The sequence below is a fragment of the Lactuca sativa genome, chromosome 4 (assembly GCF_002870075.4).
Source record: "Lactuca sativa cultivar Salinas chromosome 4, Lsat_Salinas_v11, whole genome shotgun sequence".
In the NCBI taxonomy this organism is placed as follows: Eukaryota; Viridiplantae; Streptophyta; class Magnoliopsida; order Asterales; family Asteraceae; genus Lactuca; species Lactuca sativa.
In genome coordinates this window covers 168,948,332-169,020,420 of record NC_056626.2, presented here as the reverse complement: position 1 = coordinate 169,020,420, position 72,089 = coordinate 168,948,332, and the positions used below count along the sequence as shown (strand labels likewise).

General features: G+C 37.1%; 5 protein-coding genes across 6 annotated transcripts in view; 4 read left to right on the top strand and 1 right to left on the bottom strand.

Annotated features, from left to right (window-relative positions):
- LOC111906846 (beta-galactosidase) overlaps nt 1–2,197 on the top strand; it is a 5,078-nt gene extending 2,881 nt beyond the window's left edge. The window contains exons 12-18 of the mRNA XM_023902619.3: nt 1–160; nt 262–371; nt 476–585; nt 693–914; nt 1,000–1,205; nt 1,288–1,624; nt 1,755–2,197. The exon at nt 1–160 is cut by the window's left edge and continues 13 nt beyond it. Of these exons, the coding sequence (XP_023758387.1) occupies nt 1–160; nt 262–371; nt 476–585; nt 693–914; nt 1,000–1,205; nt 1,288–1,624; nt 1,755–1,865 (1,256 nt within the window). The 3' untranslated portion in view covers nt 1,866–2,197. The remainder of the gene's footprint in view (nt 161–261; nt 372–475; nt 586–692; nt 915–999; nt 1,206–1,287; nt 1,625–1,754) is intronic.
- A 30,800-nt stretch (nt 2,198–32,997) lies between these two features.
- LOC111906823 (uncharacterized) lies at nt 32,998–34,098 on the top strand. The gene has a single exon (XM_023902601.1). It carries the CDS (start codon nt 32,998–33,000, stop codon nt 34,096–34,098), a length of 1,101 nt encoding a protein of 366 aa, XP_023758369.1.
- An 8,470-nt stretch (nt 34,099–42,568) lies between these two features.
- LOC111906845 (uncharacterized) lies at nt 42,569–44,987 on the top strand. Of its 2 annotated transcripts, none has more exons than XM_023902617.3 (6): nt 42,569–43,427; nt 43,863–43,915; nt 44,044–44,131; nt 44,215–44,313; nt 44,419–44,546; nt 44,732–44,987. In XM_023902617.3, exons 1-6 carry the CDS (start codon nt 42,855–42,857, stop codon nt 44,877–44,879), a joined length of 1,089 nt encoding a protein of 362 aa, XP_023758385.1. In that variant the 5' UTR covers nt 42,569–42,854; the 3' UTR covers nt 44,880–44,987. The 2 variants fall into 2 exon arrangements, with proteins under 2 accessions (XP_023758385.1, XP_023758386.1); XM_023902618.3 differs by having other exon boundaries at nt 42,572–43,427; nt 44,742–44,987.
- A 4,857-nt stretch (nt 44,988–49,844) lies between these two features.
- Nucleotides 49,845–53,730, top strand: LOC111906843 (transmembrane 9 superfamily member 7). Its single transcript, XM_023902616.3, has 6 exons — nt 49,845–50,053; nt 50,725–50,889; nt 50,963–51,072; nt 51,164–51,272; nt 51,411–51,523; nt 52,130–53,730. Exons 1-6 carry the CDS (start codon nt 49,940–49,942, stop codon nt 53,436–53,438), a joined length of 1,920 nt encoding a protein of 639 aa, XP_023758384.1. The 5' UTR covers nt 49,845–49,939; the 3' UTR covers nt 53,439–53,730.
- Nucleotides 53,731–64,331: 10,601 nt separating this feature from the next.
- On the bottom strand, nt 64,332–68,255 carry LOC111906842 (WD-40 repeat-containing protein MSI4). The gene is made up of 15 exons (XM_023902615.2): nt 68,027–68,255; nt 67,496–67,559; nt 67,216–67,302; nt 66,803–66,865; nt 66,643–66,708; nt 66,476–66,550; nt 66,242–66,317; nt 65,933–66,140; nt 65,752–65,833; nt 65,584–65,657; nt 65,368–65,479; nt 65,212–65,286; nt 65,026–65,093; nt 64,830–64,929; nt 64,332–64,727 (listed from the first exon to the last, which is right to left on the bottom strand). The coding sequence occupies exons 1-15, from the start codon at nt 68,158–68,160 to the stop codon at nt 64,629–64,631; spliced, it is 1,383 nt and encodes a 460-aa protein (XP_023758383.1). The 5' UTR covers nt 68,161–68,255; the 3' UTR covers nt 64,332–64,628.
- Between the last annotated feature and the right edge of the window lie 3,834 nt (nt 68,256–72,089).

The following is a 72,089-nucleotide window of genomic DNA, read 5'->3' as shown; positions in this document are numbered from 1 at the left end:
CGACATTGATGAAAATGACTCGAGAGCCGATTGGATTTGCTTGGCAATCGTATAACGATGAGACGGAATATTACGATGATAATACGTTTGGAACGATTGGATTATTAGAGCAATTGAATGTAACTCGGGATTCTTCTGATTATTTGTGGTACATGACTGAGTAAGTGCAACACGATCTTTCTTCAGTTCTTCTCGTATCTGAAACAAACCTACGATACTTTATGGTTTTTGATTGTTGTTTGACTGTTTTGTCGTTGTCAGTGTGAAAATTGACTCCGACGAAGGGTTCTTGAGAAACGGCAAACAGCCGACTTTCACCGCCTTATCCGCCGGTCACGCTTTGCACGTTTTCATCAACGGTCAACTTTCAGGTTGAACTTTTACGATCTTTCAAGACGTTTCTTAATTGGGAAAGATGCAGATTGCATGCAGAGTTTAGTAATATAATAATCTTCGTTACTTTTGATTTTAACAGGAACTGTATATGGAAGTCTAGAAAACCCTAAAATAACTTTCAGTAATGTTGTAAATCTAAGAGCTGGTATTAACAAGATTTCTCTGTTAAGTATTGCCGTTGGTCTTCCGGTATGTTCTAGGATCTAATCTCATTAAATTTTCTTTCTTTATTGTTATTATTATTATTTTTTTTTTGTAAACTTACGTTTTGTTTTCATTGATCTACAACAACAAAGAACATTGGACCACATTTCGAGACATGGAACGCAGGTGTTTTGGGTCCGGTGATGATTTCAGGTCTAAACGAAGGGAAGAGAGATTTATCATGGCAGAAATGGTCTTATAAAATCGGGCTTAAAGGCGAAATTTTAAGTCTTCACTCACTCGGTGGTAGTTCATCTGTTGAATGGGTTCAAGGTTCTTTAGTCGCCCAAAAACAACCACTCGCATGGTACAAGGTATAAAATTTTCCTAGCAAACTTTAAATTTATCTATGATTAATGGAGACAAATTTACGTTTTCTTTTTTCATTTCATTATTTAGACAAATTTTGATGCTCCGGATGGTGATGAACCTTTAGCATTGGACATGAACAGCATGGGGAAAGGTCAAGTTTGGGTCAACGGGCAAAGCATTGGTCGTTATTGGCCCGCTTACAAGGCGATTGGCTCTTGTTCCACTTGTAATTATGCCGGTTATTTTGACGAGAAAAAATGCCTTAGCAATTGCGGTGAAGCTTCACAAAGATGGTGCGAACATTATTACTGGATACTGATACTGATACTGATACTGATATTGGTTACTGTTGTGACATGGGATTTTTTGTTTCAGGTATCATGTACCTCGATCTTGGCTAAAGCCTAGAGGAAACCTGTTGGTTGTTTTTGAAGAATTGGGAGGGATCCCATACGGGATATCATTAGTGAAACGTGAAATATACAGTGTGTGTGCGGATATCTATGAATGGCAACCGTCGTTGAAGAATTACCAGATGCAAGTTTCGGGAAACGCAACGAAGCCACTAAGACCCAAGGCGCACCTTTCGTGTAACCCGGGTCAGAAAATTTCCTCCATCAAGTTTGCTAGCTTTGGCACCCCGGAAGGTGGTTGTGGTAGCTTCCAAGAGGGTGGTTGCCATGCCCATGACTCCTACGACACCTTTAATAAGGTACTCGTGCTTTCCTAAAGACGAATTTCAAAAAAGTTGAAATTTTAATTGTTTTCTAATATTGACTATGATGTTTCGCAAAAAAAGATAAAAAAAATGAATCACATTATTTGGTTATTTTGTTTTGCAGCTTTGCATAGGGCAAGAATCATGTGCGGTGGCAGTTACGCCGGAGAATTTTGGAGGCGATCCGTGTCCGAGTGTGATGAAAAAGTTATCTGTGGAGGCGGTTTGCAGCTAATGGATTTGTAGTGTAGAAAAGCTTCAGACCAGACTAGATTTGGTCCGAAGCTTTTCTGATTCTTTATTTATGATTTATTTAAAGATTTACGGCGTGTTAAAGATGATGATCATGATAGGTGCTTTTGCGAAAGGTGAAGTTGTACAGATATGCAACACACCATTTTGGTCCAAAAGCATTAGATTTTGAAGATTTGTGTATATAGATCGGAAAAGAAAAGTTTGATTATGGATATGATTTCCAGAATCTTTCATAAAAATAGCTTATTTTTAATGTACTATTAGAGAAAGTGTAAAAGGTATCATTTTTTAAGATTTTTGTTTTCCAGATCAGTAATTAGTACTATCCTCACACGATTCTCTTTTGAGAGGCGACGATGTTTGCAGCCTTGTTGCCTGCAAAGCATATTTGACCATAAAAGCTATAACCCTAATCATTTGGTCTGGACATGGCTTTAATGGATTTTTTTGACTTCTGGGCTGATCAATATCAACCACAAGAATATTTACTAAAATTAACTTAATAAATAAGTTTGATTTTTTTTATTGAATGACTGGAATAAATAAGTTTGGTTTGAGTTCGATTTAAGATGTGTTTTGTATGAAGCGTTTAAGAGCTTTTAGCGTTTGACAAACGCTTCGTTTTAAACAGAAAGTTTCGTTTGACACTACAAGCTTTTAGCGTTTAGTTTAAATAAAACACTCCAAATCCAAATGTTACTCACTACAATCTACTCGCCACCAGGTAAAAATTTACCGAACATGCTCATGTAAGAAAACTTTGAACATAAGTAATTAAATATATAGATTTGAAAAGCTTAATTGAGGTTATAGGTATGTTTGATAAATATAGTTGGTCAAAATCACATACAAATTAATATCTTTTAAAATCTATATAAATTAACTTTTGGATTAGAAGTATGTTAGAGAATTTTTTTTTAAGATTTATTAGTTTTTATTTAAAAAAAAGTATTTCATTGTTGTCTGAGAGTACAAGCTTAAGGCTCTACTTTACATAAATAAGTTACCTTATTGTAATTTAGCGTTTGTTAAGACTATAAAAATAGTTTATCGTCACTTATAAAATGGCTTTATAAGTTAATTTGAAATAGTTTATTTCTTTTCAGCTAGTATCCACTCCAAACATGGTCTAAGGCTCCAAGTAGTGACCCTCACCACACAAGTCGCCAGGCCTGCGACACCATCGTCAAACACCACTTGCCAGGCGCATAGCTAGAGAGAGAGAGAGAGAGAGAGAGAGAGAGAGAAATAGTTTAGTTGGTTGGGGATTTGACTTTCTCATTTATTCCATTTGACTAGATTTTTTTTATAAAAAATCACCTATTTTTTTAAAAAATAGTCATTTTAAAAAATTTAAATTTTCAAAATTTCTTCCAGCAACTATAAATAAACACATAAATCATCATATTTCAAAACACGTGAATCGCAATACATCTCTCAAAACCTTCATCATTTTATAAAAAAATGTCATCGTCATCATCAACACCATCTTCCTCGGACGATGCTCTGAGGAGCGTAATACAGTCAATCATCATCGTACGTAATAGGCTAGAACAACAAATCAACAACCATGAAACGAGTATTGTGCAACGTAAACAAAGAAGATAAAGTTAAAGACAATGTGAAGTAGCTCACCAACGACTCATGCATGATTATTTTGACGAGCATGCTCTCTTTCAAGGATATTATTTTCGCCGACAGTTCTGAATGCATAAAATTTTGTTTATGCGTAATGTCGAAGGTGTGACTGGAGCGTCTAATTATATACGGCAACGCCCAGATGCAAGAACATGAAGGAGATGTATACGCATATCATATTACATAATATGATATTAGAACATAAAACAAACACAATATGTGTCTACGACGAGAAGGAAGTCATCCTCGGGGCATAACCACTAGAATATGGTGGTCAAGAATACACATAGATAATGATGATAGTCAACAATGCAGTAATCCATACCAATCTTCGTTGCCATTTGACCGATCATCTTTGGACGATTGAAAATCTTGATCCTAATATACCATCGGAAGATGACTTTGGGGGCCAATTTTCGGACGAACGAAAACATGTTGCTTTAATTATGATGTTTTGTATGTATTAAGTCATGTTCATGTTTCTAGGTTGTATTTTAAGTTTTTATTTATTGTAATTTTTTTATTTAACATGGTGTTTGTGTTTTAAAAAAATATAATTTATTTAAGTTTGAAACAAAATCAAAAAACAAAAATCAAGTGTACTAGGGGTGCTATCATTCCCTACAAAATGCTAAAGAAAAGATGTTAGCAATGTGACAACAAAACACTGATATGACAACATGTAACGCCCGTAGATCCGGGCTAGTCAATTTAGAGACGATAAACATCAAAATGACTTTTTGATAAAGGATTATTTAGAATGAATAATATTAACTAGGTTGTAGTGGTTGTGACAAGGATTCCAGATATATAAAGAATGCCGAAATCCGAGTTATAACGAAGAAGTTATGACTTGTCGAAGTTTCGTAGCAGAACCGGGATGAAACTGCGTGACGTAAATAGTGAATTTACGATAGAGCGATATTTAGCCTTAGTGATATAAACGAAATTCGTAGAATACGTTAAACCGAGAGCGTGCATAAAAAGAACGTCTAAATCTGACTTCGTATGAGGAAATTATGATTTTTCGAAGTTTCGACTTAGCGATATCCAGCCCAAAGTTCGAATATTAGAACGAGCGGTTTCTACCCGAAACAACCTAAACGAGAATCGAATATCTCATTAATAGTAGCATAACGATAAAAAGACAGACGAAAACGGTCATCAGATGAAGAAGTTATGAATTTTTAACGGATATTTCCTGTCCCGGCCTACTAAAAATAATATAATAAAAATAAAGTCAAAATTAGCCAACAGAGTCTAAACAAAAGTTGTAGAGCATAGTCTCGCCTACGCGTGGATATAAAGAACGTCCAAAACGGAGCTCGTATGCGAAAGTTACGCATTTTTGAAGTTCGGTATATCGGGTTACGCCCAGCGTACCCGTATACATGGATCGAAAGGGGCCACGTCGACCTGAACCATCACTCGAGTGTCTCGGGTCCGAGACCATGACGCCTCCGGTCTGATCTGAAGAGTACGCGCAGCGTACTAGGTGTACGCCCCGCGTACATGTCGACGAGGCATTATGCCCCGCGTAATCTTTGAGTATGCCCAACGTACGTACGAGGTTTAGCCTCTATAAAAGGCAAGCGAGGACTGCCGATCTTTTTTTACCAAAATTCTTCTCTCTCTCTCTCTCTCTTGCTCTCCCGTTTTACCTCATTTTACGTGCAATTTATACTCCCGAAGCCCCGGTATCATCCTAAGTCCCGAAGCCCCGAAGATCACGAGAAACAGAGTTCCCGAGCCGAAACTCTGCCCGTGAGAAACCCGGTTTTCAAGAAAGTATCCCGGTTTCACCGAAGAATACTACTTTTAGAGCCGTAGTGTTGTCCTATCATCTTCTGATCATGTGAGTGTATAGTCCCATTCATAAACACGATTTTAATACAAGTATTGGTTGAATGTATTACATCTATGTTATGGGTGAATGTGTAGTCGCTTTCTTCTAACACATAAAATATGAAGTATTTGCTATGAGAAACATGCTATGTGTTTATTTGAGATGAGTGTGGAATGAATGTTTTATATAGTTTTTAAATGAGTTAAACTGTATATGTATTTTATATCTACAAATATGTTGGGTAGAACAGGGGTAGATGAGATAGTTGGTGTGTGATAAAAGATGATATAGATCTTGAGGTGAGGGTGACAGGTGAAAAATGAGTGAAACCTTTACCCAAACGATGGCCCCCGTTATTCAGCAGAGTAGGGATGACAACCACGGACTATTCTAGACAGTCCAATGGAACACTAGCAGACTCGCAACTTGTAGGTGTTGTGAACTTGATGTTCACCGGTGTACTCTAAGAACCCATTGACACATATTGCGAGAGGGGTCTCGAAAACGATACTGTCAATAAACGAGATAAACTTGTTACTAATCCGGGAGTATGGATTAAGACATAGTTAATTGTCCTTAGTCCGGGAGTATGGATTGGGCACGGTTTTAGATCCGGGAGTATGGATTAGATCAGGATATTAGTTTTAGATCCAGGAGTATGGATCAGATCAAGAGGTTAGTTTTAAATCCAGAAGTATGGATCAGATCAAGAGATTAGTTTTAGTTCCTTGAGTAGGGATCAGGTAAAGAGGTAAATTTTGATATGAGAGATTAGATCATGTCATTATGAGGATCGACGGGATGGGATAAGAGCTGTTTTGTATGGTGAAACTGTATAAGTTTGTGAGTTCTAATATATATACATATATGATATAACATTGTGGGTTGAAAACCCTATATGCTCACCAGGCTCCCAAGCCTGACCCACTCAGTTTTCTTTGTATTACAGGTTATGACACAAGAGAATAAGTTGGCTGGCATAACGAGAGATTTTGGATTATAGGCCAGTAGTTATAAATAACTGTTGTAAGGTCTATTTTATACTGTTTATGTTCTTGGTTTGTATCGAAACATAACATCCCAAGATTTTGTTATTTAATGAAAATACATTTTGAAAGAGTTTTTGGTGTCTTATAAACTGTACAGAACACACTTGTATTAAAATACATTATTAATGCAATGGATGATGTTGTTTGCTTGTTTACTATTATTATATGTTGTAATACTATACATGATGTCCTCCGCCCCAGAACGTTTCCGTCGTTCTTGGTTTTGGGGTGTGACAGATTGGTATCAGAGCATTATTTATAGTGAATTGAGTATATCAACCCATAAAAGATATACTAACTATAAACACATTGGGATTAAAATACTCTGACCAAGAGTTTATACTTTTAAATAATAAAATATTTAACTAAGTATACATACATGCATTCATACTAAAATCAGTGTAACTAGGATAGAACAAAAGTATTACAATTGTTGAATGTCACAAGTAGGCTTGGGGATGTATGATCAATTCTGGGAGTGACATAGCCTGATCAACTATGCTGGTCCGAGAAGTGATTAGCATATGCCCAGGAATGGTTGTGATATGGCAACAAGTCTAAAAACTTACCAACACTGCTACAATGATAAAATTTGAACAGAACATAAACCTAAAAAACTATAGGAGTATTTTGTGTTACTATAATTACTTGTCTGAGAACTAAAAAGGTCTTTATTGATAGGTCAATAATTGCTAAGTGGATACGCTGAGGTTATGTGTATCTAGGATGTCATAGACTTAGAGTCTGTGACCTTTGATTTACTCTCTGTTCCTTGTTTGGTTGTGGGTTTAGAGTTAGGGTCACTTATTCGAAGGTCTATCCTGTTTTGAATACACATAACCGGTATGCACTATGCAAGTATTGAACTAACTGATAAATATTATATTATAATTATCTTAAATAGTATGTCTATATATATATAAGATTCTTATACCCCTTTTCTCGCGTAGATATCATGGCTGGATTTAATCCTCCTAGCGACCCGTACTTACCAAATCAAGGAAATGTTGGATGGCTTGACTATGAGCCGGAAGATGACCATCCAATCCCTTTGGATGATCACCTCGTAGAAGGTTTTTCTGATGGTTCCGACTCCGAGCCATAAGTCAACAACCTACCCCAAGAGGGTCAAGCCCCAAATCTCAACCCCCAACCCGCGTTTCAAGGTCCCACACCCTTGTGGGCAAAAAACTTGAATCGCTGGAGCAATGAACAGGGTCAACACTTACCCTACAACGGGGACCAAAGCTTTTACAACATAAGCGAGGGTGGCTCAGCTGACCGAGTCCTGCCCATCATGGTTCGTAGGATTGCTCGGAATGTTAAACAAGGTCGAGCAGCCATCGACCGAATCATGGAAATTGATGCCAACTCTGGTGTCAACACGGTCCGCATTCTCCGTCTCGAATAGGATATGGAAAGGACCAGGAGAACCAATGAGACTCTGCAGCAATAACTAGCTGCCTCCCGAGCTGAAGTCATAGAACTTCGAGTTTGCCAGAAAGCTCATGAGCGACACCTCCAAGAAGTGGTTCGTCAACTGGCAGATCTGAGGGTTCGCCCGAGGATTTCCCATCGCCGGTAGAAGATGTTTAGTACATCTCCTCTTTTGACTTAATGAATAGCCTTCTTAACTATGCTCTATGAAGCTTTTGTCTGTAAAATATTCCTACTTTCCAAGTACTTTAACTAGAATTCTAAAAACAGTCAACCTTTTCCCTTATGGTATGATGTAAGACCTAATGTTAGGTTGTTTTTCCCTGAACTTGTTACATCAATAATACCAGTAATATTGATAGTTATCTAATATGTTGGAAAAATCCGTATTCTTGTGTCTCTCTACTCATCTACTGTATTTCTATTTCAAAACATACACTCATTCAACTGTTGGACTATGGCAATTTAGCCCATGGATCACTCTCACTATACTCACAATTGATTCTAACTATCATGTTCACTTCTAAACTTATAGTTGAAGGATGCCTCCACGAAAGTCGATAAGGCGTAATCCTCCGATTACCCCAACTCCAATACCACCACCACCTCCTCTGCAATTCGATGCAGCAGCTCTAAATGTTGCAGTAGCCACGGCTGTGGCAACAACCATGGCTCAATATCACTCCACTGGTGCCAGCGGAGGTGGAACCCCTGTTAACTCTACTCAAGGTGAACTCCTTGTGCGCTCGAGAGAGTGCTCCTACAAGGACTTCACTAACTGTAAGCCAAATCCCTTCAAAGGGGCTGGCGGACTCATTACCCTCTCGCAATGGTTCGAAAAGACGGAGTCGATCTTCGAGATTTGCTCCTGCCCTGCAGCGAGTAAGGTCAAGTTTGATGCTTGCACCTTTGAAGAAAAAGCCCTGACATGGTGGAATAGCCATGTCAAGTCACTGACTCTAGTAGTGGCAAATGACATGGGTTGGGAAACTCTGAAAGACCTCATGATCGAGTAATACTGCCCGAGGGGCGAAATCCAGAAGTTGGAACAGGAGCTGTGGAGCCTAACCATGAAGGGCTCCGACATAGTTTCTTATACCACCAGATTCAGCGAGCTGGTGGCCCTCTGTCCCAACATGGTTCCCACGGAGGGAAAGAAGATAGAGAGTTATATCTGGGGGTTGTTGCCTCCATTCAGGGGAATGTTTTAGCTTCAAACCCCACTACCTTTGATAGTGCCAAGAGATTGGCACAACGTCTCATTGACCATGGGGTCCGTACCCCGTCATCAACAACAACCGTAGCCACCCCCGAACCTTCCAAACCTGTAGACAACAAGTGGAAATTCTAGGATGACAAGAAGAAGCAGAAAGTTCTGAAAAAGCAACAGATTGTGGCGGTTCATGCCGCGATAGCACCTGCCGCTGCTGCTCCGGTGAAGCAGTACGCTAGAAACTTGCCTAAGTGCAACAAATGCAGTTTCCACCACAACAGACCCTGCCAAGAATTACAGTGCTCCAACTGCAACAAGAAGGGACACACTGTACGCTTCTGCCGATCCCCGGCAAGGCCAATCAACCAGGTCCCTGGAGCTGGTGTGACTCTGTCATGATATGGATGTGGCGAAGTGGGCCACTATAAAAGGGACTGCCCCAAGGCAGGAAATGCTGATGGAGCGGGAAGAGTTTTGGCTATTGGCCACAAGGAAGCAGTTGCTGACCCAACGGTGGTGACCGGTACGTTTCTCCTTGAAAACTCTTATGCATGCATACTATTTGATAGCGGAGCGGAGATAAGCTTCGTGAACCAGAAATTTACATGCTTACTTAAACAACAACCATGCGCACTTAAGGAACCATTCACTGTAAAAATGGCTAATGGGATGTGACATCCCCAAAATCACGGCCAGAAAAGACCGGTTTTGTTTATGCTTTATAAAAATCAGAGTACTTCATTTTATAAAAATGTTGCGGAATTTGTTCCCAGAAAAACACGATAAATACGTTATTAAAACATTTTCGAAGAAACGTATTTATTTCATTTTAAAACGTTTGGGATGTCATTGTTAATACAGAAACATAAGCATAAACAGAACTTACAATTATTTACACTAGTGATCTACATCTCTTTAAATCTCTCAGTGTAATGTCACTTCATATCGTCACCTGTGATGTAAATAAACTGAGTGGGTCAGGTTGGGAAACCTGGTGAGTACATAGGGTTTTCAACCCACAATAATATAGTTATTATGTTTAAAGAATCAAACAATCAACCCAATTACCCATCCCCGTTATCTTCTTTTAGTCTTCCCTAAAGATATTATCTCAAGGGTCATCTCATATATCATATTTATTTTTCATCCCCTTACATCGTATTTCCTTATATGATTGTTCTTACGAACTTTACCTAAGGATCATCGCCTACATTGCATGGACAATACTAATCCGGGGATTACTCCCTCAATATGTGTCTAGCAAGAGTTAGGGTATCATCGCATGATTACGCAGCCACAACATCGCCTGGACTTGTAAATCATGATAAGGGTTAGTCTATCATCGCACGAATACGTAGCCACAACATCGCCTGGACTCGTACTTCATAATAAGGGTTAGACTATCATCGCATGAATACGTAGCCACAACATCGCCTGGACTCGTACTTCATAATAAGGGTTAGACTATCATCGCATGAATACGTAGTTACAACATCGCCTGAACTCGTAATTCATCACTTACAGGTTGCTAGCCTGCTGGTGTTTCCACGGGGTTGTCTATAATAGTCCGTGGTCGCCATCTATAGTCTAGTAGATGACTACATCTCCAAATTGTCGGACAAGGTTGTAGTATCCTACATCACCGATTCATAATCACCTATCTATCCTCACCTAATTATCATCATCTTCCTATCATCACCTATCTCTCATTATTTTATTTCATCACTCACCAACTATTTCATCTACCCATGTTTTATCCCAACATATTCGTAGATATAAAATAAATATACAGTTTAAATCATTTAAAACATGTATAAATCATTCATTCAGCATAGATAACAAGTATTCAAACAATATGCACACATAGCACGTAATTTATATTAAAATACTTCATATCTATGTGTAAGATGAAAGGGACCATGCACTCACCTGAGTAGGTGGTGACTCAACACTCGAACAGCGCTTCGATACTCTCAAAACAATTTCCTTCGAGAAAACCTAGTACCAATACTACTAGGGTTTAGTCTAACGATAACCGCGACAAACTAATAGTCTAGCTATTATTATTATTATATAAGCGTTAAATAACACTCAATATAACTCATAATAATAGTCCAAATACTCATTATAAGTTCCTAATAATGTTACTATATTAAAACATAAGCTATACTAAAGATAGGGTAGGTACAGCTCACTTACAGCGGGTTTTTCGCAAAACCGGGCTTCGCTGGAGCAGCGTTTCCGAGCCGAAAGACCCTTTTTCTCGAGACTCCGGGAGCCTCAGGGCTTCCTTCGGGTGCTAGGGGGTTTACCTAGGCTTTAGGGAGGGTTTGGGAGGCTAGAGAGAGAAACTAGAGAGAGAAAGAATGTTGGAGAGGTGTGAAGAGAAGTGAATGCCCGGCACCTCTATTTATAGGAGGCCTGACTGGTGGACTCGCCGAGTCTGAGTCATGACTCGTCGATTTGGTCCATGTGGTGGCCTTCTGGTGGTGCCACGTGTCCAATTCTGGTGGTGCCACGTCACCCCCTATCGCGTATCAGCCCTCAAACTTAGAAAAATCATAACTTTCGCATACGAGCTCCGTTTTCGACGTTCTTTATATCCACGCGTAGGTAAAATAAAGATCTACAACTTTCATTTAGACTCCGTTGGCTAATTCTCGACCGATCTCAAATTTAACAGTAGGAGGCGTTTAGACTGTTAAATGACCGCGAAGAATTCGTAACTCCTTCATACGAACTCCGTTTTCATCCATCTTTTTACCGTTGAGTTCCTATTAATGAGATCTTCAACTCTCATTTAGGTCGCGTAAGCCAAAAACCGCTCGAACTAAAATTCGAGTTTCGGGCCGTGCACTGCTAAGCTGAATCTTAGAAAAATCATAACTTCCTCATACGAAGTCAGATTTGGGCGTTCTTTTTATCGACGCTCTTAGTTTAACATATTCTACAACTTTTGTTTAGATTGCTAAAGCTAAATCTCGCTCTATCGTAAATTCACTATTTACGCTTCCCGGTGCCGTGCCGGTTTTGCCGTAAAACTTCGACGGGCCATAACTTCTTCGTTATAACTCGGATTTCGGCGTTCTTTATATGTACGGAAACCTTGTGACATACTCTACAACTTGGTTAAGATTATTTATTCTAAATAATCTTTTGTCTAAAAGTCGTTTTCGACCCCTATTGCCTCTAATTTGACTAGCCCGGATTTTGCGGGCGTTACAATTATCTCCCCCTTAGGATGATTACGTCCCGGAATCATTAACGAAACAGGGCTCGTATATTGACTCCATTCGTCATTTCTTCATCCTAGGTAATAATTTATAACTTCTATATTCCTTCAAGTCTATCTCTTTAGACTCATTGACTGCAAGCAGTACTTGATCGCGCACCTGCTCTCTAAGGTTAGACTCCAAATTATGACCTTCAAGTCACAATCTCGATCCTTGCTGGATACAGACTTGAGATAAGTTCTTTTATTACTACTATAGATCGATGTGTCATATTCTAACGACCTATCATCGTACGTTGCAACACTTAGACTTAGGTCTCTTAGAGTTAAATTCTAAAACAAGCTATGCCTTCCTTCATGTTCTAATGTGATATAATCACCTTTTAACATTTGGCATTTCCAGCTACCAACTTCTTTAACAACGAGTGCGATACTTCTATTGATCGCTTTGATTTCAACCGTTTGGTTTAAGTCGGACGCTACATCAAACTTGTTTCTCTAAACCACACAACATACTCATCGTAGTCGGACTCGATTCGATATGACCACAAGGGTCGGAATATCAACAATCTTCTTAGTCATTACCGAAACGATGGTAACAACACACTTGAATAAAACGAAATCAATTACTAGCTTCTTGGTAACCTTGTGACTTTCCCTGATCCAAGTGTGAGTCCTGTGCTTCCGGTAGTATAGGCCTCTACTGCCATTCACACCTACTCATACTCGTCCCAAGTATTGTCTCGCAGTTTCCCAAGTCACCATGCAGCGAATCACACAACAACTTAACTCATCAGATAACAAAACAAAGGTTTTATATTATTTCTTGAAACGATTACATAGGTGTTCAAGTTCACCCTAGACTATGCCTCTACTAGGCTACATCATACGAAACTATGGCTACTGCATAATTTGATCTTCGGGTAAGAAGTCCTCATTCTTGATTCCTCGCATGGTTCTCTGCTTCGTCAAGGATCATGTGAAATGCCCTTGGTTTCGGCGGAGCATTTGGTCTTGCAGCTTCGTTTTTCTTTGGACAGTTCTTTGAAATATGCCCATCATTTCCACATTCGTAGCACTTCTTGTTGTTGAATGTACAATCTCTGGAATAGTGACCGGTCCCACCACACTTATAGCACGTCACTTCACCATCGCATCTTCCGAAGTGTTTCTTCTTGCACTTCTCACACCACTTGGCTTCATTCCTTCGGTCGTCCAGGTTAGACTTCGAGAACTTTCCCTTATTATCAGGTCTTGAGGATCCTTCCGACTTCCTCTTCTCACCAACTTCAACTTTCTCCAGACCCTTTTCCCTTATTTGGGTCTCAACATTCTTGGCTGCCCAGATGGCGGCTTTCAAAGTGGTTGCTTGTTTGACCATTGGACCAAAGTCTGCTGGTAATCCATGGGCAAACTTATTGACCTTGGAGAGTTCAGTTGGAACTAGATAAGGAACAAGCTTCATTTTCTCCGTAAAACTTGCAGCATACTCGATGACACTCATCTTTCCCTTCTTTAGATTCTGAAACTCGTTGTTGATTTCCAGAAGATCCTGTTCAGAGCAGTACTGCATTTTTAGCTGCACCAGAAAATCCTCCCATGACATCTTGTTCGCTTCTCCTTTGGGCATCGAATCAGCTAGTAGCTTCCACCAGCTTAGTACTCCAGATTTCAACAGAGGAACCGCGAGAGCGGTCTTTTGCCTGTTGCTACACTCACAACTCTCAAACATCGTCTCCATCTCGGAGATTCAGTTTATGACTTCCACCGGCGTCGGGCTTCCAGATAGACTCGGTGGTTTGGACGCCATGAAATCCTTGTATTTGCATCCACGTCCATCATTTCCTCCATCCTGGTGGTTTTGCTTAACCTTTGGTGGGTTGGCTTGACCAACAGTCCCGCTGTAGTTTCCCTCCTCAGTCTGCCCCTCGTTCAACTCGGGCCATTCGATCTGAATGGTCGCTTCCTCTCGATTTTGCTGGAGCAAACGCCTGGTTTCCTCCATTTGACGATCCAACATCGCTTGGATCATCGCTTGCACTCCGGCCATTGTGACTGGCTCAGCAGTGGCTTCCATCACCGGTATTTGCTCAATCACTGGGGGTTGGTTTCTGTTCCCATTTGCATTCACGTTTCCGCTACGGGTTCTTACCATCTTGATCTATACACCTAATGAGGTGAATCTAGACCTTTACTTAGGATTGACGTTTAAATCATCCTTATCACTCCGAAACGTTTACATGCTAGTTCTAATATCGTAGTCGTACGTTTAGAATCCTAAACACATAAGGTTTCCAGATCCGGTCGGCAACAGACCATAGATCCGATCAAACTATAGCATAACAAATCATTTAGCACATAAAAGCAATTTAGGCATCATTCCTAAAATAAGCTAGTGCTCACACCTCACAATCATTGCTTAGCATTCTAAGTTTAAGTCTAGAAATAAATCCATATTCCTAGTTCGCTTAAACTAATGCTCTGATACCAACTGTGACATCCCCAAAATCACGGCTAGAAAAGACCGGTTTTGTTTATGCTTTATAAAAATCAGAGTACTTCATTTTATAAAAATGTTGCGGAATTTGTTCCCAGAAAAACACGATAAATACGTTATTAAAACATTTTCGAAGAAACGTATTTATTTCATTTTAAAACGTTTGGGATGTCATTGTTAATACATAAACATAAGCATAAACAGAACTTACAATTATTTACACTAGTGATCTACATCTCTTTAAATCTCTCAGTGTAATGTCACTTCATATCGTCACCTGTGATGTAAATAAACTGAGTGGGTCAGGTTGGGAAACCTGGTGAGTACATAGGGTTTTCAACCCACAATAATATAGTTATTATGTTTAAAGAATCAAACAATCAACCCAATTACCCATCCCCGTTATCTTCTTTTAGTCTTCCCTAAAGATATTATCTCAAGGGTCATCTCATATATCATATTTATTTTTCATCCCCTTACATCGTATTTCCTTATATGATTGTTCTTACGAACTTTACCTAAGGATCATCGCCTACATTGCATGGACAATACTAATCCGGGGATTACTCCCTCAATATGTGTCTAGCAAGAGTTAGGGTATCATCGCATGATTACGCAGCCACAACATCGCCTGGACTTGTAAATCATGATAAGGGTTAGTCTATCATCGCACGAATACGTAGCCACAACATCGCCTGGACTCGTACTTCATAATAAGGGTTAGACTATCATCGCATGAATACGTAGCCACAACATCGCCTGGACTCGTACTTCATAATAAGGGTTAGACTATCATCGCATGAATACGTAGTTACAACATCGCCTGAACTCGTAATTCATCACTTACAGGTTGCTAGCCTGCTGGTGTTTCCACGGGGTTGTCTATAATAGTCCGTGGTCGCCATCTATAGTCTAGTAGATGACTACATCTCCAAATTGTCGGACAAGGTTGTAGTATCCTACATCACCGATTCATAATCACCTATCTATCCTCACCTAATTATCATCATCTTCCTATCATCACCTATCTCTCATTATTTTATTTCATCACTCACCAACTATTTCATCTACCCATGTTTTATCCCAACATATTCGTAGATATAAAATAAATATACAGTTTAAATCATTTAAAACATGTATAAATCATTCATTCAGCATAGATAACAAGTATTCAAACAATATGCACACATAGCACGTAATTTATATTAAAATACTTCATATCTATGTGTAAGATGAAAGGGACCATGCACTCACCTGAGTAGGTGGTGACTCAACACTCGAACAGCGCTTCGATACTCTCAAAACAATTTCCTTCGAGAAAACCTAGTACCAATACTACTAGGGTTTAGTCTAACGATAACCGCGACAAACTAATAGTCTAGCTATTATTATTATTATATAAGCGTTAAATAACACTCAATATAACTCATAATAATAGTCCAAATACTCATTATAAGTTCCTAATAATGTTACTATATTAAAACATAAGCTATACTAAAGATAGGGTAGGTACAGCTCACTTACAGCGGGTTTTTCGCAAAACCGGGCTTCGCTGGAGCAGCGTTTCCGAGCCGAAAGACCCTTTTTCTCGAGACTCCGGGAGCCTCAGGGCTTCCTTCGGGTGCTAGGGGGTTTACCTAGGCTTTAGGGAGGGTTTGGGAGGCTAGAGAGAGAAACTAGAGAGAGAAAGAATGTTGGAGAGGTGTGAAGAGAAGTGAATGCCCGGCACCTCTATTTATAGGAGGCCTGACTGGTGGACTCGCCGAGTCTGAGTCATGACTCGTCGATTTGGTCCATGTGGTGGCCTTCTGGTGGTGCCACGTGTCCAATTCTGGTGGTGCCACGTCACCCCCTATCGCGTATCAGCCCTCAAACTTAGAAAAATCATAACTTTCGCATACGAGCTCCGTTTTCGACGTTCTTTATATCCACGCGTAGGTAAAATAAAGATCTACAACTTTCATTTAGACTCCGTTGGCTAATTCTCGACCGATCTCAAATTTAACAGTAGGAGGCGTTTAGACTGTTAAATGACCGCGAAGAATTCGTAACTCCTTCATACGAACTCCGTTTTCATCCATCTTTTTACCGTTGAGTTCCTATTAATGAGATCTTCAACTCTCATTTAGGTCGCGTAAGCCAAAAACCGCTCGAACTAAAATTCGAGTTTCGGGCCGTGCACTGCTAAGCTGAATCTTAGAAAAATCATAACTTCCTCATACGAAGTCAGATTTGGGCGTTCTTTTTATCGACGCTCTTAGTTTAACATATTCTACAACTTTTGTTTAGATTGATAAAGCTAAATCTCGCTCTATCGTAAATTCACTATTTACGCTTCCCGGTGCCGTGCCGGTTTTGCCGTAAAACTTCGACGGGCCATAACTTCTTCGTTATAACTCGGATTTCGGCGTTCTTTATATGTACGGAAACCTTGTGACATACTCTACAACTTGGTTAAGATTATTTATTCTAAATAATCTTTTGTCTAAAAGTCGTTTTCGACCCCTATTGCCTCTAATTTGACTAGCCCGGATTTTGCGGGCGTTACAATTATCTCCCCCTTAGGATGATTACGTCCCGGAATCATTAACGAAACAGGGCTCGTATATTGACTCCATTCGTCATTTCTTCATCCTAGGTAATAATTTATAACTTCTATATTCCTTCAAGTCTATCTCTTTAGACTCATTGACTGCAAGCAGTACTTGATCGCGCACCTGCTCTCTAAGGTTAGACTCCAAATTATGACCTTCAAGTCACAATCTCGATCCTTGCTGGATACAGACTTGAGATAAGTTCTTTTATTACTACTATAGATCGATGTGTCATATTCTAACGACCTATCATCGTACGTTGCAACACTTAGACTTAGGTCTCTTAGAGTTAAATTCTAAAACAAGCTATGCCTTCCTTCATGTTCTAATGTGATATAATCACCTTTTAACATTTGGCATTTCCAGCTACCAACTTCTTTAACAACGAGTGCGATACTTCTATTGATCGCTTTGATTTCAACCGTTTGGTTTAAGTCGGACGCTACATCAAACTTGTTTCTCTAAACCACACAACATACTCATCGTAGTCGGACTCGATTCGATATGACCACAAGGGTCGGAATATCAACAATCTTCTTAGTCATTACCGAAACGATGGTAACAACACACTTGAATAAAACGAAATCAATTACTAGCTTCTTGGTAACCTTGTGACTTTCCCTGATCCAAGTGTGAGTCCTGTGCTTCCGGTAGTATAGGCCTCTACTGCCATTCACACCTACTCATACTCGTCCCAAGTATTGTCTCGCAGTTTCCCAAGTCACCATGCAGCGAATCACACAACAACTTAACTCATCAGATAACAAAACAAAGGTTTTATATTATTTCTTGAAACGATTACATAGGTGTTCAAGTTCACCCTAGACTATGCCTCTACTAGGCTACATCATACGAAACTATGGCTACTGCATAATTTGATCTTCGGGTAAGAAGTCCTCATTCTTGATTCCTCGCATGGTTCTCTGCTTCGTCAAGGATCATGTGAAATGCCCTTGGTTTCGGCGGAGCATTTGGTCTTGCAGCTTCGTTTTTCTTTGGACAGTTCTTTGAAATATGCCCATCATTTCCACATTCGTAGCACTTCTTGTTGTTGAATGTACAATCTCTGGAATAGTGACCGGTCCCACCACACTTATAGCACGTCACTTCACCATCGCATCTTCCGAAGTGTTTCTTCTTGCACTTCTCACACCACTTGGCTTCATTCCTTCGGTCGTCCAGGTTAGACTTCGAGAACTTTCCCTTATTATCAGGTCTTGAGGATCCTTCCGACTTCCTCTTCTCACCAACTTCAACTTTCTCCAGACCCTTTTCCCTTATTTGGGTCTCAACATTCTTGGCTGCCCAGATGGCGGCTTTCAAAGTGGTTGCTTGTTTGACCATTGGACCAAAGTCTGCTGGTAATCCATGGGCAAACTTATTGACCTTGGAGAGTTCAGTTGGAACTAGATAAGGAACAAGCTTCATTTTCTCCGTAAAACTTGCAGCATACTCGATGACACTCATCTTTCCCTTCTTTAGATTCTGAAACTCGTTGTTGATTTCCAGAAGATCCTGTTCAGAGCAGTACTGCATTTTTAGCTGCACCAGAAAATCCTCCCATGACATCTTGTTCGCTTCTCCTTTGGGCATCGAATCAGCTAGTAGCTTCCACCAGCTTAGTACTCCAGATTTCAACAGAGGAACCGCGAGAGCGGTCTTTTGCCTGTTGCTACACTCACAACTCTCAAACATCGTCTCCATCTCGGAGATTCAGTTTATGACTTCCACCGGCGTCGGGCTTCCAGATAGACTCGGTGGTTTGGACGCCATGAAATCCTTGTATTTGCATCCACGTCCATCATTTCCTCCATCCTGGTGGTTTTGCTTAACCTTTGGTGGGTTGGCTTGACCAACAGTCCCGCTGTAGTTTCCCTCCTCAGTCTGCCCCTCGTTCAACTCGGGCCATTCGATCTGAATGGTCGCTTCCTCTCGATTTTGCTGGAGCAAACGCCTGGTTTCCTCCATTTGACGATCCAACATCGCTTGGATCATCGCTTGCACTCCGGCCATTGTGACTGGCTCAGCAGTGGCTTCCATCACCGGTATTTGCTCAATCACTGGGGGTTGGTTTCTGTTCCCATTTGCATTCACGTTTCCGCTACGGGTTCTTACCATCTTGATCTATACACCTAATGAGGTGAATCTAGACCTTTACTTAGGATTGACGTTTAAATCATCCTTATCACTCCGAAACGTTTACATGCTAGTTCTAATATCGTAGTCGTACGTTTAGAATCCTAAACACATAAGGTTTCCAGATCCGGTCGGCAACAGACCATAGATCCGATCAAACTATAGCATAACAAATCATTTAGCACATAAAAGCAATTTAGGCATCATTCCTAAAATAAGCTAGTGCTCACACCTCACAATCATTGCTTAGCATTCTAAGTTTAAGTCTAGAAATAAATCCATATTCCTAGTTCGCTTAAACTAATGCTCTGATACCAACTGTGACATCCCCAAAATCACGGCTAGAAAAGACCAGTTTTGTTTATGCTTTATAAAAATCAGAGTACTTCATTTTATAAAAATGTTGCGGAATTTGTTCCCAGAAAAACACGATAAATACGTTATTAAAACATTTTCGAAGAAACGTATTTATTTCATTTTAAAACGTTTGGGATGTCATTGTTAATACATAAACATAAGCATAAACAGAACTTACAATTATTTACACTAGTGATCTACATCTCTTTAAATCTCTCAGTGTAATGTCACTTCATATCGTCACCTGTGATGTAAATAAACTGAGTGGGTCAGGTTGGGAAACCTGGTGAGTACATAGGGTTTTCAACCCACAATAATATAGTTATTATGTTTAAACAATCAAACAATCAACCCAATTACCCATCCCCGTTATCTTCTTTTAGTCTTCCCTAAAGATATTATCTCAAGGGTCATCTCCTATATCATATTTATTTTTCATCCCCTTACATCGTATTTCCTTATATGATTGTTCTTACGAACTTTACCTAAGGATCGTCGCCTACATTGCATGGACAATACTAATCCGGGGATTACTCCCTCAATATGTGTCTAGCAAGAGTTAGGGTATCATCGCATGATTACGCAGCCACAACATCGCCTGGACTTGTAAATCATGATAAGGGTTAGTCTATCATCGCACGAATACGTAGCCACAACATCGCCTGGACTCGTACTTCATAATAAGGGTTAGACTATCATCGCATGAATACGTAGCCACAACATCGCCTGGACTCGTACTTCATAATAAGGGTTAGACTATCATCGCATGAATACGTAGTTACAACATCGCCTGAACTCGTAATTCATCACCTACAGGTTGCTAGCCTGCTGGTGTTTCCACGGGGTTGTCTATAATAGTCCGTGGTCGCCATCTATAGTCTAGTAGATGACTACATCTCCAAATTGTCGGACAAGGTTGTAGTATCCTAGATCACCGATTCATAATCACCTATCTATCCTCACCTAATTATCATCATCTTCCTATCATCACCTATCTCTCATTATTTTATTTCATCACTCACCAACTATTTCATCTACCCATGTTTTATCCCAACATATTCGTAGATATAAAATAAATATACAGTTTAAATCATTTAAAACATGTATAAATCATTCATTCAGCATAGATAACAAGTATTCAAACAATATGCACACATAGCACGTAATTTATATTAAAATACTTCATATCTATGTGTAAGATGAAAGGGACCATGCACTCACCTGAGTAGGTGGTGACTCAACACTCGAACAGCGCTTCGATACTCTCAAAACAATTTCCTTCGAGAAAACCTAGTACCAATACTACTAGGGTTTAGTCTAACGATAACCGCGACAAACTAATAGTCTAGCTATTATTATTATTATATAAGCGTTAAATAACACTCAATATAACTCATAATAATAGTCCAAATACTCATTATAAGTTCCTTATAATGTTACTATATTAAAACATAAGCTATACTAAAGATAGGGTAGGTACAGCTCACTTACAGCGGGTTTTTCGCAAAACCGGGCTTCGCTGGAGCAGCGTTTCCGAGCCGAAAGACCCTTTTTCTCGAGACTCTGGGAGCCTCGGGGCTTCCTTCAGGTGCTAGGGGGTTTACCTAGGCTTTAGGGAGGGTTTGGGAGGCTAGAGAGAGAAACTAGAGAGAGAAAGAATGTTGGAGAGGTGTGAAGAGAAGTGAATGCCCGGCACCTCTATTTATAGGAGGCCTGACTGGTGGACTCGCCGAGTCTGAGTCATGACTCGTCGAGTTGGTCCATGTGGTGGCCTTCTGGTGGTGCCACGTGTCCAATTCTGGTGGTGCCACGTCACCCCCTATCGCGTATCAGCCCTCAAACTTAGAAAAATCATAACTTTCGCATACGAGCTCCGTTTTCGACGTTCTTTATATCCACGCGTAGGTAAAATCAAGATCTACAACTTTCATTTAGACTCTGTTGGCTAATTCTCGACCGATCTCAAATTTAACAGTAGGAGGCGTTTAGACTGTTAAATGACCGCGAAGAATTCGTAACTCCTTCATACGAACTCCGTTTTCATCCATCTTTTTACCGTTGAGTTCCTATTAATGAGATCTTCAACTCTCATTTAGGTCGCGTAAGCCAAAAACCGCTCGAACTAAAATTCGAGTTTCGGGCCGTGCACTGCTAAGCTGAATCTTAGAAAAATCATAACTTCCTCATACGAAGTCAGATTTGGGCGTTCTTTTTATCGACGCTCTTAGTTTAACATATTCTACAACTTTTGTTTAGATTGCTAAAGCTAAATCTCGCTCTATCGTAAATTCACTATTTACGCTTCCCGGTGCCGTGCCGGTTTTGCCGTAAAACTTCGACGGGCCATAACTTCTTCGTTATAACTCGGATTTTGGCGTTCTTTATATGTACGGAAACCTTGTGACATACTCTACAACTTGGTTAAGATTATTTATTCTAAATAATCTTTTGTCTAAAAGTCGTTTTCGACCCCTATTGCCTCTAATTTGACTAGCCCGGATTTTGCGGGCGTTACATGGGAAGACTGAGAGCACTAGTAGCATATACATAGGATGTACTCTAACTCTAGATAGCCATTCATTTCCTATCGACCTCATGTCGATCTCGATTAAAAGTTTCGACGTCATCATCGGCATGGATTGGTTGAGTCTTCATCGTGCTGACATTATGTGTTACGAAGAGGGTGTACGCCTTAATCTTCCGTCCAACGAAACTCTTGTTATCTACGAAGACAAACCCAACATTAGCCTTAGCATCATCTCAAGTATTCAAGCTCAAAAGTACCTACGAAAGGAGAGTCGTGCATTCCTTGCATACGTTGTTGATACGAGCAAAGAAACCAAAGACCTAAAAAACATCCCCGTAGTACGCGACTTTCCCAACATCTTTCCAGAAGAACTACTAGGGTTACCTCCGCAACGACAGGTCGAGTTCCGAATCGACTTAGTTCCGGGAGCTACCCCAGTAGCCAAATCTCCCTATCGAGTAGCACCAGCTGAGATGCAGGAACTATCCGGTCAACTTAACGAACTGCTCAGCAAAGGCTTTATTAGACCAAGCTTCTCACCCTGGGGAGCACCGGTCTTGTTCGTCAAGAAGAAAGACGGGTCATTTCCTATGTGCATCGACTACAGGGAGCTCAACAAGCTAACGGTTAAAAATCGTTACCCTTTGCCTCGCATAGACGATTTGTTTGACCAACTGCAAGGGGCGTCTTACTTTTCAAAGATTGATCTGAGGTCCGGGTATCACCAGTTGCGAGTGTTAGAGGAGGATGTTCCGAAGACAGCCTTCTGGACTCGTTACGGACACTACGAGTTCGTAGTGATGCCATTCGGATTGACAAATGCGCCCACAGTGTTTATGGACTTAATGAATCGGGTGTGTCGTCCTTACTTGGGTCGGTTCGTCATCGTCTTCATCGATGATATACTTATCTACTCTCGAAGTGAGGAGGAACATAGTGATCATCTGCAGCAAGTCTTAGGAACCCTACGAACAAGGAAGCTCTACGCGAAGTTCTCTAAATGCGAATTTTGGATCCGACGGGTCGAATTCTTAGGACACGTGGTTAGTGAAGAAGGAATCCATGTGGACCCTTCCAAAATTAAAGCCATTGAGAACTGGTCAGCACCGAAGATGCCTACCGAAATTCGTCAATTTCTAGGCCTCGCTGGCTACTACCGCAAATTCATACAGAACTTCTCCCGAATTGCAAAACCCCTTACAACGTTGACCCGGAAGGGCGTGCCCTTTGACTAGGAAGAGAAACAAGAGAAGGCATTCCAAACGTTGAAACGAGCCTTGTGTACCGCACCGACACTATCCCTTCCTGAAGGAATAGAAGACTTTGTAGTCTACTGCGATGCGTCAAATCAAGGGCTCGGGTGTGTTCTGATGCAACGAGGTAAGGTCATCGCCTATGCCTCAAGGCAGCTGAAGACACATGAAGTGAATTACACCACACACGATCTTGAGCTAGGAGCAGTTGTGTTTGCTCTAAAGATCTGGAGGCACTACCTGTATGGTACAAAGAACACAATCTTTACAGACCACAAAAGCCTGCAACACATCTTCAACCAGAAAGAACTCAATATAAGACAACGACGATGGGTCGAGATACTCAATGACTACGAATGTGAAATTCGTTATCATCCGGGTAAAGCAAATGTAGTAGTAGACGCCCTAAGTCGGAAGGAATATTCTCGTTGAAGAGTCAAATCTTTGACTATGACTATCCATTCACACCTGTCTACACAAATCAAAGAGGCTTAACTCGATGCCTTGAAACCAGAAAATGTAGCAGGTGAATCCCTGCGAGGGATGGAGAAGAATCTGGAAGTCTAGGGTGGCGGAGCCTTATTTCTCATGGACCGGATTTGAACCCCGAAACACGGTGGCTTTAGAGACTTGGTTATGACCGAGGCGCACAACACTAGATACTATGTCCACCCGGGTTCAGATAAGATGTATCTGGATCTTAAAAAGCTATATTGGTGGCCTAACATGAAAGCAGAGATTGCTACCTTCGTGAGTAAATGCCTTACTTGCGCAAAGGTTAAGGTCAAATACCAGAAACCATCAGGTTTACTACAACAATCGGAGATACCAGAGTGGAAATGGGAGTAGATTACTATGGACTTCATAACCAAGTTGTCCAAGACAACGGGTGGACTTGATACCATTTGGGTCATCGTCGATAGATTGACCAAATCCGCGCATTTCCTACCAATCAAAGAGACTGACAAAATGAAGAAGCTTACAAGAACTTACATTAGGGAAATCGTATGAATGCATGGTGTCCCTATATCCATTAACTCCGATAGAGATAGTAGGTTCACTTCAAGGTTCTGGCAGTCGTTACAAAGTTCCCTAGGGACGAGGCTGTACATGAGTACAACCTACCACCCACAGACCGACGAACAAAGCGATAGAATTATCCAAACAATGGAAGATATGCTGAGAGCATGTGTGATTGATTTTGGGAAGGCATGGGATACTCACTTACCCCTTGTCGAATTTTCCTATAACAACAGTTATCAAACTAGCATAAAGGTTGCTCCATTCAAAGCCCTCTATGGCCGAAAGTGCAGATCCCCTCTGTGCTGGGCTGAGGTGGGTGACACGTAATTAGTTAAAGGATGAGTTCCTGATAGCGCTCTCACAGGTTCGGAGATCATTTGGGAAATGACAGAGAAGATCGTTCAGATTCGTGAACGATTGAAAGCCTCTAGAGACCGATAGAAAAGCTACGCAGACAAACGAAGGAAACCTTTGGAATTCCAGGTGGGAGACCGAGTTCTTTTGAAAGTCTCACCCTGGAAGGGCTTGATATGCTTCGGAAATCACGGGAAGTTATATCCAAGATACATAGGGCCTTTCGAGATTCTTGCCTGAATTGGCCCAGTAGCTTACAAACTCAATCTACCGCGCGAACTTAGTAACGTACATTCTACATTCCACGTCTCCAACTTGAAAAAGTGTCTGTCCAACGAGACTCTTGTAATCCCACTCGACAAGATCGAGATCAACGAGAGCCTCAACTTCATGGAAGAACCTGTAGAGATCATGTACCGTGAGGTCAAGAGAATAAAGCAAAGCCGCATCCCGATAGTGAAGGTTCGCTGGAACGCCAAGCGAGGACTGGAATTCACATGGGAGAGCGAGGATCAAATGAAATTGAAATACCCTCTTCTTTTCGCTTACTTATTTGTAACTACTTTACTGCTTAAACTCTAATTTCGGGACGAAATTCCGTCTAACGGGGGGATGATGTGACAACCCGAAATTTTCATTCGTACAAACCCTACATTCAAGCATTTCAAATAAAAGTCAAATACAATTCTGTTAATTTTTTGTAACGCCTGTGTTTCCGGGCTTGCCATTTTTATCAATGTAATAGTCTAGGTTAACCTTTGTAACCCGTTTTGAAATAATAAGAGTGTATTATTTGAGTATTATGTATTTTGTGCTTAATTGCTTAATTATGTGGTTTGATTAATTAAGAATAAAAATAAGCATCAAAATTAAAGTGTAAAATAAACTTGATATCTTTGGATAATGTTGTAGTAGTTGAAACGAGGTTTCCGAATATATAAAGAACGCCCAAATCTGACTTCGTATGAGGAAGTTATAATTTTTCTAAGTTTCGACTTAGCGATATGCAGCCCGAAATACTCGATTTGAGATCGAATGGTTTTTAGCCGAAGCAATCTAAACGAGGATCGAAGGTCTCGTTGTTGGTATCGAAGCAATGAAAAGTTAGGTGAGAACGGACGTCAAACGAAGAAGTTATGAATTTATAACGAAGTTTTTTTGTCCCGGCCTATTAAAAATAAATAATAAAAATAAATTCAAAATTAGCCGACGGAGTCTAAACGAAAGTTGTAGAGCGTAGTCTCACCTACGCGTGGATATAAAGAACGTCGAAAACGGAGTTCGTATGAAGAAGATATAAATATCCGAAGTTTATTAAATAATTTGTATTTAAATTTAATTATAAAACCCGGTATTATCCGAAGGAGGAGTCACCGGGCATATCCGAAGTACGCCCCGCGTACAGCAAAGCATGACGACCTTCGCACTCGAGTTCTTCGGATGACGAACGCAATGACGATTTCGGACCAGTACCCCCCGCGTACAGGCGTACGCCTCGCGTACTCCAAGGCTCCAGCCTCCTATAAATAGGATGCAAGGGCAGTCGACTCAATTGCGATTTTTCTCTCTTCTCTCTCCCGTTTTGCATCGATTTACGTGCCAGAAGTACCCCGAAGCCCCGATATCATTCTCGAGCCCCAAAGCAAGTCCCGAGATCCCGAAGATCCCGAGAAGTAAGATTCCCGAGCCGAAGCTCTGCCCGCGAGAAGTTCGATTTTTGTAGAGATCTTCCAGATCTGCTGAGGATTACTACTTATGCAAGTCGTAGTGCTGTCCGATCATCTTCTGATCAAGTGAGTGTATACTACCTTTCATAAACACGATAATAATACAAGTATGGTTTGAGTGTATTAAGTATATTGTGGTTTATACATGTGAGTGTGTAGTTACTTTCTTCTAATGCATAATTATGAAATATTTTATATGAAATACGTGTTATGTGTATAATCTTGTTGTTATATGTGTGAATGTATATTCATTCTCTTCTATCTCATAGATCTGATTTATTTTCTATGAAATACGTGTTATGTGGGTGTGCCTCATCTGTTATGTGGAATATGTATTGAATGAAAATGATATACAGGTTTTAAACTATGTATGAGAATATATATTTTTATCTACTAATATGTTTGGTAGAACATGGGTAGATAGTTGGTGTGTAATAAACAGATGAGAAGCCTCGATGTTGTTGTTGTTGTTGATCTAGTTATTCATCGGAGTATGGATAACGACCACAGACTCTTTCTAGACAGTCCAGTGGAACGCTAGCAGGTTCATAACCTGTAGGTGTTGTGAACGATGTGTTCACCGGTGTACTCTATCCCCCTCATGGTTGCCTTTAGGATATCTATTGTTGAGGAAACCCCTTAGCAGTAATGTCCGTCCCGATGAAAATCCTAGATTAGGTCCCTTGAGATAGATGTTGTTTTAGGGACGTAAAGTGAGGATAACGGGAATGGGTAATCGGGATAGTGATTGGTTGGTGAAATTAAATATAATTAATTTATTATGGGTTGAAAACCCTATATGCTCACCAGGCTCCCAAGCCTAACCCACTCAGTTTTATTTGTATTACAGGAAGTGGCGCAAGGGCGTAAGATGGATGAATCATCGAGTTGTTTCATTTACAAGTTTGTATATGTATATATTTGTTGAATGACTTGTAATGTTATCGTTTATGCTTTATGGTCTGTATCGGAACATGACATCCCGAGTTTTGATTATATAATGAAAATGCATCTCTTGATGAAATGCTTTGATAAATATTATTTTATCATGTTTTGTTTTGGGAACAAATTCCGCAACACTTTTAAATCAAAAGGATTTACTCTGAAATTATTTTAAAAAGCATAAATGAAATCGGTCTTTTCTGGCCGAGATTTTGGGGATGTCACATTTTTAGCCGGTTTAAAGTCCGTTTTGGGTGTTTTATTAAGAATTCTTCATACGAATGAATAAAAGGAAGTACTTTCTAGGGTCTTGGAGTAGAAAACACACATTTAACACTCTAATAAGGATTTCACGGCCAAACTTTTGGAGTTTGGGCCGTAAACTCCCTTATGGCCGCAAACTCATGCTTAAGGCATGAGTTTACTCTTCATTCTTTCATTTCCCAACTTTCATACTCAAGAACTCCTAACTTCTCTTTCAAGTATCATCACACTCTTCTTCCAATCTTCCGAAAATGTAAGTTTTTCTTCACTTGATTTGTTGTTATAACCTTTCATCTAGTTTTCATACATCATGTCATCCACAAATTCTTCATTTTTACTTAGATCTTCAAGTGTTCTTTAAAACACCAAGAACACACACTAGTGTTCTTGGACCTTAAACACCCAAACAAGCTCCTAGATTGTAAGTACTCTTGCCCTAACTTGTTGTGTGTTAGAATGAACTTGTTTAGACCTTAGAAACATCAAGAATTCTGGGTTGGAAGATAGTTTACGGCCAAGGATCTCCCAAGGCCGTAAACTCCCTATAAGTGTGCAATGATGCCCTATTTTCCTTCTTGATGATTATAACTTAGACTAGAACCAACCACCATTGAACTAAGGACCTAAAACTTCGACTTTGTGGAGTTTGCCATGGGTTTACGGCCGTAAACCCACTAGGGCCATAAACCCTAGGCCGTAAACTCCTTAACGAGTGGTCCTTGGGCCGTAAACTCAAATGCAATGCCTTACACTCCTTTTATGCAACCCAATGACCTTCTAACACTTAGACCAAAGTGTTTTCCATGTTTTAGGGTGTTTATACTTGCTTAATTAGTGTTATAATCACTAATTATATGTGTACATATTTATTTATATGTTAATAGGATCATTGTGTGTGTTCAAGTCTTCACTTGACACCTAGCACCTTGTCCAACACTTCCATACTATCCACTCACAGCAGGTAAGTTCATACCCATTAAATGTTCTTAAATGATTTTAGGGGGGGGGGGGGGGGGAATACACGTTGAATCATACTAGTTATTATATCAATCACATGTGATTAATAACTAGCACACATGTCACACCCCAAAACCGGTAATGCTCAACATCCAAAGACTTTTATTGTGTCATTCTTGTGATACTTTGTTCGGGTATTTAGATTCTAGATGTTCTTATACTTTGGTAAAATATAGTTATATTTTAAAGTATAATTCTTGGTCAGAGTGTTTTATCCCAATGTATTTATAGGCTGTATATCTTTTATGAATTGATATACTAAGCTCACTATAAACAATGCTCTGATACCAATCTGTCACACCCCAAAACCGGAACGGCGGAAACGTTCTGGGGTGGATGACGTCATGTCAAGTATCACAACATATCCAGTATAGTAATCAAAGTACAACAACCATTGCATTAATAGTAATAATTTTACATAGGTTACATTTCATAGCAACGTTCAAGTAATACAGAAAGTAATATAGATGCAGCTTGGTATTAGGCTGACTTCACAAAAGCTCCCGGGATGTACCTGTCTATCGATGACCAGAGAATACAAGTTATTTTGAAAGCGAGTATCAACATTTTTATAATGCTGGTGAGTTCATAAGTATTTAATGACAGTAGTATAAATACATGTTTTATTAAAAATAACCTCATGAAAGGTGGTGGTTTAGAATCTACGGAGTATTAGAATCCTTTCCAGAAAATCCTATATTTTCTAAATAAAAGCAACCTTCTACCAAGGCCCAATTGTTTTATGTTCAAGGAGTAATTTCCCAAAAGAACTATCATTATCAAAATATAGTTTTTACTTTTAAAGGTGTTATGAGAAAAGCCCCAAGTAAAATAAAAAGGGAAATCGTATTTTTCCTCAGCAGAAAACATTGCTGTCTAAAAGTATATAAAATCTAGACTCCGGGAGAAACGCCTCGCAAAGCTTAAAGGTAAATAAATCGTAGACTTCAGGCGGGACGCCTTGCAAAGTCTAAAAATAAGTAAAACATAGACTCCAGGAAGGTATCGAATGAACAATACGCCTGACTCAGTCTGGAACAAGGAAACACATACCCCAGACGGTATCATATGAACGATACGGCTAGCAAGGTCTAGAACAAAGAAAAACACAGACCCCAGACAGTATCAAATGAACGATACAGCTAGCAAGGTCTAAAATACCTGGTAATCCTAAGTGGGTAGGTTTAAAGGTTTATAACATGACCTTGTATATAACTAGGAAAGTAGGTTAAGATGCTTTTAAAATATCGTGATAATTCTTGTTACCTTAAGGCCATGAATTATAAGGTAAACATGGAGATACTCGTAACCATACTAATTGACAATCGAATACTTGACGCCCTACAAGCATCGGAATGAATGTGACATTTGTCACCCCTTGGCTTGGTCGGTCGGGGACTGTAGCTAGCAGTCAGGGTGTGGGAGTGTCTGTCCCGTATAGATCTATACACACAATGCCCGCTCTCCCTCCAGGAGACTCTGGTTACCAACTTGACAATGGTGGAATCCGTGTCCCGAGGATGTATCTCGTATTTCGAATTCTATTATAAGTATTGGAATAATGATATAGACTCACGAATGAACTGACTCCGTTGGAATTCTCCGTACTGGAAAGAGTAAATAGAATCTCCTAACTATTCCTATAATAGTTACTAATGTTTTAGGTATATGAATGACGAATGGAAGGATGTCCTTGCTACCCAAGGGAAATGAACTGGTCGATGGAAACATTTATGTCTATACATGTTTAAACGACCTTCGGACGGATAACCGATACCCACCAGACCACATCCCAACGAGGAAAAGGAAATAGGGCGAAATAGCCTTCCTAAGTCCTTTAAATATTATTTATATAACTATACAAATATAGGCATGCATTTAACGAGATAAAATCATAGAAGAAAACTTTGGTAAAACCTTTGGAAATCTTTACAGATAAGAATTTTCGACTTGATGTCACTTCATAAAACAAGCTTTGAAAACCTTTGGAAAATCTTTGGAAATACTTTTGATAATCTAGAAGAGAAATTCATACTTTAATAAGATTTGAAAACGAGATTGGAAAATCTTGTGCTGGATAAAGTAGTTTAATATGCAAAAATCTATTTTGCTATACAGTTATTAATCACATGTGATTTATTTCATAACTGTACAGTTCAACTTGTATTTCCCCCCTATAAAAGCAGTTAAAATCATTTAAAAGGTTAATTCAGGGGTATGAACTCACCTGTCGTGGGCGATTCGGATGAATGGACGGTATAGGACGCTAGGTGTCAAGTGAGGACTTGAACACACACTCAGATCCTATTTAACAAGTAATGATACATTTAAGTATCTAATTAGTCATTTAATAACTAATTAAGCAAGTAAGGATGTCCAACTACATGAAAACACTTGGCTACAAGTGCTAGGAGTACTAAGGGTTGCATATAAGGAGAGTGTGGACTCACAGTGGAGTTTACTCCTCAAATGGTAATACTTAGGGGTGTTTACAGTTTTCATACCACTTCCCCCATGAGTTTACGGCCGTAAAATCATGGAGGTGGTGTCATTGATTGTTTGAAGGTCTTACATCACTCAAGGAATTATGTTGGACTCGAATTAAGGGTTATGGAAGTGATTGGGGCTTGAAATGGACACTTTATGGAGTTTACGGTCCTTGGACCACTCCCTTGGGAGTTTACGGCCGTAAACACATGATTTTACGGTCGTAAACTCATGTTAGTCCATTTCTCTTGTTGTTTGGTGGTTCTAACTCATGCATGCAAGGTTCTAGTCACTTATATGAGCATAGGAAGGTGTTAAAGGCACTTAAACACCTTGGAAAGGTGTTTACGGTTTTGGGAGATGTTCTAAAACTGTAAACTCATGTTTGTCCCTTCATTTCATGTTCTTTTGGTTCCTAGTTCATGCAAGTGAGGTTCTACTCCATTACACAACCATTAGAAGGCATTAGGGGCATCTAAACACCTCTAGGAGGTGTTTATGGTTTTTGGGATGATCTTCCCAAACCGTAAACCCATGTTTGCTTGGGAAATGGATGATTTTTGAGTGTTAAACTCATCAAGAAGGGATCTATGCTAGTTGTCAAGGCTTGGAATGAACCAAGGCACACTTTGGCACCCATTTAAGGGTTTACGGTCCAAGAATGTTCTTGGACCGTAAACACCTTGTTCTTGGTGTTCTTGGATGATTTCAAGTGTAAACAAGTTTCTATTAAGCACACAAGAAGCGAGGGTAAGTGCACTTATGTTCTAGGAGCTTGGATGATCGTTTTTGGCGGATTTGACGAGATGAACTTATGATAGTTGAGAGGATTTCTTGAGTGTTCTTGAGGTGGGAGTTGGAAAAATGAGAGAAAATGACACAGGTGTTACAATGAAAAAATCAAGACACAAAAGCAAAAGCATAAAGTAAGGTATGGTCTTCTTACAAGCATGAGAACATCTATTAAATAGTAGTAAAAGCAATCACATATCTTGTCCCCCATGATGAGTGAAAGAGACAAAATCCAAGTTTTTGTTACTTTATGCAAACTAGCTAGTTAGAGATGTAGCAAATTGGTTACTCTAAGTGACCAAAAAGTTGTATACAACATTAATATTCATACCATATGATACATATATCAAGTTTTATCCTCTTTATAATTATTATTTCCTAGAAATAATAACTCCCAATATGTCAGAAAATATAATTTTCATAAGATAATATTTTTCACAATTAAATACAAGTGTTGATGTATTTATTAATAATCGAAATTACTCTAAAAAATAATCAATTAGTGATAACTTGTTATAACGTGTGACCCTAAAAAGCCATATGTTATTAGCAATATCATTCTATAATGACTCTTATACATACACCTTATGTGTACAAGTGATATTTACCCTTCCATTTCCACTGCATTCGACATCTGGTAAATCGATTGATAGAAAAAGTTAGGGTTTTTACAGAGTGATACATGAAGGAAGTAGGGTTTTACTGAGAGAAACGAGGGTAAAACCCAATGGCTGTCGAATCAGAGGAAGTTCACCATGAGTCATCTGAAGAATACGAAGATGATGAGGAGGTGCTCGATACTGAGCACATAGATGTGGAAATGGAAGAAGATGATTTCAAGACACGGGGTAAAGAGAGATGCAAGGATGCTTTCCTTAACTTCAGTTCTGATTATGAAGATAATGAAGCTGATGAAGACAATGACTTGGTTGATGAAGATGAAGAAGGGTTTGGTTCAGAAGAGGAAATCGATGACACAGCAGGGGCTAATGATCTTGATTTGGGAGATGCGGTTGGTGCAGGCTTCCCCATTCACGACCCATCAGTTAAGTGGAATAAGATGAAGCCCCTTCTTGGTGAAAGGTATGAATCACCACATGAGTTGCAACAATGTCTCACTAATTATGCTATTAAGTCAGGGTATAACATTAAATTTATGATGTGTGACACTGTGAGATTAACTGCCAAATGTGGTTCTAAGATGAAGTCTCAACCCTATCCATTCAGAGTTCATGCTTCCTGGATGACTCAAGAAAGGTCTTTTCAAATTAAAACCTTAGTCAATGAGCACAAATGTGTTAGAAACTTCAATATTTCAAATTTACTGAGTCCCAGATGGCTAGCAAGACACTTTTTGAAGGAGTTGATAATGAAACCTAACTTGAAGTGTAAGGAGATGCAATCAATAATTAGGACCAAATTTCATTGTGGTGTGTCTTCGTCTAAGGCTTATAGAACAAGGTGTAGAGCAATGGCCATTATAAATGGTAAACTCACAGAACATTATGCTAGGGTGTGGGACTATTGTCATGAGTTACTAAGGTCAAATCCTGGTAGCACTGTCCAAGTTGGTGTCACTGTAAATCCAGATCAAACAACATACTTTCACAGGATGTATTTGTGTTTTAAAGCAATCAAGGAAGGTTGGAAAATAGGGTGTCGTGGGGTAATTGGTCTAGATGGATCTTTCTTGAAAGGGACATGTAAAGGAGAATTACTCACAACAACAGGGAGGGATGCAAACAACCAAGTTTATCCAATTGCTTGGGCAGTTGTTGACATTGAAAACAAAGCTAATTGGAAATGGTTTTTGGAACTGCTTACATAGGATCTTAATATGCTAGATGGAGGAGGGTTTACTGTAATTTCTGATCAACATAAGGTTTGTAATTTCTTAGCATATTTATGATTTTTCCTTACCATCATCTTATATGTTTATGTATTCATTAAATTGTAGAGATTGCTTGAAGCAACCAAGGAAGTCCTACCAAAGGTGGAGCAAAGACAGTGTGCAAGACACATATATGATAACTTTAGGAAGACCTATTCTGGAGTGGAGTTCAAGAACATGTTCTAGGCAGCTTCCTTATCAACTATAGAGAGTGAATTTCTGAGGAAAATAGTAGGGGTGTGTATGGGGGCGTTTGGTTCGGTTATTGGTCAAAACCGAACCATAACCATTATGATTGGTTGATGCATTTTGGTAGCCATTAGGTATGGCTAATATTGGTTATGGTTAATGGTTTTTGTCGGTTAACGGTTTTTGTTAATGGTTAATATTGGTTAACCATAATGTTTAAAATAATAAAAATGGCGAAAGTATATTGACATAAAAAATGAAAACGGAATACAAAAAATTCCTCGACGCCAATGTTTGTAACCTAGCTTATAGTAATAAAAAAATGTGTACATTTGATATTCAGAGTGAGATAACAAATAGTCACATTTAAAATAAAAAACATTCAATAAAAATATAAAACTTTCAAAAAAATTGACATTAATAATTTCATATATTGATAATTAATATTAACATTCAAATAAAGCCAAACATTCATACACATTCAATTCAATTAAATCAAAAACTATTAAATAAAATAGCCAAACATTTATATTATGTGTTATTTGGATAAAAAAAAAGGTTCAATCACTCATATACATTCAATGTGATTAAGTCAAAAAATCATTCGAATAGTTCTATAAAGTCAAAACGATCTTTGATTAGGATTAACGGTTTGAGAAGCATCAATTTAGGATTATGAGTGTGAAAATTAAACTAATTGTGAATAATGTTTACAAATTGTAGAATTAGCCGATTAGGAATTGCAACATTAATGAATAATCTAACTATTGGCATGATTGGAAGATTGTGTGTGTCTGCGTGATCAACCTTTGATGGTTTGATTGTTCGTTCGTCTCCTGATAAGTGAGGATTAATGAATTATATTTTGGAATTTTAATAGGTTTTAAATAAGTTTTAATATATTATTTTATAAATTATACATAATCTATAAATTTTTATATTAAAATATAAAGTTAGCGGTTCGGTTAATAATGGTTCGGTTAACCTATAAAACCATAACCGAACCGTTAGTTATCGGTTAACAAAAATTAGAAACCGAACCAACGGTTTTTAAAATGGTTCGGTTATGTCGGTTAATTTGATTTTGGTTCGGTTTTTCGGTTATTATGCTCACCCCTAGAAAATGGATGATATAAAAGAGGTTAATCCCAATACTTATGAACATTTGATTGCAAGAGATCCTCACACATGGTGCAAGGCATTTTTTAGGACTCATGTAGCATGTGAGGAAGTTGAAAATGGCATTGCAGAGTGCTTCAACGCCATCATATTGGATGCTAGAAAGAAACCCCTTCTAGCAATGTTTGAAGAAATTAGGTTGTACATGATGGATAGGTTCTACCATATGTTACAAAAGGCAGAAAAGTGGGAATCGGTAGTTTGTCCAGCTGCTATCAAGAAAATGAACAAGTTTGGAGAGGATTTGAGGTTTGTCTTAGCATTTTTATTGTTCCTTGTTATCATTATTCTAATTTCATTGTTATGATTTCATTTAGTAATGCCATTGTAGGAATTGGAATGTGAATCCAAGTGGACCGTCTATTTTTGAAGCCAGGAATGGATTAGAAGAGTACATGGTTAACTTACAAAGAAAAGTGTGCAGCTGTAGGCTTTGGGATATCTCAGGAATTCCATGTGTACATGCACAGTGTGCAATATTATTCACTGGACAAGATCCTGTTCATTTCATAAGTGAGTGGTTTAATGTGGACAGGTTCAAGGCCATATATGCAAACAATATACTGCCTGTGAATGGTAGAAATTTATGGCCTAGAACATCATACATAAAGCCTCTATCCCCTTTAGCTAGAAGAATGCCAGGGAGACCAACTCTGAAAAGAAAGATGCATGTCACTGAATCTCAAGACAAATACTCCCAAAATAAGATGAAGGTTACTGGAATAGGAAGGACAGTCCAATGCAAAAGTTGTCTTCAAAGGGGTCATAACAAGGCATCCTGTAAGAATCCCAAGGTCACACCAGAACCCAAACCCAAGAAAAAAAATGGGTAGACCAAGATTGGATCCTGATATCAGTCATTGGACTAGAGGTGGTGTCAGAGGTAGTAGAGGTGGTGCAAGGGGTAGTAGAGGTGGTAGAGGGGGTAACAGAGGTGGTGCAGTGGGTAACACAGATGATGTAGTGGCTAACAGAGGTGGTAGGGGTAGTAAGAGAGGTGGTAGGGATAATAAAAGAGGTGGTAGGGGCAGTAAGACATCTGTTGGAATTGAAGGTGGTGGAGTGGCTGAAGTTGAAGGTGGTGGAGTTGAAAATGAGGATGACACTATTCCTGAAAAATATTTAGTCCATTTATGGAAGGCAATGCAAGATTTGAAACTATCATGGTATTCAATTGAAGAAATTAAAAATTCACTTAGTCTGACAGATTCACATATGAAACAACTCAATGATTACAATGACATTATTAAAAAATTTCTTCCTATGTTTATGGTAAACCCTCTATATTACCTTAATGTTTACATTCATTTATGTTATTAATTCATTGATGTTTTATAGGAAGAGGAGTATCCACCTAAGACTGAGACACAAGATGGGGCTGAAGAAATTATCCTTGAGACACAACCAGAAAGTGAAGAAGAAGAAGAAGGCATTAATGACACCCAGGAATTACCAGTACACCTTAGGATTGTGAAAAGAAGAAGGCCCTCTGAGAGGATTGTTAAAACCAAGCTGAAGAAGATAGGATGTGTTGGGACTTCTGCAAATTCAGCATTGGAGTTGGATTAGGGTGTTAGGGTGTTAAGGGTAGTAAGGGTATTTTGGTACATCTTTTGTGAATGCTACTTTTGTGCATCTTTTGTGAATGCTACTTTTGTACATCTTTTGTGAATGCCCTTAAATTACTGATAGCCATATTTTGTACATCTTTTGTAAACACATTGAAACATTGTGAATGCCCTTAACATGGTTAGTAATGACATATTGGAGTTTGTTGTTTAATTATTTTAGCCACAAGTGTGAATACTTCATGGTTATATTTGTCAAGTGTACACCATTTATGCAAACCATAATAACATATTGCCATTTCATTAACCAAAACATTACATGATCCACAAGAACATTTATCCATTACATCATGATAACAAACCAAAAGATTACATCATCCCTACCATACCATACTACCCTACAAATTACACTAAACTAACCATACATCATCCCTACAATGAAACAAATGAAACAAACCATCATCCACTTTGCAGAATCCAAATTCATTACCAGGCACATGTGTATTCTCACGCATTGCAATTTGATTATCAGGTTCAAGAGAATTCACAGGGGCAATAGGGACATCAACATTCACAGGGGCAATAGGGCCATCAACAGGTATTTCACCTTCATTAACAGGGTTATTGAAAGGAATAGCTACACCCCCATTAGCAACAACTCCTAATTCATACATTCTTTCTTTATACCACTTATTCAATAGTGGTGGGTCAATCCAACGAAAATACCCACAGTCCTTCTCTTCATCCTACATAACAAAGAAAGATGCATGTTTTTAACATAGAAGAATGGTAATTTAGTGAAATATAAGAATCTGATTGAGATTTGAAGATTCTATACCATGTAATTTGGGCAACCAAAAAACCTTCAACCTGGATTCTTTCGAGTCCATGATGTCCACATTCCATCCCTATCTCTACAATAACACATTCTGATGTTGGTGCTTGAAGAACTCGACATCGATTTGTTCGCTCCTTTGACTGTCGAATGAAGAAGACGAGCTCGATTCATTGATTTAGCCCTCTTAAATTGCACGTAGGATGTTATTTAACATGATGACTTCCACGTAAGCTGCCACATCAGTTAGATACCGTCTAACCCATTAAATATCCCGTTTTGATTACATTTACAAGTATTTAGGACTAAATTGCAAAAAAAAAAATATAGGGGCTAAATCGATTATACAGGCAATACATAGGGACTTTATTGCAGTTTTCACATTTTAGTATATCATCAATAGAAATTCTTTTCTAAATCATTATTGGTTTATTTTAAATTGATTATGAATATAAGTGCTAGTTTTTATGGTTGCTCTTATTTATTTGGTGTTCACAAGAACTTTACATTAGTCTTGACACAACTTTGAAATTTTTTAGTATATCATCAATGTAATTTGATATATCTTTCAAATATATGAAATATCAAATAATGACATTTCATTACTATTGTGATAATTTAGTTTATATATTGCATTTTTACTAATCTTAAAGATCTTTTTTTTTCTAATAATCGTAACGCTTTTACTAATTGTACTTACAAATCTCCTAATATCTTATAACTTTTATCTTATTTTATAATTTTTCATTACTATATTATTTTCAAGATTGACTGTCTTAACAGTTTTTTTTTCTGTCTATTTAATTTTATATTTCATTGTACAACATCATCGTTTCTATGTATTCTGAAATTTCATTTTAAAAATGCTTAATGTTTACATCTTGATATTTTTTTAGTAAACTCGTGTAATAATTATGGAATATATATCTTGTTTGAATTAACATTTACTTCCTTCACTAAATTAAATTCATCGTTAAACGGATATATTTTGGAAAGTAATAATTATAATAGGGTAACATTATCTAAAACATAATGTTTGATATACTTTTGGAGGGAAAAGATCGGGTTCAATAAAAATTTTATATAAATAAAATACAAATTTAAATTGGATGAAATTATGGATGAAATTACGTTCAAAATTTTTTTTGGAGGGAAACTTATTTTGTAAAGTATAATACTATGACACAATTTGAAATATGTATATTGTTGTGTAAATTTATAAATTTTATTGTTACTTTATAAAGATAAAGCAAAATAGGTTGATATGTTAAAAAAAAATCAATGAACGTATGTAACTAAAAAATAGAATTTGAAGATGAAAATTTAAAACTTAAAAGTATGAAGACATGTGATAAAAAAAATGTGTGAACGAGCTCTAACCACATTTGACTAATTTGTTAATGAGAAGATCATAAATGGACCATCTGATAATGATCAACGAATTATTTCCTATATAACAAAAGGTGAATTCTATAATTACTGGATTCGAAATATTTTAAGTAAGGCTAAAATAAACCTGTATATTGAAATGTAGATGAACATGTCATTTTCATGCAAACGATATGTTTTATGGTATCATGTAGAAAAATACTTTAGAAAATAAAATGTTTTAAACAATATACTTAACTTAGATCCTGATCAACCAGGTTCATCTACCGTTTCTACCTTAAATTTTCAATAATCGTTTTCATGGGATTAGTCGACACAACCGGACTAAGAGAATTTGGAACAAAAAAAAATAAACAGTTGTTTTATTATAGATGTGTAATACAATAAATATTTACATGTGGACAAAGTAGAATGTCAAAATACATTTTACCAAATGCAACACGAGTGTCAAGATTCTTGGCTATCAAATCTTGGAAAGTCACAAAATTATAAGGATCCACCATAACAGCAAAAATCATTTGATCCACGAACTTTGGTTGTTTTGTAGAATTATTTTTATGCTTATGATCAACCAGCATATGATCTCCTTTATTTTGGACCATACCAAAACTACTAATTTCCCTTAAAGATCCTTCAACAAAGACGGCTTCAAACGAACCAATGTGATTTTTTTTTATTGTTGCTTGTATTTTAGTAGCATGTAAGTGAAAAAAAAATAGGTTAAACTTAAAATTTTATAAATTAAAAGCAACATAATAATAAAAAGAAAAAAATTATACCTACTCATCAATTAAAATCATTTCCAAGTTGTTGAACATGTTTGAGTTGTTTTTTAAGTTTGCTTCCAAAGCAAGAATACTTGAACACGAATTATTCAAGTTTCCTTGGATGCATAGATGTCAGCAACCTTATCAAAGATGATCTCATCGCGATTGTTTTGTGCCATGGGTGTAAAATGAAAGAGAAAACAATTAGAATTAGAAAGAACTTTTATATGAAATAAAAGGGGCGTATACAATGTATTTATCTATAAAGTGATATGATTTATAAAGAGGTATGAAAGCTATTATAGATGTCAACAAAATTGTTTCCATACTTAATTTTAAAGGATGGATAAATAGATTATATATTATTTTCTATTAAATCAACCTAAAAGTGTAACAAGATCATTCCAAAATATTTCAAAATCATACCAAAATTATCGGATTCTTATGACATAATAATTAAAAAAAATCATAATCACTCTAATATATAAAAATAACATTTTCCTAATTAGTGTCAATTCCAAAGATAGTTAATTTCTGTTTTGTTAAAGGTACGTAATATTTTTTCCTGTTTATCTGAAAAGTTTCAGAAAAATAGTTAACCGATTTCATGTAATTTGTGACAAAGAAAATCAAAATATATGAATACACATATTTGATATATGAACAAAAAAATAACTGAAAAAAATATAAAAAACGAAAGAAGGCATTGACCTTCTACTGCACAACAACGAATGTTTGAAGCAGAGAATGACAATGTAAGTCATAAAAAATTAGAATAATGTTGTAGGAGAAGATTTGAAGAAAATCAATGATTGAAAATAAGTGTGAGAAGTGAATTCAATGATGAATCGTATATGTATGTGATAATTTGAATCTGATTTTTTGGTATTAATGGTTTCCTAATAAAAATGGAATTTATATTAATTGTTTACTAATATAAATATATTTATATTAATGGTTGGTATTAATGCCTTCATTGAAATGGTTTGTTACTAATATGTTTTTGAAGCTAACCATATTAAAACCTTTATAATCGAAAATTCAAGATTTAAAATATGGAAAGATTTTAATGGAATTATATACATTCCATTTTCAATGGATGTAAATTAATTTTGTTTGACAATTGAAAATCTTTTATTGGAATTAAATACTCATCGAGCATGTCGCCTCCCAAGCTCCGATTCTGCAATCGTCTTTCTTCCATTGCCTGCAATCGTGTTCTTCCATCGCCTCTGTTCCATTAGGTGCAATCGTTTTCTTCCTTCTGCATGGCTTTTTCTTAACTTTTCATGATCGATTGAAGCTCGAAGCATGTGATTTCTAATTTTGCAATCCTTATTGTTGTGATTGATCATAGAATCTGATTTTAAAATTGATTTTGCATATTAATTGGTAAAACAGTCAATCATATGCAAGCAGCATTCCCTCTCTCCTCTCGCCAAGCCCTTAACGAACTTCATCTAGCGAGCCCCCTAGCGAGCGCTAGGGGGCGGTGTTCCCATGCCCTTAGCGAGTTTGGCGATGTCATTTGACGAATCCACTCCGTTTGGCCTTATAATTAAATCCCAAACACCCCTCAATTATAACCAAGAGGGTGTTTGTATTAACTTTTAAAATGACTTTTACTTTTATCTTTTATAAAAAGTCAAAAAGATGTTTGTTTAAGGGAAAATGACTTTTGGAAATGACTTTTCCAATAGAGTAAATTGAGCCTTTTTGAAAAGTCAATATTATGTGACTTTTCAACAGTCAAAATATTAAATTACCAATATACCCCCATCTATCCTAATCAATTCTTCATTCACAGCATATGATTCCCTATTCTTTCCTAAAAATTAACCCAAACACTTTAACTTTTGACTTTTTCTCTTCAAAAGCTAATCCAAACACATTTTAAAAAACAACTTTTATAAAAAAAATCATTTTACAAAAAGTCCTTTTAGAGGGTGTTTGGCTTAGCTTTTGTGGGGAAAAAGTCCTTTTTGTAAAAGAACTTTTTGTAAAAGTTGTTTTTTAAAATGTGTTTGTATTAGCTTTTGAAGGGAAAAAATCAAAAATTAAAATGTTTGGTTTAACTTTTACATGTAAAATGACTAAAAAGGACTAAAAATCACATAGTTTAACTTTTAGATGGGTTATAAATGTAATTCAATGTTTTATTTTGCTGATTAAAAAGTTATTTTCATTTTACCCAAACATCTTTTTGGACTTTTTCTAAAAGATAAAGTCAAAAGTCAGTTTAAAAGCTAATACAAACACCCCCTTAAAAATGACTTTTGCCCGACAAAAGCTAAGCCAAACACCCTCCAAAGTTAACTTTCAAAAAATAAAGTCTCAAAACCTCGTCAAACACGTGAGCTTAAATTTGTAATTGAATTAAAAAATAAATAAATAAATAAATAAAAATAATAATAAAAAAAATCAAAACATATACCAAATCCCTCATAAAGATAAAACGATTAAACGAGTCGAGGTGATGGGTGTATTTGGACCATTTAAATTGGAAAAGCTAAAACTGGAATAGACGAAAGTTATGTTGCAAGTTTGAAAAGACGCAAATGGGAATGGGAATTGGAATTTAAACATCGCATTCAACGGCATCATTCCACCATTTTTGATTTCTGGTTTTGATTTCGATAACAGAAAAAAAAAATATCTTCAATCTCCTCCACCCACTACCACTGTAAACCACCACAACCACTATTCCCGCTTGCAAAAAATGACGCACCATTTGCTCTCCCCAACTCCCTAAATCCAAATCCAACAATGCCCATCATCCACGATAATCAGAATCACCCCCTTATGTTTCCCTTTCTCTTTGTTTCCCTCCTCTCTTTTTCTCTCCTCTTGTTTTCTCTCTACACCAGAAGACGGCGGCGGCAGCGCCAGCTCTGCCTCCATCATTCACCACCACTGCTCACCGACATTGTCCGTACTATCAATACTAATGATCGCATTCACAGTACCACCATTCAAAACCTAAAACCGAACGTTTCGAACCCTAATAATTCCTTGCTGCTTGAGATCTTGCCGGCACTATACGAGGATAATCAGGCGCCGGAGAAGAGTGACTCCACGGTGGCCGGCGCCGAGGAGTGTGGAAAGAAGAAGAAGAAGAAAAGAGGAAAGAAGAAACGATCTGATGCCGATGATTCGTCGAAAAGTCAAGTTGTATTAAAGGAAGGATTGATTGAGGGGATTGGAAAAGAGAAGGAGAATCAAGATTTAGTGTGTTTATACCCTTTTACTTCGTCTTCTAGTGCGACACAGAGAAAGATTAAGCAACAATATGACCAGCTTGTGAAGTCTCATGAAACCGATGGATTGACTCTCCTTCAGGTTCATCTTCTTCTTTGTCTTGATCACATATTTCATATGTTTCTCTTAGTTTGTCTATTCGGAACCTACAATGCTACATTATTACTGTGTGCAAGTGCAACAAACTGTAACTTTTAGGGGTAATCCAACGAAGTGGATCAAATAATGCCGTTATGATTCCTTTTCTTACCAGTTTATGCAACCAATTTGGTAAAATACTGCTTAAAATGGTTACAAACTGTTAACAATTGAAACACCGATGCATAAATTGGTAAGAAATCCACTTTGTTGCCTAAATTGGTGAAAATGTTATAAGCTACACCCAAATTTTCTCTTCTCAGAATACATTTTCTACTTTGCAATCCGAAATCCTTTTATCTTGTTAACATGTTTACTATTTTCTAATAACTTGTTCATCTAAAGGCTAAAGCTGAACAATTTAATTTTACCTTGCAGGTTGGACAATTTGCAAACTGCTTGATTGAAGCAAGAGATGAACTGAAGCACAAGTATGTAAACAAGCTCATATGCATCTTTCAAATAACCTTCAAAATATCTTCTCCCTCTTCATTTTCCATTAAAAGTGTAACTAATAAAAACAAACATTGTTATCTTATGCTCATTTTGTTATCAACAGGTCTGAGGTTATACATCGAAAATTTACCATTACAAAGGCCCTACTATTTAAAGCAGACAGATCTTCATTTGACAGATTGCGTCAACAGGTTGGTGACAGAAATTTATTTACAATTAATTTGGTTAAAAAATAGAGTAAAATTCGGTTGTGTTAGTATGTAGTTATGTGCAGATATACAAGCTAGAGTTAGAACAAAAGAGGCTAGAAGAAGATGCATTTGTATATAATTGGCTCCAACAACAACTTAAACTCTCACCAGCTTATAAAAAGGTAATCCAATAAAATTAAGTACATTTCCTATATTGGTAAGTAGGTTGCTATTTTGTGACATTGAATCTCTCTTTTTATGGACTGATATTGAGACTCGTGTGATAGATGCTTGAAATTGGTGTTTACATGGAGATGAAGGCTAAATCTGTGGAAACAACAGAGGATACGGACTCTGATATATCTGATATTTCTTTTGAGGAGTTATTAGCTCAGGAGAAAAAAGATTCGTTTTGGTTAGTTTTCAAAGATACCCTTATATGTTAGTTTTTATTATATATCGAAATGTCCTTTTTTATGTTATTTTATATTTGTCATCTAGCTTAGGAAGTAGTTATTACTTTATCAGCTATCAACTAGCTTTTCAGTTAGTCTGTCTAAACACAGACTTAGTAGTATCTTGTGGTTGAATGTTATAAAGTGATGTGCAGGCAAAAGAAGGGGAAAACGAGATCAGGGTTGAGTTGATGAAGCCCAAGGCATGCACGTGTGCAAGATTTTTATTGCTTAATGTGCTTAATTATATGGGTTCTTTTGTAGATTACAATCTCACATCATGGCAAATGTAACTCCAACTCAATAGCTTTTTTGTTTTCTTCTTGGTGGTTTAACATGCCATTTACTTGTTATTTAATTACAATTATTTTGGTTTCCTTGATCCATCTTCAATTTGTATGTTTCGCCTGAGTGTAGGTGTTAAAGTAATGGATAGGTTAAAGTGTAAACTTTGTGTGTGGCTCAAAATGAGTAGAGAAGGATTGTGTTTACCTAAGAACATTTAGTTTTAAATTTTATATAAATCATTAATATGTTAAATATAATGACAAGATGATATGTTAGTATTACAAAAATATCTTAATTTTTTTAATAAATCAAATTTATATATTTTTATGTTTTTAATAGGGGTTTTCACTAAAATGACCATATGTTGCGTACTTATGTTCGGCCTTACCCATTTTTTTGCAGATTTAACAAAATGATCTTGTGGTATGAAAAAATTAACATGCAAATCACGAGTGAAATACAAAAATCTTCACATGCAAAAGTTCAATCCCGTTATATTTCGTCAGTATTTTGTCCATTTCGTTGCAAAAAACAAGTGACTATCATCCTATTTTTTCCCAATGTGGATCATTGGTTTACAAGCATGCTCTCATGGCAAGTCAATAATCAATAATCCTTTGTTTTTAATATTTTTAGCAATGATAACTATTTCAGCAACATACTCATGAGTAGGTTTTAGCCTTTTATGTTATTTCATATTGTTAGTTTGGTTTTAGCATATATCAATGAAACGTCTCAAAAGTCCCAATAAATTTTAACTTTTCAAAAGCAACCCAAAATCATAAATATTTATAAAACCATTGTTTCAAAAGTATATTTCAGTAATCATAGTATCCCAAAATCCAATATCATAAAAAATTAAAAAAAAAACCAGAGGGATGTGCACGATCACACATTCGCCTTGTCGCGATCATCTGAAGTACCTGAAACAATAAACTGAAATTGTAAGCACAAAGTTTAGTGAGTTCCCTCAAAGTACCACTACACTAGATAACAACGACTATATACATACAGAGCCTTCAGCATGATTGGACCGTCGCACCGGCCTTCAGCCACGATCATATGAAGTACGTGAAACAATAAACTGAAACTGTAAGCACGAAGCTTAGTGAGTTCCCTCAAAGTACCACCACACTAGATAACAACGACAATATACATACAGAGCCTTCAGCATGACTGGCCCGCCGCACCGGCCTTCAGCCTATTTGGACCGCCTCGTAGGCTTCAGTCTATCCATACCGCCTTGGGTATCTTGGCCTTCAGTACTAGTTGGCCCGCCTCAACCCAGTAAACCATAACAACATACTAATATAAACATTATCGGGTTTGTTGACTGGCAACACAAAGCAGTACAGTCTCAACCCAACCACACTATGTCGACACATGCAACAGATAAACATAGAGCCAGTAAATAGATAAACAGGCAGATCTACATATCACTACCGCATAACAACATCCTAAATATCATCATACAAATCTTACAGATTACTACAATATAACAACATCCTATGTACCAGGATACATAACCTAGTGGACCGACATTGGTACCTTCGAATGGGTTTTAGGCATAACAAAACAAACTTAAAACTCTTAAGTGTGCATGTAACCTAAAACAAGATTTATGTTTTCTCTATTGAACCTATAACTATGAACATCAAAATAAGACCCCTATAAACCCTATGTAATTTTTGAAAATTACTAAAGAGAAAGATTAGAGTTACATACCTTTTAGTTGTTATAGCAAACAACTAGAGATCCTCTTGTGATCTTTTGGAAGCAAGCACCACAAGCGTCGTGCCTCTAATGGTTCACACCCAACACAAGTAAGGAGATTATGGGGAGAGGAGGAAGGAGGATAAAATTTCAGCCTAACTCTTTAAAGGTATGAGTGGCTGAAATTGCTAGGCATAGGGTCCTTTATATAGTGGTACAAGGATGCCATGGATAACCCTAATTTAAATATAATAATAATATTTCAAATTGGTAATTATCCAGCTCCCTATTTATCCACATGGGATAATCTAGAAACCCTAGATTATCCCCTAGAAATTGTCCACCCTATGTATGGAAGGTTCTGGAGCCCTTTGCTCAACTATTGAACAATTGCACTTTAGACCCTTTACTTTTAATTAATTCCATTAATCCCACAATTAATTCCAATTAATTTCTGATTAATTATTAATTAAATATTACTATTTCTAATTAATATATTATTCTCATAATATATTAATAAGTTATTTATTTCAATTTATTAGTCAAATAATAAATCAACCGCTCTCTCCAAAAATCATCCTATCCAATTGCTAGGTTTGAGGGCAACCAAAAAGGACTTGCTACTATTAGTTCAAGTTTATACCAATTATAGTTATGGACTTAGATACCTAATCCAACACCTTCGACCCATGACTACAGTGAGAAAAACTCACCTCAATCGAAAGATAACAAATCTCGCACCCAAGTCTGTTGCATAACGACTCCTCATACTACACACAATCAGTTCCAACCCAAGTTACATTCTTAAGGTCAATCCCATAAATCATAAGGCCCAATAATGACTCAAGCCCAAACTATGTCCACTAATGGTCCAAGCCCAAACAGAGAGTCCTAAGGCCCAATATATATTCTAAAGGGTAAAAATACCATTTTTACCCTTCCTATAACTGGTCCAACATCTCATAGCCCAAAACCGAAAAGGCCTAAGGCCCAAAATGTGCATCTTGGGAGTTGCCCCACGTACTGAATTCGTACGCCCAACGTATTTCTCTCTGATGCGCAATGTACAAGTCGCAAAGCCTGATCGATGCATTACATTGAGCGTACTCCTACGTACGCCCAACGTACTCGTCATAAGGCCAAAACTCACCATTAAGCTCTTAATGGTTAATGCAAGAACGTCCAAACACATATCTGACCCCTAAGAGGTGTCTTAAGTCATAAAGTTCCCGATTTTATGACTTTGCATAGCTTAATGAGGTCCAAACCATAATCTAAGCTTCTTAATTTCATAAAATGGTCACCAATACTTGCATGGGAGGATAAAACTCCAAAAGACCTAAACTTTATGACTTAATGACCTTAACAAGGACCAAATATGAGGCTCAAATGTTCTGGAGTAGCTTTTACTCATAAGAACCACCAACATGGGACCAAACATGATAAATTATCATCCAAAACTAGATCTATACAAAGGAGACATCAAGATTGAGACTGTATACCTCCCGAAGATGTAGAAAGGAAAACCAAGCCTAGATCTACAAGCTCCAAGCAATCCAATTCTCCTTTAAGAAACTCCTTCTTCTTTAATAGGCACCAAAACACATGACACCAATAACTCAAGAATCACTCCAATGGGGGCTAGGGTTTCGTATTTAGGATTTAATGGGGTGGAGGCTGAAGGTAAGAGGTTTTGAAGTTGAGTTAAGACCATTAAATAGGGTCCAAGACCCTAAATTAGGGTTTGCACCTGACTGGAGTACGCCTTGTATACTCCTAGTACGCCTAGTATACTCCAAAGGGCACCCGCGACCCCTTGCCTAGTAGGCCCAATGTACTCTTATGTACGCCCAGCGTACTAGGCTTAGCCTTAAAACCACCAAACTTCCGAAGGCCATAATTTCTTCATTCCAAATCCGTTTTTGACGATCGTTATATCCACGAAAAGGTGTTGAAGAGCTCTACAATATTATCTAAATATCTTAGACCAAAAACTTATCGAACAAAAATCTGTATTTCATGCAAGAATCCAACCTATGACTTTTCCCTTTCTACCCTTCGGCCCTAAACACAATTCAAGGGTTAAATCTCTTAACTAAAATTACCTCCTTCCACAAGGACTAAACTTTGCCTCCTTGAGGCCCAAAGTCTTACACAATCGACTTTCGACCCACAACCCAGAAATGGTAGGAAACATGATGTTACAATCACCGTTTCCCTTGTCGGAATTGAAAGTAGTTAAGAGACCCTTTAGGCTAGAGGGAGCCATGCCAAGCTTGCCACGGACCACGTAGGCTCCACCTAGGATTTGCCATACTGCTTCAAAATTTTGCCATTTACAAGGTATGAGTTGCCATTTTTGCCATGTTGCACTCATGGCGTGGTGTGCCAAATTTGCCAAGTAGGCAAATGCTGAGTGGTTGTCGAGACCACTCCACATAGCCTTATCAACATGAATGATGAACATGCTCATGAGTGCAACTTGGCAAATGTTCCAACATCTATAATATAAAATATCATTTGAATCAAGGTTATCATCCAACTTTATTAATCATCACGGGTAAGGTGCACTTTATGGACAAAATAAGGGAGAGGTTGTTGCATTCACATGCTCGTGCAACCCTATTTAGGGCTTAATGGTTTGGGACGTGCGATTCTTTTTGAATGACCGAACATTATAAAGGGCATTGGCAAGGAGCTACACAATGTTGATTAGGTTTTGGAGCTATAAGACCCAACTACTTACAACCACTTTGTTGTTTCTACTACCAAGCCATAAGATAGAAAAAAAAAAGTCTCTAATGGAATCAAAAATGTTTTCATTTTTTTTCTTTTTCACACTAAAAGCCATTGCATTCAATCAATTCATGAAACCCCAAATGATCCACAAAGTTGTAAAGTACTTATATAGCCGAGAATCATCTAGCCATGAGAAAACGTCGAGCACAATACTAAGACTAATTTCATCATATAAAACATTCCCCAAAAACTTTTAAAAAAGGTTATATTTCTTTTGTCTATTAGCTGATTAATTATAATTATTTATCGATATTCCATAATCCATACGATTGAGGGAATATTTTATTGTATCGCGAATGGCGGCATACGGCGTCGGTGACTCGGTGTAGATAGTTGCATTATTTTACTTTTATTTATATTTTTTTAACATAAGAAAAAAAATCAAATCCAAGAAGAAAGTTGAAAACTGGAAATAGCAAAAACGAATCTGGAATTACTAATGTGAAGGCCTCTATAATTTATCGAAACACGCCACTAGCATTTCTTCTGGTTCCTTCCTTTCGCGTTTCCCTCTTTGCACTCGATCAAGATCTCGCTTTCACTCCGATCGAAGATGGAGTGGAGCTCCAATGGATTCATCCCTACCATCTTCATCTCAATCGTCTTCTTCATCTCATCTTCTGAATCATTCTATCTACCTGGTGTTGCTCCTCGTGATTTTCAAAGGGTACGTAATCTCAATGTTTTTGCTGTTCGTTGGATCTAATCTCTACATTTGGTTCAGATTCAATTTGTTATAGTCGCTAAAGCCGACATGTATCTATGTGTTTTACAACTAATGACTCCGATCTACTGTTCTAGTTTGTATATAGGCTGTGATCCGTATGAATCGAGTTTGGATCTAGGGTTTTGGGTTTTATGTTGAATTGATACTTTAGTCCAGTTGCTTATGCCCTTGGTATTGATTAATTTTCTGAAGGTGTTGTTTGCATTATGCTAGTACTTATCTTCCTAAAACATCGAGTTCAAATACATATTTTTGTGGAGAATGTTGCATATAATGCAATTGGATATGTAACAAAGGAAAAGTAATCTAGTATCATGAAATAATGTTTTGAGTCTTCAGATAACAATTACTATGTGCGTTTTTTTCCTCGGAAGGGAGTGGATATTTTCGTTGATTTAGCCAATCTGATTTGATTTTCCCTAGGTGATCTATTCTGGAACCACATTAGTTGTAAATTGATCTCATGAGTTGATGCTAACCCTTGTAATACTGGAGAGATTACTAGTCTTTCTACTCTTTATTTCATCTTATTTGTAGCTATTTTATGTAAGATTGTTAGTCTATTGTAGCTTGATAGAGTTTATGACTAATCTTACACTCCTTTTCACCAGGGTGATCCTCTTCAAGTAAAAGTCAACAAACTATCATCCACAAAGACTCAACTTCCTTACGACTATTATTACTTGAACTACTGTAAACCCAAGCACATTCAAAACAGTGCTGAAAACTTGGGAGAGGTGCTACGAGGTGATCGCATAGAGAACTCAGTATACACAGTAAGTGTCTATTACTTACCCTACATTTCTGCCATGTGTACTTTTATGATCTAAGCTTCTATTTCCATTTCAGTTTCATATGAGAGAGGAGCTCCCATGTAAGGTTGGTTGTAGAATAAAGCTTGATGCCCAATCTGCAAAGAACTTCAAGGAAAAGATCGATGACGAGTATCGTGTTAACATGTACACCCCATTTTTCTAAACCCCATTCATCTTCATATTACACATATCAATCACATACCCATTTTTTTAAATCTTTGATATGAAATTACAGGATTTTGGATAACCTCCCAGTTGCTGTTCTTAGACAAAGACGTGATGGAAGTCAGTCAACCACTTATGAACATGGTTTTCGTGTAGGCTTCAAAGGAAACTATGCTGGGGTGAGTTTTTTTTTTTTTTCTTTTATTATTATTATTATTATTATTATTATTATTATTATTATTAAAAAGAAAGTTGCACCCGACCATTTGTTTTAATTGAAAGTTCTCACTAGATTATTCTTGTATTTACTTCTCCAGAGCAAAGAGGAAAAGTATTTTATCAATAATCATTTGAGCTTTAGAGTCATGTTTCACAAGGATCTTGAGACTGATTCTGCTCGAATTGTTGGGTTTGAAGTTACTCCAAACAGGTATTTGATTCCCACTCCTGCCTTACTTTTCCAAAATAAGGAGTGTTTGGTATTCTGTAGTTGAAGAGGGAATGGAATGGTGCATTATGGGTGAATGAAAAAAAATCTTGTTTGTTTGCCACAAAGGAATGTAATGGGGCATTCCTTCTGTGGGTGATTTTCATTCCATGGGGGTGATTTTTTTTTTACAATTTGTTGAATGAATGGAATGATATGTTATAATTATAAATCACTTCGATTTATATAATCTTCAATAATATGAATTTTTTTAAAGCAAATTTCAAAACTTCAAATAAGTTATATCTTTTATTTTCCAAAATTACTTTTTTATAGTTCTATTATAAGTGTCATGGTGTTAAATTTTCTATTTTGTAAACCTTTTTTTAATTAGAAAAATAAATTTCGCCTATTTGACATACATATTGTTTATAATTAAATAACAAAACAACATTTTTCAACTACTCATTCCATTCCTTCAAGCCAAACCAAACACGACAACGGAATGTAATGACCCATTCCATTCCATTTCTTTGTAACTTCATTCCAATCATCATACGAAACGGACCCTTATCATCTTTCATATCATTATGATTGTTTTGTTAATAGTATCAATCATGAGTACAAGGAGTGGGATGAAAAGAACCCTCAATTAACAACATGCAACCAAAACACCAAAAACATAATCCAAGGAAGCACAGTCCCACAAGAAGTGGATACAGACAAAGAAGTGGTATTCACATACGATGTGACTTTCAAAGAAAGCGAGATCAAATGGGCATCAAGATGGGACACGTATTTACTCATGAACGATGACCAAATCCATTGGTTTTCAATCATAAACTCCCTAATGATTGTCCTCTTCCTCTCCGGAATGGTAGCCATGATCATGATGCGCACTCTCTACCGAGACATCGCCAATTACAACCAACTCGACACACAAGACGAAGCCCAAGAAGAAACCGGATGGAAACTCCTTCACGGAGACGTATTCCGTGCCCCTCCCAATTCCGGCCTCCTCTCCGTCTACGTCGGAACCGGAATCCAAATCCTCGGAATGACACTCGTCACCATGATCTTCGCCTTGCTCGGATTCCTCTCCCCGTCCAACCGCGGCGGTTTAATGACAGCCATGGTCCTGTTATGGGTCTTCATGGGTTTATTCGCGGGGTATGCCTCTGCGCGATTATACAAAATGTTCAAAGGAACGGAATGGAAAAAGAACACGTTAAAAACCGCCTTCATGTTTCCCGGGATTCTGTTTTCGATTTTTTTCATTCTCAACGCGTTGATTTGGGGGGAGAAGTCGTCGGGCGCGGTTCCTTTCGGGACAATGTTCGCGCTTGTTTGCTTATGGTTCGGGATTTCAGTTCCTTTGGTGTTTGTCGGGAGTTACTTAGGGTTTAAGAAACCGGTTGTTGATGATCCCGTGAAAACAAATAAAATCCCGCGACAAGTCCCGGAACAAGCGTGGTATATGAAACCGGTGTTTTCGATTCTAATCGGTGGGATTCTTCCATTTGGAGCGGTTTTTATCGAGCTTTTCTTCATTCTGACATCGATTTGGTTGAATCAGTTCTACTATATCTTCGGGTTTTTGTTTATTGTGTTTGTGATATTGATAGTGACATGTGCGGAGATCACGGTGGTGTTGTGTTACTTTCAGTTGTGTAGTGAGGATTATCATTGGTGGTGGAGGGCGTATTTGACTGCGGGGTCGTCTGCAGTGTATCTTTTTCTTTATTCGGTGTTTTACTTTTTTACTAAGTTGGAGATTACGAAGCTCGTGTCGGGGATTTTGTACTTTGGGTATATGGCCATTGCTTCGTATGCGTTTTTCGTGTTGACGGGTACCATTGGGTTTTATGCGTGTTTGTGGTTCGTAAGGAAAATTTACTCGTCTGTCAAGATTGACTGATTCATGATGCTAATGATGATGTATATGGATATGGATATGGATATGGATGGATGTGAGGAAGATGGAAAGATGAGATGAGATGATATGTAGTGAAAGTGAAGTAGAGGTAAAGGGATATGGTACGAATTCTGATATGCTAGTTTCTAGAGTAGGGATTTGTCTTTTGGTCTTGTATGTTGCCTGTTTTGGTCCTCGAGCTCCTTTTTTTTGAATAATAATTATTAATTGTTCTTATTTTCTTTACAAGTATGGGTTTAAGTATATGTGAATGTGATGGTGGATTTTGGTTGTATGAGTCTGGGATTACCAAGTGTTGAAAGTCAGTCATTATTGTAATGTTAATGTCTAAAAGGATTAGCAACTGGATTTTTTGTTTAAGATAACCTGGTTTAGTCTATTTTACAAGTTTGTTTTTGGTGGCGTAGGTTGACATATGTTGTCGACTTTGCATCTGGGTGGTGATTGGTGAATCAAATTTCAAACAATGCGTACAATTTTGGACCAAAACTTGCCTGAGAAGTTTTCTGAAGAATGTGTTTGTTGTGGGTTGCTCTCAGTTTTGTGTGCTTGTAAGGTATACCTTGTCCTGTATGATGGGATGGGTCTTCAATATGAAACAGCTGCTATTGATTTGGAGGCCAAGTACTTATTAAACCGTATCATAACAAATTAATATTGATAGTTAACAAGCTCTATAGGGCACTTGAAGGTGGAATACGTAACTAAAACTAACTGGTTTTTTTTTTTATGTGCACACGGCAAATCAAGCTGCCAAGCAGCCCAAACAAGTCAACCCAATGATCACCACAGCACAAGCTGTCTGCCTCAACAACAAGGCAACGTATTGGGTAGCTAAGTGCAAAGTGTGCTTAACTAAGCCTATCATAAAAACTCACAACCATGTGGATGCACACGCGCATGTGTGGTAGGGGATTGTTGATTAAAACATTGTGATAATTAAGACCGAGCCGAAGCAAAAATAAGTATTTTAAAATTTACACCCATATAATGTTTTGGAATACTACCTTATTGATATTGGAGATTGATTATCAAAACTAGATAATTCCTACGCTTGATCCACACAGAGTAAAAATAAACAACTGTTAGACTGCCGATTGCCAATGATATCTACACAACACGCCTTCCTCTTGTGCTTGAAGTCAACACAGAGAGAGAAATGGAGGACTTTTATGAATTAAAAAAAAAAAAAAGACCCAAATATTTCTGTCAAACTTAAGGACTTCAAAAAACTAAAGGTTAAAATTGAAAAAAAAAAATGTTGCAAATATCTAGTTTTAATGAACCTAAAATATGCAAAAACGTAGAACCGACAAAAACTTGCAAACTTAAGGATTCTTATATCATTATCCCTATTATGACCACTAAAATTCAATTCAGACTTTCTCCTTGCTTGTAATTTTTTTTTTTTATCAATAATCTTATTTTTGATGGTGTCATTTGCTTTCATAGTTTTCATGAAGATCCATCAATAACATAATGGTTTACTACCCGAGAGAACATCCCTATTTTTCATGTTTGGTTTTGCAAGATAAAGTCTATCTTACTTCTGATAGCTTCCTTTGACCGAGGTCCTTTTGAGGAAGAAACCGTCTCTCATTAGGTTCTAGGTTCATTTTCTATCATTTAAGTGACAAAGTCAGGATCAAATTCTTTCTAAACCCTTACCCTTTTACTTCTAGACTTCTAGGCTCAACATCTTGTTGTTCATCACGAACAACATCATATGGCCTAATTAGCTTTCATACGAAACATATTTTTGTAACATCTATAAAAATTTATGAAATTTAAACTTTTCAAAACAACCCTTTTTCAAAAGAAGTATTTACAAAACTATTGTTTCCAAAACATTACTTTAAAAATCAGAATTGCTTTCGACATAGTTCTCAAAGCATTCACTTTAGCAGAGTTTCCTAGAAATCATAAGTCCAAAAACGCGAGGATGTATACGGTCACGCCTTCACCTGGACACGATCCACTGAAGTACCTGAAACCATAAACCAAAACTGTAAGCACGAAGCTCAGTGAGTTTCCCCCACAATACCAATCACACAATCAATAACATATACAACAAACAACATGCATACAGAGCCTTCATCATGCCTAGACCGCCTCACCATGCCTTCAGCCTGTCTGGTTCGCTCACAGAACCTTTAGCATGTCTAGACTGCCTCACCAGGCCTTCAGCCTGTCACAACTGTTCTTCGAGCCTTCGGCCTTACTGGTTTGCCTCACAGGCCTTCGGTCTATCTGGGCCGCCCTGGGTCTGTTGGCCTTCAGCACTAAGCAAGACCGCCTCAACCCAACCATACACACAAACCATGTCGCCATATACATAACATATAAGCATACATATAACATATCGATATAAATATCACAGGGTTTGTTGACTAGCCGCACAAAGCAGTACAATCTCAACCCAACCACAATACATCAACACATGCAACTGGTAAACATATAGCCACAACAGGTAACAGGCAGATCTAACAGATCACTAAGCATAACATCATCCTATCTACCAGGATACGGATCTAACAGATCACTACTGCATCGCAAGCATATGATAAACCAGAATAACAATCCAAAGGGTCGGCGTTGGTGCCTTCGACCCGAAAGTATATTGAGGACAACTCACCTCGCACTGTCGAAACACACAGACGATCCTTGGCTGCTATTACCAAGCCAACCCCATCAATAACTGATCCCACGAGAAATCTCTGACTGCAGATCCACTAGAGTTTGCACGCTGTCAAACACCACAAATGACCATTCATTAATAACTAGATCCTGACTCATGCTATGAGTCCAATTTAGGGTGAAAGACCTTTTTACCCTTCCTCAAACTTGGCCCAAGACTATGGCCCAATCTAAATGACTAAAAGCCCAAAAAAGTCCAATTAAGCTTCTAAATGGCCCAATTTTCCAAATTGGGCCCAATCCCTTTCATGGCCTTCACTCAAGAAAATCTAGCAGGACAAAAGCCCAAACCATAAAACTCATATGGCCCAGTCATGACCCAAAACAATCCAAGTCCAAAACCGAAGCCCAAAACGAAGAAACCCAAAATGACCGAGTACGCGAGGCGTACTCCTAAGGTACGCTCAACGTACACGAGGCTGCACAGAATCCATCATCGGGGTGGCTCATCGGGTACGCGAGGCGTACACTATGCTACGCAAGGCGTACCCTTGCAATTCAATTACCTTTCTTAAGTGCTTAATGGCTTTAGTACTTGATCCTATACTTCAGATCCATGTTTCAACAGTACTCCCAAATCACAAAGTCTCAAACTTTAATACTTTAGACATCCAAAAAAAGGCTTAATACATGGTCTTAATCCATTAAGTCCTCCTACAAAGAATAAGGAACCAAACTATCTAAAGGGATCTCATTTTTATGCCTTAGGACACATCCTAGGGTCTGAAAGGACAACTCAACACGCCCAAAACAGAGCATGCACAATATTGGGACTTTTGGGACAAGAAGAACACCAAAAAGCTATTAAAATTAGATCTAAACAATTCAAGCATAAAGGTAGAAGCTTTTTACCTTTTGGAGCTTCTTTATGAAGTGATAACCCAAGATCTACTAGCTTGCTTCACTCTCCAATCACCTTGATGCAACTTCTTCTTCTTCAACCACACAAGAAACACACTCTTAGCTCTCTCTCTCTCTCTCTCTCTCTCTCTCACACACACACACACACACTAGGGAAGCTAGGGCTTGCCAAAAACGATTCAAGAACTTGGAGGCTGAAAAGATGGGGGAAAATGGTCCATAATGATGCTTAAATACTCCACAAACCCTAAAAGTTAGGGTTTTCACCCGGACACACGTACGACCAACATACATATGTGTACGCCCAATGTAATACGACGCACCCTAGTACGCTTAACGTACTCACATGTACGCCCCGCGTACAACTCATGCTCCAAAATTACCATCTTGCCACTAGGGCTTCTCATGGCCACTTCTTTCCAATCCAAGGACCAAAAAAATGATATAATTAAAACCCAATGGATGAATTTGAAGTTACTAGAAAGATTAGGTGTTACAATTTTCAAAGAATTATGCATTCTTTGGTTCCATTATCCTCTTCTTCTTGTCCACATCCTAAAATTTAGTGTTTAATCTTGTATTATATATAATTTGATTTTTATTAATTACTTCCGTTCGTTAACCCCAAAAAAACTATTTTTACGTATTCATTTTTATATATTTGTCGGTATAATTCAAGATGGTAAACGTTTCGACTTTACTTTAGTTCTTTCGTTATTTTTTTTAAAAAGTTACATGGTTATTTGTAAAAACTTGTCGGTTTAAATTCGAGTTTGTCTATGTTTCGACATAGTTTTTTTTTCATTTTTTTGTTTAACTTTATGTACGTTTCCTACGTATGAGACGGGTTACACATAATAACTTTCGTTTGTTAATTTAAAAAACATATTATATTCGAGTTTATCTACGTTTCGACTTTTTTTTTTTTTTTTTTACATTTTTGTGCTTAATTGTATGTACATTCCTACGTATTATTCGGATCACATATAATAATATTCGTTCGTTAGCTTAAAAAATGTATTATATACGAGCTTGTCTACGTTTCGACGTAACTTTTTTTACGCCATTTTTACATATCAGTATAAATTCGAGTTCGTCTACATTTTGATGTAATTTTTTTTATGTTTAGATTTTATGTACGTGTTTTTTTTACGTCGAAATGTAACTTTTATCAATACAATCGTTAAAATTCAATTTACAAAATTCAAAGCTTATGATTACGCTTTTATCTATTATATGTGAACAAATTAATACTCAGGAACATACATAAAATAAGCACCAAAACGTACAAAAATTTTACATCGAATCATCAAAAAAACAAAACAAAACAAATTTATATCGATGCGTGCATAAAAATAAGTAATATTTTTTTTAAGTTAGCGACCAAAATCTTAAATAATCAAAAACGTATTATATGTGACTCTAGTCATACGTATGAAACGTATATAAAATTAAGTATGAAAACGTTAAAAAAAATACATTTCACGAAACCTAGACAAGATCGATGATAATACATTTTTTTAAGTTACCGAACGAAAGTTATTATAGGTAACCCGAATGATACGTATGAATGTACATAAAATTAGACACAAAAATATAAAAAAAAAAATATACGTCGAAACATAGACAATCTCGAATACAATACGTTTTTTTTCCTTAAATTAACTAATGAAAGTTATTATATGTGACCAAACTTTTATGTGTAAGAAACGTATATAAAGTTAAACACAAAAACATTAAAAAAAAATACTATGTTGAAACATAGACATACTCAAATTTAAACCGACAATTTAATAAAAAAATGTAATTAAAAAAAATAACGAAAGAAATTTCTAAAATAAAGTCGAAACGTTGACCACCTTGAATTATACCGACAAATATATAAAAAAAAATAAACACTTAAAAATAGTTTTTTTTAGGTTAACAAACGAAAGTTATTAATGAAAATCATATTATATATAGTACGGGGTTAAACACGAAAATTTAGAAAATCAATGGGTTAAAGTAACATTTTTCAAAATTCAAAATGGAGGGTTTAAAGTGATATTTTAAAAAGTAAATGGGTGGGAAAGCCACAAACTCATATATATAGAAAAATTACATAACTGGTCTCTATGGTTTATCCATAGTCACAAACTCAGTATCTGCTATTTGAAAAGACCAAACTCCTCTCAGACTAACGGATGAACAGCGTCAACAAAAATGGTCATTCACGTTAGTTTTGAAAACCACAGGGATCATGTTTGTCAAAAAAAATTAGCAAAGACTGAGTTTGTAACCCTTGATAAACCATAGGGACCATTTTTGTAGTTTTGTCTAATTATTTTCATCTCTTTAATGAACTAAAATGATATCATTTTCGGGTATTGGGATTCAGTTGGCATTTACACAGCTAACTTAGAAGTAAATCAGTATAAGATTTGGCCTAGGATGTAATTACTCTAATAAAATAGAGTTTAATGGAGAGGGACCAAGTTTGGGCTAAAATCATACACGGGTTCATACTTACCCTCCATTATTTTATTGACAGAAAAATGGAAAACTTGGTAACTGTGAGATTTAATCAACTTGAGCAAGGGAATTTGAGAGTCAAGGTATTCTAACTCTTATTTATGGCGTGGATCAACTTGAGGTAACATTTCAATACTTTTATTTAAGTTTTGATGTTAATTTGTTCATTAATGGTGAAAACATTAAAATGGAGAAATTATTTATATTCATGTGTTTTTGACACTTGGGATTGTAGACTCTTTAAAGTTTTAAGAGAATGCAAGAAAGAAGGCTAGGAAAGTGTAACGTCCGCAGATTCGTGCTAATTAATTTAGATACAATAAACGTCAAAAATAATTTTTTTTATAGAAGATTATTTAGAATAAATAATCTTGACCAAGTTATAGCATATGTCACAAGGGTTCCATACACATAAAAAACATTGAAATCCGAGTTATAACGAAAAAGTTATACCCCGTCGAAGTTTTACGGCTAAACCGACACGACACCGCGTAACGTAAAAAGTGAATTTTTGATAAATTACTTTTTAGCCTTAAAGATCTAAATGAAAGTCTTGGTATATGTTAAACCGAGAACGTACATAAAAAGAATGTCAAAATCTGACTTCTTATGAAAAAGTTATGATTTCTTTTTAAGATTTAGCAAAATAGTGCATAACCCGGAAATCAAATTTTAGATCGATTGATTTTTAGCCGACACAATCTAAACGAGAATCAAAGATCTCGTTAATAGGATCTCAACGATATTAAGACAAACGAAAACGGATGTCGGATGACAAAGTTATGAATTTTTAACGGATTTTAATTGTCTACGTCTGTTAAAATATAAATTTAAAAATAAAGTCAAAATTAGCCAACGGAGTCTAAATGAAAGTTGTAGATCCTATCGATACCTAAGTGTGAATATAAAGAACGTCGAAAACGAAGTTCATATGCGAAAGTTACGGACTTTAGAAGTTTATTAAATTTTGGTGGATGCGAGGTTGACACGTGGCGCCATCCGAACCCTTGATTTCTCCCCATGGCCTCGCATGCGGAGCTGACACCTGCCCCCTCGTACGCGCAACGTAGGCCTCGTACGCGTAACGTACTCCGAGGATTACGCCCAGCGTAGTCCGAAGCTGCCCCTATAAATAAGATGTGAGGTTCCTCATTCTTCTTCACACTTTTCTCATTCTTTCTCTCTCAATACTCCAAAACTATTCCTCCCCTTCCCTAGCACTTCCTAAGTGTTAGAGGCAAGTCCCGGAGCACCAGAAGGCTCCGAGAAGAAGAGCTTTTGGCTCAGATGTTCTGCCTGCGCAAAGCCCGGTTCTTTGCTAAACTCCATTGTAAGTGAGTTATGTTTACCCTTCTTTAAGTATAGTTTATGTTTAAGTTCATTATCGCTATTATGAACTTATAAACAATATATGTAAGTATTATAAAATATACAAAGTTTTATTATAATACATTTTAACTGCTCGCGGTACGGGGAATCTGGTTTGAATGGCCGCATAGGGTTGTTGGATTTCAGAACAACTTAAATGCCAAAATGGTCCTGTCCTCCGGTGTTTCATGTCTACCATTGTCTGTACATATTAGTTGAAAAGTATTGTTTAACACTTATAAAACAATAACGTCGTAGACCTTGAGTTAATTAGTCGTAATAAATATTAGCCTAAAACTTAACAATAATAATGCTAGGTTTCGTCGAAGGAAAAGACGATTGTTAGAAGCGAAGCGTTGTCCGAATTTCGAGTCACCACTTTAACAAGTGAGTGTATAGTTACTTTCATCTTACACATAGATATGAAGTATTTAATATAAATTACGTGTTATGTGTGCATATTATCTGTGTTCTTGATATCTATGCTGAATGAACAAAATATACATGTTTTATTCGATCTAAACTGTATACGTATTTTATACCTATAATTATGATGGGTAAAGATAGATAGATGAAAGATGAGATGAATGATGAGAGATGAAAGATGATATAGATGATGAGAAGCCTTGACCCAAGAGGTGACCCAGTTATCTAGCAGAGTATAGATGACAACCACAGACTATTCTAGACAGTCCAGTGGAACGCTAGCAGGCTCACAACCTGTAGGTGTTGTGAACGATGTGTTCACTAGATGTACTTTAAAAACCCTGGCAGCTATGGACTTAGTGCCTTACAAATGAACATTGGCAGTCATGGACTTAGTGCCTTACAACTAAATGTTTGCAGCTATGGATTTAGTGCCCTATAGATGAACATTAGCATCTATGGACTTAGTGCCTAACAGATAACATCGGCAACTATGGACTTAGTGTCTGTTATATAAACCCTGGCAGCGATGGACTTCGTGCATATTCCTTAGGACAATCCTTAGGAATAAATATTGAGGAATAGATGATTCTTAGAGAAGATACTTAAGAATAAAGAAGATAATATAGATGGGTAATTGGGTAAATTGTTTGATGATGAAACATAATAACTTTATTATTGTGGGTTGAAAACCCTATATACTCACCAGGTTTCCCAACATGACCCACTCAGTTTATTTGTATCACAGGTGTCGATACGAAGCTAGATTACACTGGGAGATTAACGGAGATGTAGATCATTAGTGTAAATGAATGTAAGGTCTGTTTATGCTTATGTTTCTGTATTGACGATGACACCCCAATGTTTTTAATATAAACAAAATACATTTCTTCGGAAATGCTTTGATAATATATTTATCATGTTTTATGGGAACAAATTCCGCAACATATTTCTTTAAAATGGACACTCTGATTTTTAAATAAGCATAAATAAAATTTTTAAAATGACCGTGAATTCGGGGATGTCACATAAGGTGAGTACATAAAACACAAAATCACACTCTAAAATGACAATGTTTCTACAACATCTAGGCTACACAATCAACTCTATGCTTCACTAGACGTTGACCATGTCAATCGAAGTTCTAGCTATAATAGCTCATTGAATTTCTCAAGAATTATGTTCACATATCGTTATATCGAGTTTAACTTAACATAAGTCCATTTGCATCTGTGCGATCTTGATCCCAAGAATCATATATGAAAGACCCATATCTTTGACCTTATTTTTGATACATCTTTTGTTGACTTTTTCATTGCTATGATCAGACTTTTGATGTCATTGTTTTGGAGCTTGCTTTAAGCCATATAACTTAACAATTTTACAAACCAAATTTTCATGTCCTGGGGGAACGAAATACCCGGGTTGCTCCATATAAATGTCTTATTTTAAATCATCATTTAAATATGTCATTTTCAAATCCATTTGGCGCACTTCAAAAATTCTTAAGGGCAAGCATCATCATAAGGGAGATTATTCACGATAAAAGTGAATATGTAACATCCCAATGTCAAGATAATTTCAATTTCAACCCTATGTTTGAATAATATTACATCTTAGCCCTTGGGATTGAAAAAAGATTGCAAAATGGCCCATAGTGGCAATATGATAATTTTGCCCAAGTGTAATACGATGAGTGTACGTTGTGTACATTAGGTATACTAAGGCACGCTCTAGTACGTTGGGCGTACACCTCGTATACGGGGCGTATGTAAGGAATATGCAAACCCTAATTTTTAGGGTTTGGTCCATATTTAAACCCCTTTATAGCCTCATGTCTCATTCCTTCATCAACTTCCCTCTGTGAAAACGACCCCAAGCAAACCATAAATGAGAAGAGTGCATTTTGAGACCTTTGAGTGTGATTCTGTGTGGTCCAAAGGAGGAAGAAGGTGGTGGTGAACCTTAGAAGCTAGAAGCAAGCTTGGATTTGGAAGTCTTGCATCATTCTCCATCTCTAGAAGGTAAAAAGTTCTCACCTTGATGATTAAGTTGCTAGATCTATCTTGCATGATGATAATATGAGCTTTTTCCCCAAATATGGCTTTTCTTGTGTATGGCATGCTTAAGAACGTTTAGCAGTCCTTTTGGACGTATTTCCATGTCTTGAGTCATAAAAATATGATCTTGGCCCCTGAGATTCTTTCATGCAAGCCATTAAGAGCTTTAGTGGTTAAGATAAGTTAGGGTTTTGTTGTTGAGCTTGATTTAGACATGTAGAACCATAAAGTTGGAAGCTTTATGGTTTGGGATGCCATTTAGGACTAAGATTGAGATTTAGACGTTGTGGCTTAAGGAATTAAGTCCTTAAAAATGAAGTTGTTAAGTCACCGCGTATGTTGGGCGTAACCTGTCGAACGTCGGTCATACGCCTAAAGGGGCCCGATCTGGATCGTGAGTATGTGGAGCATACTCGGTCTGGGTTGATTTTTCTTGTCCCGTTGACTTTGACTTTGATTTTGACCAAGTTTGACTTAACGGTAGTTTGGGTATTTTGAGCAATAGTTGAGTGTTGATAAACTAAGGTACCATGTTAATTTAAAATTTGAGAGTGAAGGTATTCTAACTTTCATTTGTTGTGTTTGATAAAATAAGATACCAAAGGTATTATAACTTTCATTTGTTGTGTTGATAAACTAAGATACCATGTTAATTTATTGATTAACGCATGGTGAAAACATGAAAATGAAGAAATTAATTGGGGTTTGTCGCAGTTGGGATTGATTCTAATCAAAAGAAAGCATGTAAAACAACTTTATAGTTAATTATTTATGATATCGGGTAACAAATATTAGAGATTCTTTGACACGATCTGAACTTTTAAGATCTTTTATTGTAAAAGGTCTTAATTTTCAAGTCTGAATTTTTAAGAGGCCGGAGATGACAATAGGAGGGAGGGAAAAGAGGTTGTGGTGTAAAGAAAAAAAAAACGTTTGCTGAAACATTAGGGTATTTCCTGAAGACTCTCATGTTTGTTTTTATTCAGATACAACTTTTTCTTTTAAAAATTAGAAGGCTGCTGAACAATTAAGAGCCTATCAAACGCGCTCTGAATCTGAAAATTTAAAAAGCCAGCAAACAGCCTCTTAGATAGTTTAAAAAGCCAACAAACGCCAAATCACACACACTCTAAAATGACATAATGCTCTTCTGTTTCTACAACACAAAGCCAAATCCTAACATAACATAACATAACATAACTCATAAATCATAAATCATAATTGATGTATGATAATGAATCTTAAGATCTCAAGGGGTTGAACAAGTGAGAATGTGGGACTTGAACTGCTCCAGCTCGTTAATCACCTCTTCCTGTGGTCTATGAATCAAATCAATCATCCTCCATATCTACACACATCATCATTCAAATAACAAACATTTCAACTAATCAATATAACTAAAAACATTTTAATAAAAACTAAAATAATAATAAATGAGTGATATATATACCTGTAGAGTTCCACCGCCACCTGTGCTTTCACCATCATCCGACACACTGACAATTGTCCATGGATCATGCGAGTTCCAGTGGAAATCAACCACCTTATCCCTGCAATCATAGCACAATATAATCTTGTTTCAATTTTTATCTATTTTTTTATTTCTGTAAACAACAAAACCATTAATTAAAATTAAATATATATACCTATGTCCAGAGTGTCTGAACAATAAGCCAGGTGCAAACTTTGAGGCTGGACCAGAACGTTCACCAACCTGTAGACAAACAAACAAACATTTTATTAAAAAAAAAAAAAAAAAACAATTTGTTGCAAGAAAAGAATAGGGGAAAATGGAATAAAAGTAAAAGTGGTTTTTGGTTGAGTTGACACACCTTATTGTGATCCCAGATGTTCAAGACACCATCTTCTGCTGAGCTTCCAAAGATGGATGATTTGTCAGGAGACCACTGAAACATACAAAGTAATTGGAATTTAGAAATAGTGAACAAGGGTAAAACCATCTTTTTTAAAATATATTTATTTAATACCTGTACACAAAGTACAGCAGCATTGTGGTTTGTAAAAATGTGAACAGGTGATCCAATCCCATTGGAAGTAAGGTTTCGACGATCAAACAAACGAACAGTGTTATCAGCAGACCTAAATTACATACACATACACATTAAATTAAAAATCATAATAAAAAAATTAAAAAAGAAAAAAGTAAGAGAATATAGAGATATGTCATATGTGACATGATTTACCCAGTCAAAATGAAATTTTCATCAATCGGGTTCCAATCAACACAGTGGAGATCAGCATTGTGAGCTTTTTCCACCTGCAAACCATCATACATATAATAAACTAAAAAAATACATTTTATAAACAAAAGAATTTTTCAAACTTTATTACTTAATGAAAATTAAAGTGACCTTAACAACTGGAGAGGATCCAGTTCTTGCATCCCAAAGGATAAGACAAGAATCATCACCAACACTACAAAATTCTTGTGCACTATTCCACATAACAAACTTCCACTTAGTAAATGTAAATCAAACAGTGTCATGACTATAATAGAAGATAGAAGAAAAAACCATTTTCATGATATGATACCTAGAGGGGCAAAATTGTACATCCTCAACAGTATCCTGATGCCCTTGAAAGATACCCCTTGCTTTAATTTTAGGGCTCTCAGTAACTTTATCTTCAGTCTTTGGGCTCTTACCACCATTAGATCCAGGAGACTTTGTTGCCCCTGAATCTGTTGCTAAAGTGGAAATATGATCTTGAATACTCCACAAAACAACTGACTTATCCTTGCCTAAAATAAAATAAAATAACAGTTTCAGTAAATAAATAAAAGAAATAAAAGTATTTCTATTTCCAGAAATTTTCTTGAAGAATGGTTTTGAAATAGATCACCTCCAGATAACACAAAGGGTTCACTTTGGCACATAGCAAGAGCAAATTCTGCATTTTCTTGATGACCAGTCAAGATCTGAAAGATTTGTAAGGGTAAAAAAGGAATCAACTTTAGATAAAATTATACAGACCCAGATGAAAAAAAAGAACACCCACAAATCACAATAAAGAAAAATGAAAGAAGGAAGTGCAAAATGTATTAATTGTGTTGTGATTGTCTACAATGAACCCCACCAGATCAGGACGCGACTCTGTGGCTCCAAGGATAGCATGGCGATTGGGCTGAGCTTCAACATCCCAAATTAGGACCTGGTTTAATAAAATTATATTTCATTAAAAGAATACATCAAAAACTAATAAAATGAAGTGCCAAAAATGAAAAATGGAAAACAAATGCATACATCAGGGCTGTCTGTGTGTGTTGCTACTATTTTGCTGTTTTGAGGAAGCTCCCTGATGCGGTTTACCTTCATAAATACAATTACATGTCAAATAAAAAAATATTTATTTATTTATTTAACCTTAATCTATGAAAAACATCATAAAGAAAATAGAGAATACCTCTCCAGGATGAATAATGGTTTTAAACTTCTTCACAAAGGGAGATCTTGCTTCTTCGTTGAACTACAACAACATCAGTAGTAGTCAGTAAACTAATTCACAAAAATTAGAAATCACAAGTTGGTGTTTGTGTAAGAGATATAAAAAAGAAGGGTTAAATGCAAGAAATAACATATTCTTCTTGTTACAATCTGAAATATGAACCCAATTATAGCAATGTCATCCAAATAAAAACCAATTTGTACCATAGATTAAGAGAAGTTTGAAAGCATGATGCTATAACTGTAGATTTTTCAAAGGAAACAGTTAAAAGTAGAATGTTTGTAATAGAAAGAAGTGAAAGTAGAATGTTAAAAAACATTAATAAATAAAAGTATATTGCAAACTACAATTAGGAGTTATTATGGACTCACCTGTGCTATGTGTTCTGCAGCTGCAACTCTTGGTTTAACAATTTCACAATTTGCTATCACAAGTGTATTTGGAACACTACCATCAGTCTGGAAGAAGGTTTAGAGATATGAGAAAACAATAAAATACAAGAAAACTATTTTTAGAAATCACTTTCTTGGTATTTGTAATAAAAAATAATACTTGGTATCTGACAAAAGCAAACCTATATATCTTTAAACTAAAGAAATTCAAGAATGCAATAAGAACAAACAACAGATTTCAGTAAGCATCATCATATACCTGTTCAGAGAGGTAGAGTCTTTGGCGATTCTTGTAAGTAGCTTGCTCGAGTAGTGGCCCCCATCTATTAACAAAAAATAGTCGATGTGAACATACAACTTGTTACTAGTAATTGCATGTTGTAACTTTATTCCCCCAAAAAATAGCGAATGTAAAAGTCTATGACACGTTTAAAGCACAAAATAAGCTCAGTTAATAGTATATTATTTTACTAGTCAAACATATTCCTATTCACAAAGGTCAGTGAGATAATGGAAACCATAATGGTGGCAACTGAGTTGAGAATAAGTTTCAAGAAGGTTATTAAGTTCAAACTTTCCATGTCTCCGTTTGTCAAATTGGCTTTTAACGAGGATGTAAGATCAATCAATCGCCCTAATTACTAATTAGTAGGTACAAGGAGTTCATTGTTACTACTCAATTGCTAAAGTAAAACAAATGCAGATAGTAGTGATGAAATTGAGGAAGAGATAGTGGATTTAATGCAGATGTGAAAAAGAAACCCTAGAAATTGGAATATAGTGTACGAACCGGCAAGAAAGAGAGGGCCAAAGGAGGTTGTGGTTGGCGAGCCAGTCGTAGAGAATGGGGACGAGAGTCTTCCACTGTGAGTATCGCTCGTTCACCGACGGCTGACCTCCGCCTTTCCCGCCTCTCTCCTTCATTTTCTCCTTCTTTTTCCTCTCTCTGCCCTATGTTTTTCTTTTCCCCTTGAGCTTTGGTGAAATCTAGACAGCTTTTACTTTTTAACTATAGCTTTTCAATTGCCAAAACTCTCAAACGTTTGTTTGTTTGTATATAATAGGTTATCTTGGAGAAATCCAAATATATTTGAGCATCTTTTATAAAAACCTGGGAAATTTTATAAAAGACATTAAATGTATACAAAATTTTAGTTTTGATATTGTGTTTTTTTCCTATTATATCATTAAGTTTACAATATTGTTTCGAATTTATCGAATCGACTGGTTTGCTTCGTTTCAGTGTTTTATGTTTCTCATTTGGTTAAATTAAAATCTTAGTTGGCAAATATTTAGGTTAAATTAAAATCTTATGTAGATTTGTACTCATTCTCTTATTTCTTTTTCTTTTCTTTTCTTTTCTCACAGCATCACGATTTTGTGCAATGGATTCTCAAAGTTGCTCTAATGATTTATCATCCCAAAATGGTGTAAGCAGGACAATGAAAGTTTCATTTGGGAGACGATATTGTGGATAAGTAGCAAGGTTCCCTTGGGATGATGAACCACTAGAGCGACACTGGAAAGTGAGGAACAAATCCACGTAAGGTTTCAATTTAACCTGGACGTTAGCCAAGTAGGATCATATGTGAAAACCACATCATCTTTTTACATAGTCAGCAAATGAGAAACATGAAACGTAGGATCGGCCCAATACATGGGCGAGTTAGGCAAAGGCCAAGGGCATCAAAAAACTAGAGGCATAATTTTTATCCAATATGTATTAGTATATATTATGATGGCCCAATATTAAGTCGAGTCCATTGTGTCAAATAATAAATCAATGTCTAAGGGAATAATTTCACCGGAAACATCCGTCAAATAATTGAAGTTCTTGAGAATTGCAATCGTTAAAATTGGTATTCGATAACACCCTTAAAATTTGAAAATCGTTGAGTAGTATGTGAAGATCAAGGAGTCGAGTTCTAAATCAGTAAATTGGTATATGATTTGTATTCTTAATTTCGCATTCTAAATCAAATATATATTTGATTTCTATTCTATCGGTTTCTCTAAACCCGTTGTGCACTCAATCGATCATCACCTGCTGTCTGAGTTTGTTTTTTTCAAGTTTTAATCTCGCAATTTGAGTTCCAACCTCCGATCTGAAGCACGAGGACAACAAAAGAATTAAAGAAAGGACATGTCACTTGGATTTTTTTGATTTTTGAATGGCTCAATCTATTCACTCTTCATATCTTTAGTGAGTTCTTTTCTAGTTTTTCTTTACTTCATTTTTTCTTATTTGTTTCTGATTTCTTTTCATTGATTTAAGCAAATATATATACACATGTTGAATGCGAGTTCAGTTAAAAAGAGTCAAAATCTGTTGCTGCTTTGTATCTGATTTAGCTAAAATTTCTGCTACATTATCCTTGTTTTTTTTCTTACTTTGTCTTCTAAACCTTCATGCTCTTGTTTTTTTTCCGAAGGCATAAAGAAATTTAATTATCTATTGAACTTATGAGTTTTGATTTCTGTCTTTTTTACTATCTAGACTGACTTTCAGAGGCAATAGAAATGTAACACCTGGTTCCTGGTATGCTTTTAACTCATTATTTATTCACTTTGGAAGAGCAACTCGACGAGTTGGTGGCCCTAAATCGTTGAGTAGTGGGCAGAATATGTGCGGGTTTTTGAGATATCTACGCGACGAGTCGAGAGCCCTCGACTCGGTGAGTAGGTCTGCCTGAAGGAAACCCTAATTTCAGGGTTTTGCACCCTATTTAAGCTCCTTAACCCCCACCCCTTGGCCTCATTTCCAACCTCCATGTCCCAAACCCTAATCCACGAGATCCTAGAGCTTTATTTGAAAGTGTGAGCCATTTGGAGTGATCTTTGTGTACTTTTGAAGCTTATGGAAGAAGAAAAAGAAGATAGAGGGCTCAACAGGGAAAGAGTAAATCCAGAAACTACACACCATTTGCTACATTTTCTGGTAATCAAGTTTCTACCTTGGTTATTAGTTCATTAGATCTCATTATGTCCATTTTATGAGGGTTTTTGGTCCAAGCATGCTAGCTTTTGGATATTGATCGACCCAAGTGGGTATTCTTCTAGATCTAGGACCTTGAAGGGCTGATATGACATAAAGGTGCAAACTTTATGCCATTGGAGCCCCCATGCAATCCATAGAGTGTCATATTGGCCTTTTTAGCCCCAAAAGGCCATGCATGTAGAGAAAGGTGGGAACTTTACGTGTCCAGGTAGTGTTAGGGGTTCAGATATGTGGTTGTAAGCTTTAGTTTGGTGGGTGGATGGCTTAAGGACCAAGTTCTAGGTCCCAAAGAATTAGGGTTTGAGCTAAACCCTTTAAGAAGAGGTATTAACAGGTAAAGTTTCCATTAAGAAGTATGAAGCTTGGATCTAAAGTGTTGAGGCTTAATCCATTAAGATAGCCCAAACAGATGGGGGACTCGGTGAGTCCAGAGTAGGGGTGTAAACAAGTCGAGTCGAGTCAAATACTACCAGGCTCGAAGCTCGGCTCGACTAAAATACTCGAGCTCGAAACTCGGCTCGAACTTGACTCGAGCCTTGATTTTAAGCTCGAGCTCAGACTCATGAAATACTTGACAGACTCGAGCTCGGCACGGCTCGGTTCGACTAATATTAAAAAAAAATCAAAAACACTAAATTGAGTAAGAAATATTAAACATTCTACATGCAAATTTCCAAACTACCAAAAAACACTATTAATCACCTAATATCAATATAACATCAACCATATATGTCATAAATGAATAATTATAAAAAAATGACGTATATGTTATAAATGAACAATTATAAATAAATGGAATATATGTAAATTACACTAAGCTCGACTAAGCTCACGAGCCTTACGAGTTGAGTATTTTAGTACTCGAGCTCGACTCGATAAGGTACTCGAGTAGCTCGAGCTCGAGCTCAGCTCGATTAAGGTCGAGTCGATTTCGAGTATTTTCCGAGTCGGTCTCGAGTTTCTCGCGAGTTGGCTTGTCTTACTTACACCCCTAGTCCAGGGGGGGACTCGACGAGTTGAGTAGGTTTGTCCCGATTCTATACAAGGTGGATCTCGATGAGTCTGTGAAGGGACTCGACGAGTTAGTTGGTGTTTTCACGACTAAGATTTGCAAAGGAACTCGGTGAGTCATGGGATTGACTCGACGAGTTGAGTCAACTCAAATGTTGACTTTGACTTGGACTGAGCGTTGACTTTGACTGGGACTTTAACTTGACCAAGGATGACCCATGAAGGGATCTTGACATAAGAGATGGTCATTTTACCCTTAGAAGGGTTATCAGTTTTTTTACTAAGTGATTATTGTGATAATGATAGTCGGGGAGTCGTTGGAGCAGCCACTAGAGATTCCTCGCGTGAGTTTTCAGCAGCCAGTTTGAGAGGTGAGTCCTCTTCCAGTAGGAACGGGTCTAAGGCACCAAGGTCAACCCATTTAGTTAGTAGTAGTTCCGGATTACAATCTAATGTCGGGTGGGGCCCAAAGTAAGTTTTTATGTTTTTCTGGATTTCAATCCGATGCCGGGGCGGTCCCAAGGAATGCTTGTATGCTTGATGTCTTTGTTATTCTTGCATGTGTTTGTATTTGTATGTTTCCGGATTACGATCCGATGTCGAGGCGGTTCTTGAGGAATGTTAGTATGCTTCCGGATTACGGTCCGTTGTCTGGCGGGGCCCGAGGAATGTTTACATGTTATATGTTTAGTTCTATGTGTATTATTTGATTATGCTCATATGTATTCCGAGATGTGCTCGATGTCGGGCAGGGCCCGATGCCTAGAAAGCCGATGTGAGGCTATTACCCGATGTAGCAGGGGTGGGGACAATATATGTTTGTGTGATATGTTTATGGTATGTG

Bases quoted from the DNA above. Each gene is read 5' to 3' on its own strand.
- LOC111906823 (XM_023902601.1), top strand. From the start codon at position 32,998: ATGGCTGTCGAATCAGAGGAAGTTCACCATGAGTCATCTGAAGAATAC.
- LOC111906845 (XM_023902617.3), top strand. From the start codon at position 42,855: ATGCCCATCATCCACGATAATCAGAATCACCCCCTTATGTTTCCCTTT. The intron at 43,916-44,043 runs GTATGTAAACAA...TGTTATCAACAG, and splicing joins AGAGATGAACTGAAGCACAA to GTCTGAGGTTATACATCGAA. The intron at 44,132-44,214 runs GTTGGTGACAGA...AGTTATGTGCAG, and splicing joins TTGACAGATTGCGTCAACAG to ATATACAAGCTAGAGTTAGA.
- LOC111906843 (XM_023902616.3), top strand. From the start codon at position 49,940: ATGGAGTGGAGCTCCAATGGATTCATCCCTACCATCTTCATCTCAATC. The intron at 51,273-51,410 runs GTGAGTTTTTTT...TTACTTCTCCAG, and splicing joins TCAAAGGAAACTATGCTGGG to AGCAAAGAGGAAAAGTATTT. The intron at 51,524-52,129 runs GTATTTGATTCC...TTTTGTTAATAG, and splicing joins TTTGAAGTTACTCCAAACAG to TATCAATCATGAGTACAAGG.
- LOC111906842 (XM_023902615.2), bottom strand. From the start codon at position 68,160: ATGAAGGAGAGAGGCGGGAAAGGCGGAGGTCAGCCGTCGGTGAACGAG. The intron at 65,658-65,751 runs GTCACTTTAATT...GATGGTTTGCAG, and splicing joins GATCCTCTCCAGTTGTTAAG to GTGGAAAAAGCTCACAATGC. The intron at 64,930-65,025 runs GTATATATATTT...CTATGATTGCAG, and splicing joins TTCAGACACTCTGGACATAG to GGATAAGGTGGTTGATTTCC.